Source organism: Pseudorca crassidens, chromosome 10, assembly GCF_039906515.1.
Source record: "Pseudorca crassidens isolate mPseCra1 chromosome 10, mPseCra1.hap1, whole genome shotgun sequence".
NCBI lineage: Eukaryota > Metazoa > Chordata > Mammalia > Artiodactyla > Delphinidae > Pseudorca > Pseudorca crassidens.
Genome location: NC_090305.1, coordinates 21,281,930 through 21,352,113, shown reverse-complemented (window position 1 = coordinate 21,352,113; position 70,184 = coordinate 21,281,930). Strand labels below are relative to the sequence as shown.

General features: G+C 44.0%; 2 protein-coding genes and 16 non-coding genes across 18 annotated transcripts; 9 read left to right on the top strand and 9 right to left on the bottom strand.

The window, feature by feature from the left end:
• The first annotated feature begins 9,594 nt into the window (after positions 1-9,594).
• Positions 9,595-9,667, top strand: TRNAK-UUU (transfer RNA lysine (anticodon UUU)). The gene has a single exon. It is a non-coding gene; the product is annotated as a tRNA-Lys (tRNA).
• Positions 9,668-16,971: 7,304 nt separating this feature from the next.
• Positions 16,972-20,018, top strand: LOC137233004 (POM121-like protein 2). The gene is given in 7 exon segments (XM_067755810.1): positions 16,972-17,277; positions 17,279-17,417; positions 17,420-17,499; positions 17,501-17,842; positions 17,844-18,372; positions 18,375-19,209; positions 19,211-20,018. Coding segments are annotated over 7 exon segments (3,039 nt in total).
• Positions 20,019-23,568: 3,550 nt separating this feature from the next.
• On the top strand, positions 23,569-23,646 carry TRNAI-AAU (transfer RNA isoleucine (anticodon AAU)). Its single transcript has one exon. It is a non-coding gene; the product is annotated as a tRNA-Ile (tRNA).
• A 3,160-nt stretch (positions 23,647-26,806) lies between these two features.
• On the top strand, positions 26,807-26,880 carry TRNAT-AGU (transfer RNA threonine (anticodon AGU)). The gene has a single exon. It is a non-coding gene; the product is annotated as a tRNA-Thr (tRNA).
• Positions 26,881-29,133: 2,253 nt separating this feature from the next.
• On the top strand, positions 29,134-29,206 carry TRNAV-UAC (transfer RNA valine (anticodon UAC)). The gene has a single exon. It is a non-coding gene; the product is annotated as a tRNA-Val (tRNA).
• A 3,242-nt stretch (positions 29,207-32,448) lies between these two features.
• TRNAR-ACG (transfer RNA arginine (anticodon ACG)) lies at positions 32,449-32,521 on the top strand. The gene has a single exon. It is a non-coding gene; the product is annotated as a tRNA-Arg (tRNA).
• Positions 32,522-33,257: 736 nt separating this feature from the next.
• On the bottom strand, positions 33,258-33,331 carry TRNAI-AAU (transfer RNA isoleucine (anticodon AAU)). Its single transcript has one exon. It is a non-coding gene; the product is annotated as a tRNA-Ile (tRNA).
• Positions 33,332-33,858: 527 nt separating this feature from the next.
• On the top strand, positions 33,859-33,932 carry TRNAI-AAU (transfer RNA isoleucine (anticodon AAU)). Its single transcript has one exon. It is a non-coding gene; the product is annotated as a tRNA-Ile (tRNA).
• Positions 33,933-36,404: 2,472 nt separating this feature from the next.
• TRNAM-CAU (transfer RNA methionine (anticodon CAU)) lies at positions 36,405-36,476 on the top strand. Its single transcript has one exon. It is a non-coding gene; the product is annotated as a tRNA-Met (tRNA).
• Positions 36,477-37,826: 1,350 nt separating this feature from the next.
• On the bottom strand, positions 37,827-37,908 carry TRNAS-GCU (transfer RNA serine (anticodon GCU)). Its single transcript has one exon. It is a non-coding gene; the product is annotated as a tRNA-Ser (tRNA).
• Positions 37,909-41,178: 3,270 nt separating this feature from the next.
• TRNAM-CAU (transfer RNA methionine (anticodon CAU)) lies at positions 41,179-41,250 on the bottom strand. The gene has a single exon. It is a non-coding gene; the product is annotated as a tRNA-Met (tRNA).
• Positions 41,251-43,722: 2,472 nt separating this feature from the next.
• On the bottom strand, positions 43,723-43,796 carry TRNAI-AAU (transfer RNA isoleucine (anticodon AAU)). Its single transcript has one exon. It is a non-coding gene; the product is annotated as a tRNA-Ile (tRNA).
• A 527-nt stretch (positions 43,797-44,323) lies between these two features.
• On the top strand, positions 44,324-44,397 carry TRNAI-AAU (transfer RNA isoleucine (anticodon AAU)). The gene has a single exon. It is a non-coding gene; the product is annotated as a tRNA-Ile (tRNA).
• Positions 44,398-45,133: 736 nt separating this feature from the next.
• TRNAR-ACG (transfer RNA arginine (anticodon ACG)) lies at positions 45,134-45,206 on the bottom strand. Its single transcript has one exon. It is a non-coding gene; the product is annotated as a tRNA-Arg (tRNA).
• Positions 45,207-48,448: 3,242 nt separating this feature from the next.
• Positions 48,449-48,521, bottom strand: TRNAV-UAC (transfer RNA valine (anticodon UAC)). Its single transcript has one exon. It is a non-coding gene; the product is annotated as a tRNA-Val (tRNA).
• A 2,253-nt stretch (positions 48,522-50,774) lies between these two features.
• Positions 50,775-50,848, bottom strand: TRNAT-AGU (transfer RNA threonine (anticodon AGU)). The gene has a single exon. It is a non-coding gene; the product is annotated as a tRNA-Thr (tRNA).
• Positions 50,849-57,633: 6,785 nt separating this feature from the next.
• Positions 57,634-60,680, bottom strand: LOC137233003 (POM121-like protein 2). The gene is given in 7 exon segments (XM_067755809.1): positions 57,634-58,441; positions 58,443-59,277; positions 59,280-59,808; positions 59,810-60,151; positions 60,153-60,232; positions 60,235-60,373; positions 60,375-60,680. Coding segments are annotated over 7 exon segments (3,039 nt in total).
• Positions 60,681-67,982: 7,302 nt separating this feature from the next.
• TRNAK-UUU (transfer RNA lysine (anticodon UUU)) lies at positions 67,983-68,055 on the bottom strand. The gene has a single exon. It is a non-coding gene; the product is annotated as a tRNA-Lys (tRNA).
• Between the last annotated feature and the right edge of the window lie 2,129 nt (positions 68,056-70,184).

Here is a 70,184-nt window from a genome sequence, read left to right as displayed (position 1 = left end):
CAATGAGAAGCCCATGCACCACAACAAATAGTAGCCCCCACTCGCCGCAACTAGAGAAAGCCCAAGCACAGCAACGAAGACCCAATGCAACCAAAAACAAAACAAACAAACAAACAAAAAACTGTCAACTTCCTAGAGTGACCACATGGTTCAGTGGAAAGAGCACATGTCTGGGTTTTGGAAGTCCTGGATTCTAATCTCAGCTCTATTAGTAACTAGGTCTATTCGTTATTTTGAGGTAAGTTGCTTTACCTCTTTAAACTTTGATTTACTCACCTCAAAATTTGGAAGGCCTGATTAATTTATATTTAAGTTCCACATTTATTGTCTTTATTACTAATGCAGGCTTCTGTAGATGTGGTTCTTAAATTGTGACTTATTTACTCTACATCAAGTGTGATTCAGTGAAGATACAGACCATATGCCATATATGCTATATATTACCCTTGTACTTTTTCTCCAAAATGCAACATATTATGAATATTGAGATAAAATAGTATAAATTCCTTGTTTTATTTCAGTAGGAACATTGAGATCTTTTCTTAAGGATATGATGTTGGATAAAACCCCAGCAAAGAATGAATAGAACTGTTGGTATATAAATCTAGCTTTCGGGACTTTCCTGGTGGTGCAGTGGTTAAGAATATGCCTGCCAATGCAGGGGACACAGGTTCCATCCCTGGTCTTGGAAGTTCCCACATGCTGCAGAGCAACTAAGTCCGTGTGCCACAACTACTGAGCCTGTGCTCTAGACCCTGAGAGCCACGACTACTGAAGCCCATGTGCCTAGAGCCCGTGCTCTGAAACAAGAGAAGCCACCGCAAAGAGAAGCCCACGCACCGCAACAAAGAGTAGCCCCCACTCGCCACAACTAGAGAAAGCTCACGCGCAGCAACAAAGACCCAACACAGCCAAAAATAAATAAATACATTTATTTAAAAAATAATAAAATAAAGCTAGCTTTCCTAGAATTTATTCAAACTTAATCTTGCAATGTAACTTTCTCAACTTTCTCTACTAAATTGAGTAGTGTTGCCATCATCTCCCAGATGAAAAGGAACTAGAAATATGTCTTGGGCAGATTACCAAGAAAAGATGAAATTGGGAAGTTCATTTGTTATTTACACACCTAAATATGTAAGGGTCATCTGAATGAGAATAAATTTTGAGTTTCAGAACATCTAGAAAAGTCCGTTGGTCTGTTGTCTGACTTCTTCCTGTGGTTATAGAGACAATGGCCTGAAAATATGAAGATTTACCTCAGAATCCTGTGATTTTAAATTCACTACCTAGGGACAGAAAAAAAATCCACTTATGGAACTTATCCAGTACATGGTTTTGGAGAGTAGTCCAGACTTTCAAAGTTTGGTATTTGTTTTGGTGTCCAAGAAGACTGTTCACACAAAGCATAAACTGTAATGGACTTGCTACAAAAGTTTTGGGAAAACCTGGACTTAAGGCGGCAGTGTTTCAGCTTTTCTGAATTTATGTATCCTTTTAAGAACCTATGAAAGTCGCAGACTTTCTCACCAGAAAAATGCATGACACGTTCACACAGTTTTGTAGGCAGTTACAAAATAAAGTTAATAGTACTACAAATACGTATACACTATACTAACAATAATTTGAAAATGTAATGGAAAAGAGATTTTATTCACAATAACTATAGAAACAAAAAATATTTAGGAATGAATTTAGTAAGAAATAGGCAAAACCAAAAAAAATTGAGCAGTCTGCACATTCTCTTGAGGAATAGCTCATTTGAGGGAATTGGTATGGAAAATGGTTAAGGGCATCAATTTCTCAACCTATCAGTTGTGTAACCTATCAGTTGTGTAACTTTTGGTCAGAGAATATAACCTCTCAGAGTTAGTTCCTTCATCTGTAAAATAATGACAAGGTTACCTGTCAACAGTTACCTTAGGGATTAAATGAGATGATATATAAATGTGCCAGACACTTTGTGGGAAGTTTACTATTGTAATTATATAACATATATAATATTATATGTTATTTGTTATATAATATAAAATACTGTAATATATAGTCTATAATATACTACAATATACCATAATAGTTATTACAGTAAGCTATTATAGTATACTGTACATATTATATAATAACTTATGTGAACTATTTTATTATGTTGTGACCTCAATGATGGCATAAATTACAAATAAGTCAGTCAAAAAATGGTAGACTCAGAAGGAGTAGGAGATATCCTTTTTATTGAACAATAATAATAGTACCTAATGGCCCTGAAACCAAAATTGACTGGAAATGTAACTTGCCAAAGGACATTTTTTAAAGTCAGGTTTATTGGGGTATACTTGAATCAATAACTTAAAATCTTCCCACAAAAAAGGCTCTAGACACTAATAGATTTACCAGTGGATTCTGTCAAACAGTAAAGAAAGAACTGTTCCATGCTTCCAGAGAGTAAGAGAGTCTGCTCTTCCCAACTCATTCTGTGTCTAGCATAGCCTTCATACAAAAGTCTGAAAAGGACAATATTTAGAAAGGAAAATTCCAAGCCAGTCTCATTCATGATCATAGATGCAAAACTCTTGAACAAACTATTGACCCACTGTCTATCCACATAAGTGTGAAAGATAATACAGCACTACCAAGTTGGATTTATCCAAAGAATGAAAGTTGGCTGAAGATTATAGAACCAATCCACATTAATTCATCCCACTGAAAGATCAAAGAAGGGAATTCCCTGGTGGTCCAGTGGTTAGGAATCCACATTTCCATTCCAGGAGTCTCAGGTTCGATCCCTAGTAGGGGAACTAGGATCCCACAGGCTGCACAGCTATAAAAAAAATTTTTTAAAAAAGGAATATTAACATTATTTAAAAAAATCAAAGGAGAAACACATATGATCATCTCAATGGATGCAGAAAAGGTTTTGATAAAATTCAACATACATTCACCAGTAATAATAATACTTCTAAGCAAACTAAAAATAGAAAAGAACTTCTTTTGTTTGAAAAAGAACATGTATAAAAAGCTAAGGGCAGCATCACATTTATGGTAAAATTGTGAAAGCTATCTCAGCTATCTCAGAGTAGTAAGGCCACTACCATTCAATGCTGTACTGTAGGTCCTAGCCAGTGCTGCAAAGCAAGACAAACAAAAGAGAGAATTGTAATGAAGAGATAAAATTCTTATTATTTAGAGTTATTACTTCAGTATGCAGAAAATTTTAAATCCACATAAATAATTAAAATCAGTAAGAGATTTAGCAAGATTGCTGGATACAAAATAAATTGTTTTTCTATGAATTCTAACATTAAACTTAAAATGGCATTAATATCAAATACTCAGGAATAAATTTAAGAAACAATGTAAAATTCTTCATAGGAAAAATAAAACTCTATTGAGTGGCATTAAATAAGACCTAGATAACTGAAGTTACATATTATGTTTATGGATTGTAAAATAATACAATATTGTAAAAATATTTACTCTTCTAAAATTGATTAATAGATTAATGTAATTCCAGTTAAAATCTCAACATTTCGTTGAATTTAATAATATCTTTCTAAATATTTGGGAATGCAAAGAGCCAAGAACAGCTAAAAAAGTCAAGAAAAAGGAAGAAGAGAAAGAGGAGGAAGGGGACACTTTCTCAACCATACCCGAAAACTTCCTTTAAAGCCTTATCAACTCAGACAGAGTGGTATTGGTACAAGGATAGACAAATGGACCAATAGAACAGAAAAAAAAAAGAGCACATCTTGTATGTAATAAATAGGACCCTGTAGAAGAGTAAGGAAAGGAAGGACTTTTCAAAAAATTGTGCTGGCATAATAAGATCTCTATATGGAAAATATACACCATACATAAAAATTAATTCAGCTGCATTAATTAATTTGTTGAAATGTAAAAGGAAAAAGTATAAAGCATTTAGAAGAGAATATTTCAAAATCCTGGAGGACATTGGGATAGGAGAGGGTTTCTAAAGGAATAAGACACAACAGCACTAAACATAAGGGAAAATTTGATAAATTTAAGTGAAATGAAGAACTCTGTTAATCCAAAAAAAACTATAAAATAATGAAACACAGAATGGGAGAAGATATTTCCAATATAAATTACAAACAGGAGTAGCATGAAAATATGGTATAAAGAACTTTTATGAGTCCATGACTCTATGAAGTCTATGACTTCTTGAGAGAGTGAGCCAGGCAGAAGATGTTTGTCTTTTATTTAGCTTGAGATGTCAAACACAGCGTCACTTAGGCTTCATTCTGTTTCTTAGAAGTGAGTCACTAAGCCCAGCCCATAGTCAAGGAGAAGGCAATCAGACTCCACCTTTTGATAAGAGGAGTGCCAAAGAATTTGTGGAAATATATATATTTTAAAACCACAGCAACCAACATTATTAGAAATTAGGAAAATGCAAGTTATCCTATAATTAAATACTACTGATCTTCCACCAGAATTACTAAAATTAATATGACAAGGAGTACTATTTGGCAAAGATGTGACAATAAGAACTTTCATCACCACTATTGTCTAAACTAATACAACTACTTTAGAAAACAGTTGGACTCTATCTAGTAAGTTGAAGATACACATACCCTATTATCCTAAACATACACCCAAGAGAAATATGTGCACAAGGAGATTTGTATAAGAATGTTCATAGTAGTATTGTTTGTATAGTCAAGAACTGGAAACAACCTGAATGAACCTTTACAGTAAATTGGATACATAATGTTGAAAACTATTCAACAATTGACAATGAACAGATCAGAGCTACACACAAAAATATGGATGAATCTTACAAGCATAATTTTGTGAAAAGACACAAAGGGAATACTTAGTATGATTATACTTATATAAATGTAAAAACCACAAAATTATGATACATTGTTTAGGGATGTATGTGTAGATGGTAAAATGTATTAAGAATGTAAAAAATGATTACAATAAAAGTCAGGATTGCGGTTTTCTGGGGGGATAAGAAGAGTGTGAAGGCAGGGTGAGTGGAAGGGACATACTGAGGGCTTCTGGAGTGCAGCAATGTTCTGTTTTTTTGGTTTTTTTTTTTTTTTTTTTGCTCCTGAGTAATGGTTAAAAGGGTTTTCAATTTATAATTAATTGTTAAGTTGTAGAAATAAGGTTTTATTTACTTCTCTGTATGTTTTATTTTGCAACAAAATGTAAAACTAAGCAAAGACAACAAGGAAGCTTTCTATGTTATCAATGTGTAAAGTTTTCCAAAATATACTGTGCGGTATCAAAAGCAACACCCAGAACATTTGAATCTATATATTTACATGCAAATGGATAAAGAAACTCCAGAAGGTTAAGTAACAAATTAATAATAGTAGAAACCTGTGGAAGGTGGAGAAAAGAGAAGGAACCAGGTAGGTGAGTAACAGGGATGGGAAGGAAACTTTTAACCGTATAACAATTTATACATTTTTGAACTCTATGAGTGTATTACCTTTTCAAAGTACAAAACAACCAAATAAATAAAATTTCTTAAAAGCACTATTCAGAAGCCCTATAGGAAAATGTGTCCTCTTTAGAACAGATTCCCACTCCCTTGCAGCCTCATGTGTTATCTTCATCCAGCCTTAGCTCCAGTAGCTCAGGAGTCAGGGTTTATTCCTGGACAGTTGAAGGTCTGGAAAGTGGAACAACTAGTGATTACACAGATCAACATCTGCAACTCTCCAGATGGGATTAGAAGTATTAGGTGCTTAGTTCTAACTGCAGGGTCAAGCTTTAAGTCCTTGCACAAGCACTGACTAGCAATGGTTGGTCACATAATTAAACAGAAGACCCACGGTTAGCAACTCAGTCAGGTTTGTACACACACCCACAACAGGGAGTCATATGAATGGAATTCAGAACCTTTACCTATGAACAGACCATTCCTGTCCCCTTTCAAGGTTAAACACTTGAAATTTGCTTGTACATCCACCTGTGGAAAAACTCATTTATTGTACCCTGGTAGACCATCCATTCAACATGTATTCAACAAATTGTTAATGAGTAGCTGCAATTTAACATGTACTCCTCGAGATACTGGGACTAAACCTGTGAACAAAATGGGCAAAACTCTATCCTCATGGAGTTTGCATTGTAATGGGAAATGGAGACCAATGAATAAGTAAAATGTATAGTGCAGTAGATGGTGATAAGTATGAATGAAAAAGTATAGCAAAAAGATAATAGGGATGGCTTCTTTTTTCTTTTTATTGTCTTGTAATTTTAAATATGTTGAACAGGTAAGCCTGCACTGGGAGAGTGATATCTGAGCAGACCTGAAGGATATGAGGAAATGAGTTAGGCACGTATTTGGGAAAGGGTGTTTCCAGGCAGAGGAAGCAGCCTGTGCTAAGGACTGAGGCAGGAGTATGTCTGACTTGTCTGAGGAAGAGCAAGGAACTAGAGAGGACGGTGGAGGGGAGGAGGGGAGGGCTCTTGCAGGCCACGAGAAGCACTTTGATTTCTTTACTGAACAGGAGGGAAACTATTGCAGAGTTTCAAACCCTTGGGGAATTTTTCACTACTTCTGTGTGTAGAATAGACAGGAAAGGGGCAAGGTTAATACAAACCGGGGGACCAATGACGGGTCTATTGCAAAAATTGAGGTGATGGACCAGAGAAACGCCTGAGAATTTACATACTGGAAATGTTCCCAATGGTCAGCTGTGGTCACAACAACTATTGGCCACAGGGCAGGCTAAGATTCTTTTCTATTTTAAGTGAAATGAGGTCTGTTTGGACTTCACCTCAAATTGTATCTTGTTGCCAGGTAGAACTGGCCTGGAGGAAAAAACAGAAGCAAAATTCCAGAGTAAAGAACTCCCTCTTTATTCACAACAGGAGCAACTTCACATAAAACCTGAGGTTCTCAATCAGTAAAATGCCTTTAGAATGGTTTTGTAGAAAGGAAACAAAAATTAATGTAAAATTGTGTCAAAGGAAAAAAAGGAGAGGGGAGGAGGTTGGGATTACCATATACACGCTACTTTATATAAAATAAATAATCAACAAGGACCTACTCTATAGCACAGGGATCTCTACTCAATACTCTGTAATAACCTATGTGGGAAAAGTATCTGAAAGAAGAATAGATATATGTATATGTATAACTGAACCACTTTGCTGTATACCTGAAACTAACACATTGTAAATCAACTATACTCTAATATAAAATTTTAAAAAAAGTTTAAATTAGGTGAGAAATTGATAGACCTTCTAGTATGATAGCAAAGGAAATTGTAAAACCTGGTTGAATTATGGATATATTTTGAAGGTGGAGCTGATGAGATGTAAGATCTGAGCAAAAGCAAAGATTCACAGATAACTGCACAGATGGAGTAGTTGTTTACTGAGATGGGGGAAGATTGGGGAGTAGAAACTTTGGGGAGAAGATTAGGAATTCAGTCTTTGGCAATGTTAAGTATAAAATACTTGTCGAGAAGGCAGCTGTATGTGTGAATTTGGAGTTTGAAGGAGCAGTCCAAGGTGGAAAGACATTTGCATATACGTGGTATTTAAGGACTGAGCCCTGAGTGTGCAAATGTAAGATTCATACAAGAGATAGTTATAATACAACATGTAATAAGGACTATTAATAGGATTGAAATAACTTCAGGGATCCTAGGTGTATTCTAGGAGTTTCTAAACCAGTCTTGAGGAGTCAGCAAAAGCTGCGGGGAAGAGGTAGTGGGTAAGGTCTGAACTGAGATCCAAAGGACAAGTAGGAACTGGCAAATGGGAAAGAGAGAAGGAATTCCAGGGGAAATGCAACCTCGACGTCCAAAAGCAAGAGAGGACACGAAACAGTCAGGAATTCCCCTACCCCTTTCCACTCCAACTTCTCTGTCACATTTACCCTCCTGCCAGAGGAGGGACTATAGATGTTTGGAGGGGAGTTAAATTGGAGAGATTTAACATTTGGATTTGGTGGGCAATATTTTTGTGGCTTCTAGTTACTTCTGTGTGGAGTGAAGTTCTTATTCGGCACCTAGCAGTGCAGTTTCTGGAAGGTAGCACGCAGAGGCAGCCGCGAACAGGAGCCTTGGTGTGCAGGGGCTTCCAAAAGCCCTATTCCGAGACCAACTCCGAAAACAAAAATCCTGTTTTCAGACACAGGAATTCCTGTGCCCTGTCGAAACGGATCCAAACGTTATCCAATCGGAAATGGAATTCTGAAAATCTGCCTCCCTTGCAGGCAAAGAAAAACCTCTTGAGATTTTTGACAGTTTCTTCTCAAGCGAGGGTTTCCTCAAGGCTTTGCCCCGCCGGCTTCTCCTCGGTTCCCCCTGCAGCTCCTCCTGTGAGCCCAGACAAGCTTCTGAAGAAGCGGGTTCAGAGACTGAATATTTGGCGGATTGGAAACGGGCAGACTTGGAGGCGCTACTGGAACCCTGTGGTTCTCATGGGGACCGAAAAGAGGCCGAGTAAAAGGAGGAGTGAGCTGAGCTAGGGGGGAGGAAGAAAAAGACGGGGGAAAACGAAAAGAGAAGAAGCCATTCTTGTGTTTGAAAACCCAGTTGTGATAACGGAGTTGAAGATCGACGAGGGAACATCTGTTTATAAGCAGAGTGGACCAGCTGAAGTGTGTTGGACAGGAAACCCAGAGATCGATGCATCGGAACCAACCTTGGCTGCAAGTTTTATAGCAACTCCATTGTTAAGCTGTATTCAAATAGTTGAACTAAATCTACTTCTAGATCTTACATCATATTTCACCTTTCCTAAGGTATTTACCTTTCAAAAGTCACCTCTCAGAGGATCAGTCTGCCATACAAGTGTGGCACGTAAGTCCCACGTTCTCACCTTTCATGGAAAAGTCTCGCCCTTCTGCTTGATAAATTAAGACATTTCTGATAAATTAAGACTCATTTGGCTGTGGCACAGTGCCCCAGGGTGTAAATATGCTCTCCTCTCGGACTCCCATCACGGGAACAATGGGAAGGACTGAATCCTTCAGTAGACGTAGTCTTGTACACGATTTCATGGAGGAGGGAGGAGGACAAATTCCACATTTATTTCCATTATGTCCTCCATTAAAGGGTGTTTAAATTATTATCTGTTTATCATGCTTTGATTAATTATGTGCAAGTAGATGCAGATATAGCACAATCCACAAGAAGTATTTTTAATACAGATTTGGGTTCAAAAGAAAAACATCAGATTTCAATGTTTATACCTGGATGTGGTAGAGAGAAGCATGGTAGGAAAATCAAGAAGATACTAAATATAAAAAGATGTGGTATTGGAATAAAATTCTATGGGAGACACGGGATGGAAATAACGAATTCAAGGAAATAAAAGATCAAAGGAAAATCTTTCATAGAAGTTTAACAAGGGCTTTCTCTTCTCTCTCTTTCTCAAGAGATGTTGGTAAGTATTAAATTACTATAGTTTTAAGATTCCTTTGATATAAGTTACTCTATCCTTCAGAAAAATTGAACCTTATGAAGAAGAATGTTACATGTCCACTGGAAAAAAATGTGAGGGGGAATATCGAATTTATCAAAATTCTGTTGGGGGTTAAGATTGCCCCCAAAGCAACTGAACCATACAAAGGAGACCTAATAAAGACGTGCACATAGAGCCTGGGTAGCTCAGTCGGTAGAGCATCAGACTTTTAATCTGAGGGTCCAGGGTTCAAGTCCCTGTCCAGGCACTGTGGACCTCTGTTTCCTCGGGCCATTAGTACTTAAGCTTTTTCTCCCAAGGAAAATTTGGGTTAAACTTAGATGACTTTTACCAACCTACCGTGAGAAAAAGCCCAGAAGTCAGCTACCTTCAGCCTTAACTAGTAGTTGAGGTTTGATATTCTGTTCCAAACAAAAGATGATTTTAGCAGTTTATAACAATAGAGACTTCCTGAGGAATGCAGTACAAAACCCTTACAGCCCATGAAATATAAGAAGGCTATCTCTCTAGACTAGGGTGCTTTAGAAAAGGAACTGGAAACTATAATTGTTGGGTAAAGTATTCTCTGGGTCAGGACCTTTAGATTTTCAGTTCTTCACTCTCACAACTGACCTACTTGGCAGATGGGAAAGCCCTCCACTAAACCGTGATAATGTCATATTCTAATGATAAACCCAAAAGGTAGGGAGTTATTTCACAAATACTGCAGTATGATCTTTAGGTGAAATGCTCACCCTACCCAGAAATATTGGCATACTTTACCATACGTTTCTGCAATTTTGTCCTGTTGTGTGTTGGTGGTGCAATTTCTTGCTCAGTGGATTGTATTTCTCTTTAGAAATATACATTTCCCCCCTCCCTCTCTGTGGAAGGATTGTACTTCCCATGCCATTTGAAGATTATGTGATGGTCTGCATAGAAAATGCTAAGGAACCTAAAAACAAACAAACAAACAAAATTCCTCCTAGAACTAATAAGTATGTTCAGCAAAGTCACAGAATACAAGATCAAAATAGAAAAATCAATTGTATTTCTATATACTAGCAATAAACATGTGAACACCAGAATTAAAATGCAGTACTTTTTGTAAAAAAGGAAAAGAACACAGATGAAAATCTATCCAGACATGTGGACATGTACATGCTGGAAACAACAAAACTATAAAATTCTGATGAAATAAATCAAAGACCTAAATAAATGGAGAGAGATTCCGTGATTATAAAACTCAACATAACTAAGATGTCAACTCTCCTGGAAATGATATAGAGGTTTAACATAATTTAACATAATTCCTATCAAGATCCAGGTAAGATTTTTTGTGGCTATAGACATGACTATTCTAAAATTTATATGCGAAGAAAAATGAGTTAGAATAACTAGAATGATTCTTAAAAACAGGAATAAAGTGGAAGAAAATATTCTTATTATTTCAAGACTTATTTTACAGCCACAGTATTAAACAGTGTACATTTTTGGCAGAGGGATAGATATATGTTGATGAAACAGTATAGAGAATCCAGAAAGCACCACATGCAAGTACATCTAAATTAATTCTTACAGAAGTGCAGAGGCAATTCAGTAGAGGAAGAAAAGTCTTTTCACAAGATTGTGGTGGAGCAATCCATAGGCAAAAAAAGCCAACAGCAGCCTAAACCTCACACTTTATTTAAAAAGTAACTGAAAATGGTTCACAGATTTTAAAATAAAACATAAAACTATAAAACTTTTAGAAAAAATGTGAGAAAATTTGGGGGACCTGGGGCTTGGTGGAGAGTTCCTAGACATAACACCAAACACACAATCCATAAAAGACAAATTTGACTGACTGGGTTTCATCAAAATTAAAAACTTTTACTCTGCAAAGGACTCTGTTAAGCAAATTAAAAAAGCAAGCTACAGACTGGGAGAAAATATTTGTAAATCACGTATCTGGCAAAGACATATCTAGAATATACAAAGACCTCTCACAACTCCACTTTAAAACAACACTCAATCCAATTAGAAAATGGTCAAAAAACATGAAAAGACTTTTCACCAAAGAGGATATACAAATGGGAAATAAGCACATGAAAAGATGTTCAATATCACTAGTCATTTAGGAAATATATATTAAGACCATGGTGAGATATCACTACATACCTACTGCAAGAGATAGAATAACAAATGGTAAAAACTGCCAAAGGTTGGTAAGAATACAGAGAAACTGGATCGTTATATATTGCTCATAGGAACGTAGAATGGTGTAGCCACTCTGAAAAATAGTTTGTCAGTTTCTTAAAGGGCTAAACACACACTTACCATACAACTCAGCAATTCCACTCTTAGGCATTTATCCCAGAAAAATGAAAACTTATATCCACACAAATCCCTGTGCATTATTACTTATAGGAGCTTTATTTGTAATAGCTCAAACCTGAAAACAACCAAAATGTTCCTTAATAGGTGAATAGGTTAAACAAGCTGTGGTCCATCTATACTATGGAAGTATACATCCATACTCAACAGTAAAAAAAAAAAAGAACTGTTGATACATGCAACCTTGATACATTATCTTTCCAACTTCATGTGAATTTATAACTATAAGTATAATTACTTCATGTGAATTTATAATTATTTATGATTATTTCATTGAAATATATATTTATTATATAATATACACACTTCCTCTTCCTCATGGACTTGGCCATGTGACTTGATTTGACGAATGAAATGTCAGTGGAAATGTCCAGTCTGACATATCAGAGAAGTTAAGAACCATTATGTGGGGATTAGGTAGAAGAGCCGTTGGTAATCAAATCACCTGGTTCATAGATAGGTGAGTTCTGTATGTTGCTGTGAGCTTTAAATGAACTGCTGTGACACAATCTCCCATTCAGATGTAACCCTGCAAGATAATGGTGAAAAGAAATCCTCCCAGTGGCTAGAGCTTTAGATGGTTCATTTGATGTTCCTCTTTACATGGAGAGAGAAGTGGCCTAAGATAAAGTTGTATATGGAATCCTAGGCAAAAGGGAATGGTTAGCTGGAAGGTCAGGAATCTGAAAAGAGTAAGATTTGAAGATTAGAGACCAGAGGTGTGGAGAAATGCATGTGGACTGACTTGTGGGAATTGTCACAATGTTGAGGATCTTTTATCATATATTAATACCTTCCAGATAAAATCTACTTCAGAACAGCCACTGAACAATTAGCTGCACAGATCAACTCATCCAGTAGATGTCATCACCCTCAGGCATCAATAACAGGAATTTCATATTTTAAAATATTATTAAAAGGTTGAAGGAAGTTTTTTTACCCTCTTTTTTTTTTTTTTTCCTTCTCCGTGTGGGGCTGAAGTTTGGTGAGTCATGTCTCCAGTATCCCAAATGATCCCAGATACTTTAAGGTTGAAATTTCCAGTATACAAACATCTAACTGATGCTAGAGAGCCATAAACCGCAGCTAGCCAGAGTGAATGCTGAATGAATGGGGTAACATTGCAACCAGTGTACTGTGACAACACAGCAAAGGCAGGTGAGGATTATTCATCCTAGAAGAAATGTTAGGAGAACTTAATAGACAAATCGTTTGAAGTAGTCACGGGAAATGGAGAGCAGACTGCATTTGTCCAAAACCTTTGGATCCATTGATCCAAACATTTGAACAAAAGCTTGAAGGAGGCCAGGGAGTAAATCTTATAGATATCTGAGGTAAGAATTCTCTACACAGAGGGAACAGCATCAGAACAATATGTTGGACACGATAAAATAGAGGAAGAAAAGCAAAATATTCTCTAAGAGGTGAGGACAAATACCTACTTAGTCACACAGGCAAGAATCCTTCAGCAGATGAGGAGGAAAAGAATCCACATCACAACTGTGGAATAGAGGTGGGAAAAAAATGGAATCAGAGAGGACTGTTTAGAATAAGTGTGATTTCCCTTCACTAACTGCAGGAAAAATCACAGATGGGGCATGTGGAGCGTAGTCTCTGGGAGAGTTAACATTGTGTCCTGTTTGATACCAAAAAAAAAGCTGGTGGCCTTAGAACAACTTCCTTAATTCTTTGACCACTGTGGAACGGTCACTGTCTTTCACATCTTCCTTATCTGACTCTAAAAGGAAGAGACATTTTGAATACCATTATATAAGTGACAGTGTTTTTCAAATCATGCAGAAATGAATGGGTGTAAAATTAATATTAAAAAAGGTCATGAATGGTATTTTAATAAATGAAATAGAAGATATAGGAATAGAAATAGGAAATATCAGAATAAACCCATGAAGTAAAATACTGTTTGGTAGAGTTTGGTCTCTCTGTCTCTCCAAATATCTATCATCTATCTATAGCTATATCGATATTGGTATAGATGATAGAGATAGATTCAGATAGTTATCTCTCTCATATATATATATATCATATGTATAAATAAATATATATATATACATACATTTGTTTGCATATTGTACTGAGTTGTGGCTTAAAATGTATTTCGACACTGAGTTGCAGTCAGAAAAGTTTTGAAAAAAGACTTTCTTGAGAGGGTACAGTTTGAAGATGGCAGCATCTCCTTGAGATGCCAACTATCTGGGGTTGGGGGGTCGGTGTATGAGCCCCAAAGGAATAATGAAGTTTCGCTTTCCTTGGCTGGGGTAGCTGCATAGCTTGGCCTAGGTGAGCGTAGCTGCAGACCCGAGGAGCTGCATAGCTGGGCTCAGTGCGCGTGGCTGCGGACCCGAGGAGGGTCCTCTGCTGGTGCGAGCTGCTAAGTTCGCCACTCCACCATCGCCCCTTAAGTTATATTGTGGACGGGGACATGGAGTACAAGCAGAAAAAACAAACGAACAAAACAAAGAAAAACACACTAGCATACAGGCCTCGGCCTAGCCATGTGACTGAAGGAACACTGTACGCTCACTATCCAAAAGCTTCCAGTACTAAAGAGAAAAGATTTACAACCTTCCAGACGGGCCCCTTCTAACGTCATCGCAGAGGCAGCCGCAAATGAGAGCTGTGTTCAGGAACTTCCCAAAGGTTCTGCTCTCTAATATAAGCCTCAGGAAAAGGAAGGTCCTATCTTACTTTAAAATGTATTTGTTTGTTTAGTCCAAACGTCCCCAAACGAGATACAGTCGAAATTGTGACCCCCGTGTAATAATTTGAGAAACAAACTGGGTGAACTCTATTTCAGGCGCACCGTACTGAAAATCTTGCGCCCTTGCGAGCAAGCAAAATGCCTCTCTTTTATTCAAAGTGTCATCTATAAGATTTTTCGACAGGTAACAGAGGAGACGGTTAACACGTTTCCTTTCCGGTGGCAGCAGAGTTGGCTCCACGACTTCCGATCTTCTCCCCGAGAAGGGTCCACCCAGAGTTTTGCTCCGCGGGCTCTTCCTCCGCTCTGAGAGGCTAGCGGCTCGAGGGAGTGGGAGGGGTGCTGGGGAGGGGGTTCAATGACGAGCTTTGGGCACTCTTGGGCAGGTTGGAAATTTGCAGACCCGAAGGTGATGACCCGAGGTCATCTGGTTGCGGAAGAGCTGATCTACGTGCCGAGAGAGAGAGGGGCGACAGAAAGAAAGGAAATCAGAAAGAAAGGAAATCGAAAAAAATGTTCAGCGCAGAAACGGTGACATAATCATTGAAGGGAATAACAGTGGCTTCTGTCAGGGGCTAAGCAGAGTGGCGAAGCGGTAGCGTGCGGGGCCCATAAGCCAGATGGCCAGTGGGTCGAAACCATCCTCTGCTAGAGAGCTTTTGCATCCCTTGCTATTAAAACTTTACTCCAACTCGGCTACAAGCACGCACAAACACCGAATCAATTCCTACCTCTTCCATGTTCAACCAGTTAACATTCACGAGTTTGAGAATCCTCTAGTTTGGCTTCTTGCTTCCCACCTTATTTTGAAATCCCACCATTCTCTCACTAGGCAATTCCAAAACCCTTCTAGCTATCTGAAGTGACACACTGCCCCGAATTGTAAAATTCCTTCCATCCCTGGTGTCCAGTAGAGGAGCAATGGAAATATTCCTTCAGCGGAGGCGGTCTTATATCAATATATTGTATGCGACCTCTTGGAGAAAGAGGTGATAAATTCCATATTTACTTCTGTTACAACTTCCAGTAAAGGCCCTTTCAACTTTGTTATCTACTTACGATGTTTTCATTGATTGCATTCTATTAGTAAATGCAAATATAAGTGAAACCAAAAGAATTAATTATAACAGATTTGTGGTTCTGTCACATCTCAAAATTTCAGATTTCAGTGTTTATACCCATATTTGGCGCAGACTAGTATAGTAGGACGATCGAATAAAGACTTTAAGCGTAAGCATACATTATATTGGCGTAAAATTCTGTGGAAATACAAATTCAAGGAGAAAGATCGATGAAGTGGGAGATGTCTGGACCCATTTTTGGACAGTGTGGGTTTTGAATGGAACTCGTTCTCCGAGTTCCTTAACTTAACCTTAAAATGACGTTTCTTGAAAGAATCGTATTCAATCCGTGCCATTTTTATTGTTATTGGAAGGAATGGTGTTACAAATCTTAAAACGTTATTCGTTTTTCAATTTCTCAGAATGTTAGTGCCCTAGTTCACTCAGGCTAAGCCTGAATATTCAGCCGCAAATTAAATCTCCCACTTCTTTGCTCCCCTGCTGGAGCTCCGACCCCACCGGGCTGTGTGAGGATCGCGATTGGAGAGGGTGGCCGGGGCGGGGGGGCGTGGCTGAGCGAGGGACAAAGCCGGGTTCCTGCGGAGGCGCTCAGGCTCTTGGTCGGTAGACAAGAAATCCCTTTGGCCCCCTCCGGAGCCTCGCGAGCCCGCCAGAGTGCCATCGTACCCGCATACTCAAAGTGCGAACAATCGAGGGCGACACACATTCAGCCTCGGGGAGGCGGATGGAAAAGGAAGGAAGGAAAAGGCAAAGGCAAAGGAAAGGAAGAAGGACGGGAATCCCCAAGCAGCAAATCCGGCCTCCGTTATTCCCCGCTGCTGGCGCCACGAACGCCGTCTGGGCTGCCCAGGTCCACGCACCCGGGTCTCCGGTCCCGCGCTCCCGCCAGCGCCCCGCCCCTCGCCCCCAACCTCCACCCACTCACCCTGAGGGGCTCGGACTGCCCTCCCCACTCCGACTCCGGGGGCGGGCGGGCGGCCTCGGTGCCGGGGCCGGGAGCCGGAGTCTGGAGACCCAGCGCCTGCTCGACTCTAGCTCTGGGACTCTAGCTCAGGGACTCCGGCCGCGCGCGTCCTCTCCAATCCCTCTCCTCGTGCCGCGCGCTGCAACCCGGAGAGGAGAGGAGAGAGGCCAGAGCGGCCAGCTTAGGCCTCAAACTAGCAGAGCGGGCTACGGAGACGGCTGAGGTTCCGCGTGTCCTCTGTTTCCACCGGCCGCTCACTTTCGGATGCAGGACCTGGAGGGTGAGGAGCGCCCCGAGACCCTTTCACTTTCCTCGCGCAGGGATCCCAACCGACACCGGAACACTTCGACTGCGGCTGAGTCACTAGGCGTCAGAAACCTCGAGAGCCCAAACCCGAAGTCAAAGTCACCGACCCCGCCTCACTGCTCCACATGGGCACTTACGTGGGCAAGCTGGGACTCTGGCCGTCATCCCCAGCAGGGGGGCGCACAGACTTGTCGGAGAGACCCTTGAACCGCCGGCCAGCTCAGCCCCTTCATCAGGTCCCCCGGGTTCAGCACGTCCATCGTGCCCACCCTGCCCCTCGGCACAGACCTGCGAGGAGCCTGCCGAACTGGGATCCTACCAGTCCCAACGCGTGCGTGGTCAATGAGGCTTGGAGGCCCTTTCCCATGAACAGGTCCCGGAATTCCATCATGGGGCCTCTTCCCTCAGACTGGTGGGAAAGTTACTTCAAGGGGGAGTATCTGGTCTCTTCGGCACCCCAGGGCAACAAGGAGCCCGGTGACCAGGAGGCTCGCTCCTCGTGAGCGGACAGCGCCCCCCTCCACTGCCCTAGCAGAGGTAACGAACTCTGCAGGGGTCTCACCTTCTGAGAAGCCCCAGACCCATGTGCGAAGGAGACAGTGCTGAGGGCCCTCAGAGAGTGCAAGAAGGGGAAAGTGAGATGGGAAGAACCACTTGTTCTATGAGAGCTTGGACAGTAAGAGGATTCCAGAGACCAGACCATCTGCGTTTAAGCCTCTGATGAAAAATGGAGTCCTCACTTCTTTTGTGCCGAGGCCTGGGCCTCTGAAGAGAAGCCTCGACTGCTGGGGCTCAGATCACAGCTTGAATAACAGGCCCAGCTGCTCCTCCATGGACTCCTTGGCCAGCACACACACAGGTGGCCCCCTTAGCTCCCAAAGAAATGCTATTACAAGCTCTTACAGCTCTTCTAGAGATTTCTCTGAGCCTTGGAAGAGTATTCCCAGTACATAACTCCAGGTACCAGAGTGGCCAATGAAAAGGAAAGAACATTGGTCATCCGTCTCACTCTCCAGTCCCAGTGGTATCAGATGAGTCCCCAGAAACATCTGGCAGCTCTGGGCAACAAAATCAGGTTCCCCTGCTTCCGTCAAGCCCGGGGAGCCAGTTGTCCCTGACTCCGCCTCCTCAGCTGGGTTATGCAGTCCCCAAAGACCTGGCCTTAGGGAAGAAAGCTGGACTCCAATGGAGCAACAAAGCCAGAGAAGATACGACTGAGGTCACCACAGACTTTGTCCCTGACACTTGGTCTGCTATTCAGCCTCCCCTGTCCCAGGGCACTGATCCTCAGCTGGAAAGCTTACATAAAATGCAGGAGTCTCCAAGTCCACTGGCCTTCCCACAACCTACCGGAGAGGCAATCAGTGTGGCCCACTCGCCTCTGAAGACAGCGAGCCTGCTGGCCTCACATGGGTGCTCCCAGTCAGAGCCCCTTTCAGGCACCTCTTCAGACTCAAAACCCACCACTACTTTCATCCTCCTGACCCTTGTTTCCCCCACAGCACCAGTCACTGAGACCACGTGGCCACTTCAGCCTCTCAGGCTGCCGTACCCCGAGGCTCACCTGCCATTAACCCTGCAGCACCCGCTATGCAAAGTACTGTGTTTGGATTGATGAGCAGCCCAGCCCCGCATCTTCCTGCATCTGCACCTCCTGTTGCAACTTCTGCTGACCGCATGTCAAAACCCATCTTGGGGCTCCCAGCCAATAGTGAGATCGGAGTCTCCTCATATTCCAGAATTTCAAGCACAGCTGCAGCATCTTCACCTCCAGGTATCTCAACTCCCACCTTCAAGCCTATCTTTGGCAGCATAAGACCACTTAAAACTATGCCCGTGAGAGCTCCTTTCTCTTTCAAGCAGACCTCTCCTCCACCTACTCCTGCTTCTACCCGTCTCTTCCATGGCCTGGTCAAGGCTACCTCTGTAGTCATGTCCACCACCCCAGCCAGCACATCCAAAGGCTCCTTTAAGCCGCCTTTGGAATTTGGTGTAGTGAATGTTACCAGTACCATGGGCCGCACTTGCTCCATCCCTTCCACTTGCCCCCCTTTCCCTCTCGGGGCTACCTGTGCTTTCAGGGCCAGCTTCTCCCCAGATGCAGACTTCACTTTCCCACTGAGCCAGCGTCCAACCATTCCTACTGTGCACACAGTCACCATCTTTAGCCAGGTTCTTCCCAGTGCTGTCCAGATATCCCCTACCAGGAGCACTGCCGATTTTAGCGCTGTGGGTGGCCCTCCGGCAGCTTCAGCCCTAGTAACCACCAGCCAGCCTGCATTGTCATCCAGGATCTCCAGTTCGAAGTCAGCATTCACAATTCCCTTGGAGTCAAGCTCAAGGCCACCTTCCCCACTAACCCTGCTCCCAACCTGCATTTGGGGCTGCATATGTGCAGAAGCAAGAAGCCCCCCAGCCAGCCCTTGGCCCAAGCTTCTGTAGCTCTCCCATTTTCGGAAGCTCAACAGTGGCCTCCTCAACCCCAACACCGACCCCAGCCCAGCCATCCTTCAGCGGTACCACGCAGTCAGCCTCTGGGGGTTTGGCACCACCAGCCTCCACCTTTCACATCCCTGCCAGCTTCCGGCCGGCCTTTGACAGCACTCCAGTAGGTTCCCTTTGGTCTAATACGAATGGTTTGGGAGTTGTCACCCCAAGCCACCAGACTGGGGCTTGTGGCTCAGTGTTTGGCAGCACAGCCCCACGACCATTTGACTTTGCGGGATTAGTGAGCCCTGTGGACTGTGAGGAGACTGGACTCAGCGTCACTGCCCCAGACGCGAGCTCCAGCTCCGGAGCACTCAGCCCTGGAGCAGTGCCGAGTGGGAGCACTAACACCATCACACCCTTGGGGAAAGGCTGGGGCCCAGGCAGCCAGGGCCGGACCAGCCAGGGCACACCTTTGGCCCTGGGGAAGGCCAGCATTTCTGCAAGAGAAACTATGTTTGGGGACACATCCATGGCCTCCTTTGCTCAGAGCACCCCTGTCATTGGATCAGTTAAGGCAGGCAGCAGCCTTGGCTTTGGGATGCCCTCTCCACCGCCCCAGGGCTCTGTTGGGAGAAGATCTTTCAGACCGTCAGCCCCTTTGTTTCCCATTGGTGCAAAATCAAAAACCCCAAAGACTGGGGAGCAAGGGCATTCCCGAAGGCATCATGCCCACAAGAAATAACTTGTGTTCTTTGCCATTCGTACTCTGATTTGGACCTCAGCATAGTAAAGTGCCTCAATCACTTCTGATTCTCTACAGTGAAAATACCTCAGATCTAAGGTGAGAGGTTTGCACATTCACCTTGTGGTCCTAATCTACATTCTAGAGGAAAATGAAGGGCTAAAGTATCTAGTGGTGATAGCAGGATGAAACTGAGTGGAACCAAATCTTTGGAATTGAACGGAGCCTTGCCTTCCGCTCCCTACCCACTCCTTTCTGTGTCAAGGGTGAGCTCAGTCAGGACACCGCCTCCTGCTTTTTTCTCTGGGAACAGACGTGCCAGGGAGGCAAAGAGTACAACCCATATTCTCTTGCATCTTTGGGAGGAGGATTAGATTCTCTCTAAATCTTAGCCTGCTTTTATTTGGCTCAAAGAAGTGGTTCCTTTATCTGGTCCCCTAGGGAGGCCGATTCCTCATTTCTTGCTATTTTGCTCCTCAGTTGGCTCCTGGAGAAGATTTTTTTTAGCTTAATTTATATATTTTGGAGAAGCTTTTAATGCAATTTGACCGTGAAGCCAACTTTTCCTTGAGGATCAATGGTCTACCCATGAGAGCATCCATGGGAGGGCCAGGGGAGGAAGAACACAGAGTGGAGCCACCTTGCTTCTTTTCTTTACACCATAGGTCATAATTCCTCCATAATTACGAGTGAGAAATGCTCAAGGAGGGAACCAAAGCTTCTACTTTTCTTTTAATTTGTACCTTATAAAATTACCCTCTACCTCACATCTCTCCCAGATAGGGTGGGTCGGGCAGGAAGACTCTTGGGCCTGAGAACCAAGGGGGAAAGGGAGGAAGAGCAGATACCTAAGCTGACCTCTGTACTGTAACCAATGGGAGGTCTATGAGTAGCTACGACATATTCCATCCTGATGGAAAAAAAGAAAAGGCAAGAATGACTCCCTGAATGCATCTATCTCCTGTTTTACGGATACCTTGGAAGAGACCTAACTGGAAAAATAAGCAATCTTAAGTTGGTTGATAAAATAAAAATAAATTGTTGAAATGAGTTTATGATACAGGAATTGCTATAAAACTCATATCTATTCAGAGGCAGAAGGATATTAAGAAACTTGCCCAAGCTCAACCAGTTAGTAAAGGTTAGATTTGGGATTTCAACCCTATTGGCTCCAAAGTGTGTGTTCGCTTCTCCCTCACTACAGCAAATCACCAAAGTCAGAACTCTAACCCAGGTATATAGGACTCTAAATATCCATGCTGTTTCTACTTTGAAAGGCATTCCACAACCCAAGATTGCCTTCTTACAGAGGGGGGCAAGAGGAAAAGTATTAGACAATTTCTACAGCTCTTTACATGATAATTTAACATTTATACAGTGATGACTGTATACCTTGTATCGTGCTTTGCACCAGCCATTCAGAGGTGAAGGAAAACTTCTGCTTTGAAGATTACAATTTAGTGGGGAGACTGGTAAGTAAGCCAGTGATTCCATAACAAGCTTGGAAGCAGGTCAGGAGGTCATCTTATCTAAGTCTTGAAACTTGAATTCTGTCTTACGGTGTGTGTTCTCCAGTTCTAGCAACTGGAGAAGGGTATTTCAGGCCAAAGACAAAACACGTGCACAGGAGGGTCTGGAAGACAGAACGCATCTATCTGGGTAACTTTCAAGGAGTCAGACATGGTTTGGGAGAAGAAGGGGCAGATCATGGGTATGCTTGTAAACCATATCGTGCAGTGTGCACAGGGTTCCAAATACAATGGAGAGTCATGGAAAGATTTTAGGTAGGAAAGAGACAAGCTTGGGTTTAGATTGCTCTAGCTGTCATGTGAGGGAGGAGTCAAACGGGGACAGGCTGGAGGCTTGGAAATGTGTGGGAGGCTGCAAAGACACCAACAAAGATGAAAGATACAATACATTCAAGCTAGGTAATTAATTACCTGGTTAACAGGGATTGTTAACCAGGTAGTTAACAGGGGGCGTGGGGAGGCAGTAGAGAGAGGAGGGATTAAGAAGCAGGACTTGGTGACCGATTGCACCGTGTGGGCAGAGGAGATGGGCAGAATAAGGGTAAGGGGGAGTTGGAGAAGACGGACCCTTAGCCATTTGACTTGGAGGATGGAAAATGTAATTTTGGCAGAATACATGGAATGTTTACAGACTTGAGTGTGAAATGACTATGGAATATGAAGGAAATATTTGTCATATTCAATCATTCATTCACTCAAAAATACTGGCCGTCTGATACTGGTTACTAGGCACTCTTCTAATATTTGGGATGTTCTCAGTGACATAAAATTCCTATTCTTCTGGAGTTTATGTTCTAGTAGGGGGTGTGATTAAAAAATAAACAATAAACATAATAGGAAATAACTCCCACGTGAAAGAGATTGCAAACGGCATGGCAAAAATATAGAGCAGGGTAGGTGGGTTAAGATGGCGCTACAGTTTCATCTGAGCTCTTATGAGAGGTTGACATCTGAGCAAAGACTTGAATTCACTGACAGACTCAGCCATGCCAGAGTATGAGGGAAGAGGATTCCAGGCAAAGAGAAAACCTGGTGGAAGTCCCCAGGAGTGAGATGTGGAACAAGCAGAGGCTTTGGGACAAATAAATGACATGACTTGACTCACTGTTAGGATTGTTCTGGCTGCTGGCTGAGCTGGGACGGTAGAGGAGTGAAAGCGGGGAGACTGGGAGGAGGGTTCTGCGGGAATCCAGGTGGGATTCAATGGTAGCCCAGACGAGGACGCTTACAATGCAAGTGGTGAGAAGTGGTCAGATGTATATATATATTTAACCGATTTGCTCTTAAAGGGGTTGTGAGGTGTGAGATGAAGAGAGGAATCCGGGATAAAGCAAAGGTTTTTGGTTAGAGCAAATGAATGTATGGAGTGTCTGGTGAGGGCTAGGGAAAGATTGGAGCGTTGTCAATGTACCTTAGAACATCGAAATCTTGGGAAAATGTGAGATCCCTTACGGGGAGGGTATAGAATATGAAAAAGAGGGCTAAATTCGTCGCTTTAGAACGGCAGGAAGTTAATGAACATTTCAAGTGCAGTTGGTACAAGTAGCTAAACTCTTCAAAAAATTTTTTAAAAACTGCTTCATCTCATACAATTAAAAAAATGAATTCCAGATGGATTAAGGACTCTGATAGTATGAAATAAAATTATTTTAAAATAATTTATTTTTATAAATTATTTTAAATAGGTAGGAGGAAGGAAGCCTCCCTGGGTGAATCTGATCTTTTGCGGGGGGGGGGCTCAGAGTCGTCAGTTGGAGAGAGGTCCCCAAGAAGTAGAGTTCAATCAGGCGAAATGTTTTGTTCCCTTTTTCTTTTTCCTAACTCCGAGATGAGGCAGAGTGAAATAGGAAGAATGTGGAGATTTAAAAAATTAACGTCACTTTTCGGTTGTTTCAGTTCTTTGTGTTCCCTTTCCTTCTCCTCCCTCCCCGCCTCCCCCGCCCCATCCCTCCGGACCCCCGCCCCGAGAATTTGAAGAAACCATTTTGATTCCCATTTATTGAATTGCCAACAAGGGAACAGGCTACCGGTTAGCTCAGTTGGTTAGAGCGTGGTGCTAATAACGGCAAGATCCATGGGTTCGATCCCCGTACAGGCCAAATTGTACGACAACGCTTACCTCTTACACTTCTACACAGATGAGAGTTCTTCCAGTCTCAGATCCACTGCGATGTCACAATTAATGTCAGGGAGACAGACGAACCTCCCGCTGAGAACTTAAAAAAATTTAACACACATCTTTGATTTACCCCAAGGTTGAAGTGCTCCTTTGAATCCCATCTACAGGGTGAAAGGATAGTAGTGAGTGACTAGCAAGGGAAATAGAGCCGCTTTGGGCATATTAGTTTTCCACTGGGTAACTGATTCTTGCAAAGAAACTGACCCTACTGGATTATTTTCATCCTAAAATAAACTGGGAAACCATCCACACTTTCTACACTTCCACACTCGGGTCTTAACTAGTTCAGCGAAAGGTGAAACAAGATTTTTTTTATATGATGTGTGAAAAAATTATTTATTAATATCAACACAGTAGGAAAGAAACAGCTTTGCCAATTGTCTCTTTATAACAGGGAAAGAGCTCCCAATGACCAAAGCTGGAACAGTTTGAACAACAGATGGTGTGGTTTTGGATTATAATCCAAAGTATAAAATACATATTCATGAGTCCATACTGATATAAATAAATCAATGAATACAAGAGAAGGGAAACATTTTCCTTACAGAAGCATTCCAACTAATATAAGTAAATACTCCCCCCACCCCCCCAGGAGATGAAGCTTAATGCCCTCCCTTCCGGAATATGGGCCATACTGAGTGACTAACTTCTAAATAGTAGAGTAGGAAGTAGGAAAAAATAGGAACTTCACAAGGGAGAAAAATGGCAAACACTACCTTAAAAATGATCAAGGTTGGCATCACCAATGGTAAGCTATGCTCCTATCATGTAACATCCGATACGATGCGATGGGACAAGTACTTTATCTTTGTGGTCTCCCACAAAAACCTATAACCCCAAACCAATCATGCAAAAAACATCAGACAAACCCAGATTGGAAAACAGTCAAGTATGCTACAGAAATACTTCATCAACACTGAGAAACTGTCACAGACTAGAGGAGGCTGAATACAATGTAGGATCCTGGAAACAAAAGGGACATTAGTGTAAAACCTGGTGTGATATAGTCAAAGTCAGGAGTTTAGTAAAGTACCCACATTGGCTTCTTAGTTTAAACAAAGGTACCATGATAGTGGAAGAAGCTAATATTAAGGGAAACTAGGTAACGAGTATAAGGCAATTCTCTGTATTGTCTTTGCAACTTTTCTAAAATTATTCCAAAATAAAAATTTAATTTTAAAAATTACGATAAGAAACATGTCTCTTTGCCACCACTGAAATCAGTGTTGAGGCAAACGCCTGGTTGACAGTAGTTCCATGACAGGTAGTTGTTCAAGGCTGAAGGAATGTGATATTGATGTCTTATTTTGGTGAGGGACATGGCAGAGATATTTATATGGTTATCTGTGCCAGATGATGTATACTTGTCCTGCCAAATACTCTCCTAGAGTCCCATTCACACACTGAAATGCAAACCAGACCAATGAGATTTGTCTTTAGCGTGTAAAAGACATCTGAAATGGAGCCATCTGGTTTATGTTGAACTTGAAGTTCGGTGGGTTTCTCTCACAAAGTTTCACCTCACACCCAAAGGGTTTTCTTTCCTATCTTGGGCCTAAAATATTTCCATTTGGGCCAATAAACATCTGAACCACTTCTCTTTGTTACATCCTGCCCCACAAAACTGGTGTGTTATCTATCACACCAAAGTCCCATCATAGAATCCAAGTTTTTCAGAAAGAACAGTGGCCAGTTCAATGTTCTTTGGTGGGTTCTTCACAGAGCTCAGACTTCTCCCAGGTAGTATTAATCACGCCCTCTTTTTTGTTCTTAAAGACTTCAGAGATTACTTTAATGCTGGGTGGATTTGTGTGTGTGTGTGTGTGTGTGTGTGTGTGTGTGTGTGTGTGTCTGTGTGTGTGTGTGTGTGTTAAGTTTTAGGCATCTCTGATGTGCATAAATGCAGGTGGTTCCTAATTTAACTTAGTCTTCCCATTACTACACATAATACCTGATACTTAAAATACAATAGGAGAGGTGTATTGCATTGGGCAGAAAATTTTAAATCTTACAGATTTGATTACAACGAAAGAGTTCTTCAAATAGAAATGAGTGGAAAGTGTGACCTACCTTTACAGAAGTACTCGAGCTGTTGTAATAAACAACAAAAGGAAACAAATTGCCTGCTATTGCAAGAGATACAGGCAGTGTCCTTACACTGTTCTCTATCAGCTCAGGAAGCAATGCTGTGTGCCTGGCCTAGATCTAACACGCCTGTAGAAGTCTTATAGATTGAGGCTAGTCATAACCCACACCATCTGCCAGCACTCCCCGAAGAATTTGAGTAAATGAAAACAGGAGATAGAGATTTTACATTATTTTCCCAAGGTCCCAAATGTAATGACAGGTTTGGGACAAAGAACCAATGGAGCCTGACATCACAGTTTGTGCTCTTAAGCATCATTCCATACTGCCTCTCATTCTCATAGGGGAGGACAACTCTCTGATATTTATGCATTGATTGTTGATTTCAGGAACTAGGACCAGTTAAGAACTTTATGACATTTTTAAGTAAGACATGTCTACCTAAGTTTTATATTGTCTATATCTCTGTGTCAAACATCGTTCTTAACATGTATACATTTGCTGAATTCTTACCTTCTTTTTTCCTTTTGCATGCCTTTACCTGCCACATAGCTCCAAAATCAAGATTGGGAAGCACGTTTCTCTTTTGTAAGATATTGCTTTTTCACAGTAAGAGTAGCAAATGGTGTGGTGAAGTCCTTCAAAGTGCTCCAGTTCATGTTATGTTTCCAGACCGTTAAGCACCATCATTTCCCAATTGCAGATTTGAAACTGAGAAATATCTCCTATAACGAAGTTGTAAAAGCTCCTGGAAGTGAAATGGCTTGGCTACCTATTTCAAGGGCCCAGAGGCTCAGAAAGTTTTTCTTGCCTTGGCACAGCATGTAAACTTCTGTGCATATTTCAGGCGAGAGAAAGTAAAAGAACTTGATAGAAATTCTGAGAAGTTGTCCCGAGACTCTATCATTAATCAAAAATTCTTGAGAAATGCATTGGTGAAACAGGAAAGTGACATCTCCTTCAAAAACTGTAAGAATGAGTTTTGTGTCATAGTTGGCTCCGTGGCTTAGTTGGTGAAAGCGCCTGTCTAGTAAACAGGAGATCCTGGGTTCGAATCCCAGTGGGGCCTAAGGAAGAAGTGTTTTACATATGGCAAACAAAAATTGGAATTAACTGCAGTTGACATGCCTTCAAGTCCTAGGAGGAGATGGGCACAGCATTAGTCCCCTAGCTTAAAAAATAAATATAATATCAACAACTCTCCCAAGAGCGTTACTTGCCCTGAAATCATGAGATGAAGATTAGAATTACCTAGAGTGATTGCTTCTTGGTCTTTCCTTTACCTTTTAGATCGGGTGTCAGACATTGCCAGTTCGGTTTTGTGTGATCTCTTCAATTATTTTTGCCTCCTAGAACTTTTAACACAACAGAGACATTTGTTCTTCTTGATTGATTCATTGAATGGTCAACCTCTCCCCTCAGATCTCCCCAATTTTGCACCAGATAGCTTTTTGGCACATTGAATAGCGCCTTAGAGCCATGCTTCTCAAAATTTTGTGAGCATATGAATGACCTGGTATGGTCCATTACAATGAGGGTTTTAGATGACTACATCTGCAACAGGGCCTGAAAGTCACCACTTCTACAGTCTCCCAGATGAGTGACGTCTACACTACTGTCACGTGGACCATACAGTGTGGGGCAAGGCTAATGAATAAGTGATCTAGTTTCGATGGGTGTGCTTTCAAGTTCTGCACTTTCATATGTTTACAGCTATTTTCCACACCCATTACTTAGTCTGGAGTTGTTTTTACCCATTTGCCTTTAGTCAAACTAATCCAAAACCAATAAAAGAACAAGGGAAAAGTTCTAATATAAATTAGAGTAGTGTAAATCAAGTAGTGTTATAACCGTTTCCTCTTTTATTTTTAGTTTATTTTTACTGGAGTATAGCTCCTTTACAATGTTGTGTCTGTTTCCGCTGTACAGCAAAGTGAATCAGTTATACGTACACATATATCCCCTCTTTTTTTTTAGATTTCCTTCCCGTTTAGGTCACCACAAGCATTGAGTAGAGTTCCCTGTGCTATGTGGTAGATTCTCATTAGTTATCTCATTTACACATAGCCGTGTATATATGCCAATCCCAATCTCCCAATTCATCTCACTCCCCCTTCTCCCCTTGGTTTCCATAACTTTGTTCCCTACATCTTTGTCTCTATTTCTGCCTTGCAAATAAGTTCATCTGTACCAGAAAATGAATGACCATTTATCTCTGTGGTTTCATTTGGCAATTTTAAAAATAATTAACTGATTTTGTGCAATCTTATTATAATACTCAGTGCATGTGCCCTTTGCTACCTCAGGCTTGCATACTTTTTCAGGACATCTGGTAGGGTCAGGATTGGCCACGTTGGGGGCCACTCATTGACTGCTTTACAGTAAACTTCTAATCAAAGTACTGGAAAATAATAAATCATCATTTATGCTGCCAACTCGATATCAGGGAAAAAACGGACTCCAATCTTGCTAGCTGGGAAATACTGTCTCTCTTCTCTGTTTCTTGCAACCTTGGGACCAATCCAAGTTTGAGTTGCTGAGAGCAGGAGTTTTCAGCTTGGTTCTTGGTCAGACGTGCTGATGCAGAGCTGTTCTATCACGAAATTCTCACAGAGAATTCGAGGAAAGACCATGGTTTTGCTGCTGAGCACCTCCCTGATCCTTGAGGTAAAAGCTGGGAAGTGGACAAATACAGTGACGAAGGTCAGGTGAAGTGAGGAGAAAAATAAAGTATAGTCTAGTACGTCAGCTGTTGCACAGATTGACGTCGCTCAGAGCACAGGCGTTCCAGGCCAGTGTGAGTGACACTGGATAAGAAGTTGACTGACGACTCCCACCTCAACCTACTCGGCACAGAGTCCGGTCCCATGAATTCCCAAACACTACTCCTTTTGTCACTCCCTCCTGGGGCACAGCCCACCCCGCCCCTGCTCAGCAGTCTCCTCCGGACAAGCATGCCCTCTCGGAAGTTTGGGGGTCTTCAGGGCTCTGTGTGTTACGTCCTGGGTCCAACGGTGAGCAAGAGACATGGAAATGAAAGTCACAGGGTACTGTCGGGTAGTTCCTTGTAATCGCATGCCCTAGGAGGCTGAGGTTACCCTGCGTGGTGTTGGGGAAGGAATTTGGACTCTGCTTTTGAGTTACGTTTGGTTATGAGTCGTAGAGTTCCTATATTCTTATTTTAACACGTTTTTAAAAAGGAGGGTAAGCAAAGTGAGTGAGTGATAATATACTAAAAGAGAAATACTCAAAATTATTAGACTTGGGGAGCACCAAGGAAATGCCATTTTATTGGACTTGTAAAACGCAACGTGCGTCTGACGTTTCCGTGGTGCAGCGGTCAGCACGTTCGCCTTACACGCGAAAGGTCCCCGGTTCGAAACCGGGCGGAAACAGTGCCCTTCCCAGGCTTTTGCCACTTTACCCACAAGTACAACTACTTCCTTACTACCTTGCTGCCCTCTCTAAGGTGCCCGACCTCAAAACAAAGGGTTTCCAACCTATCCTCACAACAGCAGTGCTCAGAACTACATCTTGTTAAAGTACTTACGGCATTTTAACATTTCTGTAGGTTCCTCGGACTCCAACGTCTTTTACATTGTGTGAATTATGAGTATGTCCTTCCAGTCTGTGCCTAGTGTTTTTCTCTCCGAATGGACTTTTGAGGAAAAACGTGCTCAGTTTTTGTTGTTTTGTTTTGCGGGGTGGGGGTGGGGGTGGGGGTGGGTACAGTGTAGCAATCTTTCTTGTATGCTTAGTGCTTATTATGTGCTGTCTAACATATAGTTGCTCATCTCAAAGGCATGGAGTATTCTGCTAAATTTTCTTCAACAGACTTTACTGTTTTCACTTTCACTGTAGAGGCAAATGATTTGAAATGCAAGCAAATGGCCAGGAAGCAGCTGAGGTACACTTACCGCAATTAGAAATGAATAAGTGAATGAATGCCATCAGACAAACAAGGATGTAAATCAAACAAACCAAAACCAAAAGGTGATGTTTCCAGATGTCTTCCATCTCTGGCATTTTCTTTTTTTCCTTGCCAGAAATATTTTCAAAAACCTTCAATATAAAATTTGTGTGTGGAGAAGGTGGAAAGCAATGGAGGAGGGGGTGGAGGAAATGAATCAGAAACGTTTCCCGTCCCCAGAAAGTACACGTGGATTTTGTGTCCGGCAGAGGCCGTTGCTTAACCTCACTGTCCTTTCCTTTTTCTCCTAGTTCCCGGGGTCCGCGTTGGTACCCCCGTCAATACCCTCGGGGACTCGGTCTGCAGTCCGCCTTGATCCGGGTCTCTCTGCTCAGGTGTTTGCACAACGCGGTCAAGGCCAAGCCGCCCCTTCTCCGGAAGCCCAGGCTGCGCGCCGGGATCCGTAGGCCGACTCGCCTCAGCCACCTAGGCTTGCCTGGGAGGGGTGGCCGCTCGCTGCCACGAGTCGTCCTTTGGGCGCAGACACCTGTCGCTTACGTGGGTTCAAAAGGCAGTTGCCTTTAGGCACAGAACAGTCCCGGCCGGGCTCGGAAAGTGGTTAGGGTGGGTTTACCGGCGTGTGTGTTTAGAGACAAGTCTGTGGGACAGACGTACGCGGAATGGGGCGCGGGGGCCCTCGCAGGCAGGGTATCGAGGCCGGCAGGGGCTCCTCTCGGACACTTCAGGGTCTCGGCATCCCGCTCAACTCAAGGTGCGCGCCCGGCGGGCGGAGATGGTCCGCGTTGCCACCAGGAAGCCCGCCTCTTCCCGGAGTCAGGACCATGAACAGCGCACTCTGCATTTGCCGGGCTGTGTGAGGGATTTCTCAGAAGAGAGAAAGGACAGGGGGGAATGTTCTTATATAGTATATTGAGCTGGTGGTGTGTGTGTTTTAGGCACCGATTTTTTTTATTTACAAAAACACAGGAAGTACCGCATACAGTATTTCTACTTGATGGTTATGGAAGAAATGTTCACATATTAAGGTGTGGGGAAGTCATGGCTTACATATGATTTAACTAAAACTTAACCCTGACTAGAGCAGCCTGTTTTGCGGCCTATTAAACATACCTTTTACATCAGCGTTAACCATTAAAAAAACCCCAAAAAACATAAAACAAAACCATACCGTTACATCTGCTTTAACCATTTAACTTTTACCATTACCAGAAGTAAAAATGTCTGTTTTAAAGATGAAGATTAAACGCCTCCCTTCCTGGGACGCCAGTGCCAGTAGCACTTCCTCTCTACAGGGACCCTGGCTCTTGTCCCTCGTGGACTAAGGGGAGTCACATGATCTGAATGCCTGGGAGTTTTCTCAAATGTTTGGGGGAATTTTAGCTGGCTTTTGCTTAGATTAGGTCAGACTAGATCTCAGATTCTGTGAACTTTGAGAGGACAAAAGTATGACAGACAGAAAGCAGTGTTTCTGAAAGAGTTGCCTATCACCTAAACATCTGATGGCTATTTTATTATGTGGCCCTGAAGATTATGGCCTGAAATCCTCTCCACGGCCACTCCTGTATCTTCAGCTTCATTTCGTACCTCACTGCCCCCTCTCTCCCAATCAGCAGCCCTTTGTCCTGCCTGCCAGCAGTTCCTCTTGTTTCCCAGGGATGTGTGCACATATCATTCGTTCTACCCCAAATACTCCTCTATACCTAGTGAACATCTCCTCAGCCTTGAAACTTGACCTCCACCATTACTCCTTCCGACAAAACTTTCTAAGTAAATCTTCACATTTCTGTTAGCACTGTACACCTCTCTTTCATTGCAAAAGCCAGTTAGGTGAAAGATGGCAAGGCTGGGATGAGAACGCATTGCACTCTGGATTCCAAGTTTGGGCCGTCAAGAACAGTACCATACCGTGTCTGTCTCTCAACATCCAAGGTCCTTCTCTCGAGGCAGTTGTACATTTTGAGGCATCTCTTTTGCCCAATTTGAAAACTAAAATAAACATACAACCAAATTGTCTAAAAAGAGCATGTCTGTCTGTTTGAAATGTATGTGGTATTAAATCAGTTCCTAAATTCCCACATTCCATGTCAAATTTGATTTCTGGAATGTGTGTACCTTTACTGAAGGACTGAATTCTTGCCTCGTTTTGCCTTTACCGTTGACTTTTGCATGCTTTTATCCGATGCATGGTTTATCACAGAATTTGCCCATGATTCTCCCTCTTAGTGAGGCTTACTCTTTTAACAGTAAGAGGAAAACATGTGATTCTTACAGCCGAACGCATTTCCAAACCAAATAGATGTGCACTATTTTTTAACGCTTAATTAAAGAGAATACAGGGCAGTCATTAGTCATCCGCGCACACATCGTCAGGGTCCAATAGAAGTACATCCGAATATATGACGCGGGTGGAAGCATGGCAGATTAACAGAGTGATTGCAAAAATTTGCAAAGAGCACTCGCAGGAGAAAACTTGCTTTCAGGGAATGACATGCTTGCTATCACGTACGGAATGTTCTAAGGGTTACAATTCTTATGATTTTAAATATAGAAATTGAAAACAACGTTGTAGTATATACACTCACCGCGAATTACATGAATCTGTCGGAGGCAACGGTTTTGCGATTATTTCCATCGTCACCCCGGAACCAGCGACTTCGGAGGTTTCATTTAATTAAATACGCGTGTTTAAGGTCTTGTTCCACGCAGGGGCCAGTGGCGCAATGGATAACGCGTCTGACTACGGATCAGAAGAGTCTAGGTTCGACTCCTGGCTGGCTCGGAACCCTTTTGACACCCAATCAACCTTGCAATTGACACGCCGACCAATTCTTCAAACTTTCTCCGATCGCAAGGACGTGCTGGGAAAAGCTCCCTCACCTTCCTTCTTGTTGCCCCACAGGGCAATCAATCCCGCCTCTTGCGCAACTCGGAAGGACCCTTCAAAGGCGATCACAGGAACGTTCACAATCTAACCTTTTCTGGTTTCAATCTCATACCGCAAATATGGAGAAAGGTTCAGTCTCACACGGCAAATATGGAGAAAGGATCACACAGAGACACCTATACACAGATTCAAATCAAAGAGGCTTTAAGAAAAAAGAAGAGGAGGAGGAAGAACAAGAAGAAAGAAAGAAAGAATCAATGTGGATCTACGAGTGTCTTCACCAATATTAGCTTCTCAACCCCTTCCGAAGAGTGAGACGAGAGGCTTTGACTGAGGCAATGGTAAATCTAGAAAGGCCGGGCTTGTGCGGGCCGGATATTGGAGCTGGTCCTGACCACCACGCACTCCACATTCCATGCCGCAGCTTGCTTCCCAGGACCGCGACTTCCAGAAGAGCGCTGGTTAGACAGTTCCAAAATGCCGGTGTGTGTGTGTGTGTGTGTGTGTGTGTCTGTGTGTGTGTGTGTGTGACGTGTATGATTTTTTCTTTTTCTTTTTCTTTGAGTAACCTGTGCCTTCCAAGTCTCAGAGACGTGTAACCACCTTGGGTGGTAAGGAGTAAAAGCAAGCGTGGCCCGTACGGGGATCGAACCCGCGACCTTGGCGTTATTAGCACCACGCTCTAACCAACTGAGCTAACCGGCCGAGACGTGACGTACTTTTTCACTAAAAACTTTTAACCACCATTTCCCGCAGTACCTCTTCGGCCAAAGACAAACGTTTACTTTTCACGGTCCTCGGACACCTAGCTGCTCCATGTGTAACCCACCAAAGATCTGCTGTGCCCTCTACACAGAGAGCCAAACTCGGACAGCAGCCCTTTGTCCAAAAGGAAGCCTTGGGTTGCACGGCGCCGAGCCATTTACACAACTGCACATACTTCCATGGATTCCCCCGGCCGTTGGCCGCAGCTTCCTCCAAAAACGTCGGCTTCCTCTTTCACGTCCAGGAGTACGACTGAAAACCGGTGTGCCTTCTTTCCGTTTGGTTTTCTTTCAGGAGACAGCGTCTCATTCTGTTTATTTTGGGTGGAAAGCAACAACCACCACCAAATTCTCCTGAGAGAAGCTACACTTGGAACGTAACCTTTGAAAGAGGTTGGGGGGTGGGGGCGGGGAAGGAGAGAGGGCGCAAGAGGAACGAAAGAGGAGAATGAGGGCGAGGTGTTCGGGGGCCGGTTAGCTCAGTTGGTTAGAGCGTGGTGCTAATAACGCCAAGGTCGCGGGTTCGATCCCCGTACTGGCCACTCCTTTACGATCACCTCCGCAGGGAATTCCCCTGCCGTAATCCCTCAGGAAGAAACTTGCTTCTTAACCTACGCACACCTGCGAATAAGGGTAGAGTCCTCTCTACAATAACATGTTCCAAGTCCACCATCCCTCGCCGACCTTTTATCCACTCCTTACCCAACTCGGCTCTCGGCCTACTACAACTTCAGCCTTCTTCCCAGCAGGCAGTGTACTCTTTCCTCCGGGACCAGTGGCTGAGGACAGAGACACGTGCAGGGCCAGAGGACGCAAGAGTGGGAGCTCGACCTAACACGAAAACTGGGCGGGAAAAAGTGGAAAAGATTACTGGCAACCTTTGGTTACAAGCTTATTCGCTTTTCAATTCTCTTTCCAAAGTAGTTGCGCAATCAACGTCCTTTCTCAAATCCTCAAGAGATACAAAGTAAATAGGCGTTCTTTCAAAGGTCGTTCTTTCCACGTCTCTGACGACTCTTTCAGAGGAACTGACAGCCGAGATTGCCCTGTGAGGAAGGACCACGCCAGGCGGACTGGTTCAGGATACTTCCTCTTCCCTCCATGTCAGCAGCTCTTTGAACACTTTGAGCAAGAAACACAAAACACAGACTTTTCTTTTCTTTTCTTAAGGACAGGAATCGAATCTGGATTCCTTAGACAGACGTGCATCTCATATCGTTGCTTCTGACTTGAAAGGACAGTTCAGTATCATGGTAACTTCTCTGATGTTTGTGGGAAGTCCTGCCCCAGACTTGTACAGTTTCCCTACCTGCGTGCGCTGACCAGTGCTAAGCTCCACGTGGAGTGCTTTCTGGAGGTTTCTCTTCTCGCGGCTCTCTCCTTTCCGGTACTCTGTCCTGCCAGCTTTAGCTGCCTTGGTCTCCTGGACTATCCGCCCCGTCACTTCAACTCAGGGAGTTCACCAGCCTCCGCCTGGGTTCCTGTTCCAAGCACTGGGGCCTGGAAACTCTCTCAAGGCTGCAATCCCAGGTCTCACCTCATGCCCAGAAAACTCGCTCGTTCCTTTCTTTCTGTCAGGGAGCACCATCCTTCTTTGCCTGATGTTTGGTGTCTTGAAAACTCTTTCGTCTATTTTGTCAGGTTTTGCTTCTTTCAAGCAGGAGGGTGTATCTGATCCTTGAGATTTCGTCTTAACTGGAAACAGGACTTTCTGCCCTCTAGAAGACGAAGGGGGAAAGCTGAGGCCTCTTCGGTGTGTGCTGGGGGTTGCAGGCTCCGAGGGAGCAGAGGCAGGCGGGCTGCTTAGTGCAGCGGCCTGTCTCAGGGCAGTTGGCATTGCCTTCCTGGGAAACGTGGGGCCTCATATTGCGTGTGGCAAGTAGTGTGCTCAGGTATTGCACTGGGGCTCCAGGCTGCAACTGGGCCAAACTGTCTGGAGGGCTCAGGCTACAGGCCTCAGCGCCGGTCAGGTGGTTTCCTCTGGTGTGTGAGTGTGATGTGTGTGTGTGTGTGTGTGTGTGTGTGTTGGGGGGTGAGGGGGGGGCGGGGTTTGGGCCAGGGCTGTTTGCGGGAGAGGAGGGCTCTTGTGTGAGAGCAGGGCTGAGTCCAGGAGTGCTGAGGGGCCGATGCCGCCAAAACGGGCATTCGGATCTCTGTCCGGCTGGAAGGCTGAAGGTGGGAGTTTTCTGATGAGGGGGTGGGAGCCTTGGAGGGCGTGGGATCCGGGCACTCTTTCCTTATCGCCGCCCCGCTGTCGCCCGCGGGGCATCGGAACACCTACGTGCTCCGTCAGTGCCTCACCGTGGGTGAATTCCGGTCGTCCTCTTGGTGGCCTGGAGATGACTGCCACTTAGCACAGCCTCAGAGGCTGAGATTGGATGAATCAGTGGGACCCGCCCAGCACCTGAGTCCACCGGAATGACCCCGCTCCGTCCTTCCTTCCCTTGCTGCCTCTAGTACCCTTTCTCTCTCTCTCCCCACACACACCCCCGTCTCTCCTTTCCATTAGGTTACTACTTCTCTGTGGTACCCTTTTCCCAATACTTTATTGAAGTATATTTTTAAATGAAAAGCGTTTATGTGTAGTTTGAGCTGATAAACTTGACCGATGTATCCTACTCCCATGTGACCACCACCCAGATGGAGACTGAGAACATTCCCATTAGTCCAGAAAATCGCCTTATGCCCCCTTACCAGACAAGACTGCATCCTGCAAGCTAATCGCTGTCTGATTTCTAGCACCAGACAGTTTGCCTGCTCTTGAACTTCATAGAAGTGGAATCATATAGCATATCCTACTGTGAGGCATTTTGGGGGTCCAGCATGATATTTCTGAGAGTGATCTGAGTCCTTCCACTTGCAGCAAGTCACAGAACTTTGTTCCGCTTATTGCTGGGAAGTTGATTCTTTCGATTTTATAAACAAACCAAAATTTGTCTGTATATACAAGGACGCATGACATAGCTCATGAGGTTCATAGTGGGGGAAAAAGGAGCCCAGCGTGACGGCCTGTCAGCAGAGTGGCGCAGCGGGAGCGTGCTGGGCCCATAACCCAGAGGTCGATGGATCGAAACCATCCTCTGCTAAGCTTCCTTCTTCTAACGCCCAGTTCTTTTCTCCTGGATCGCAGGCACGACATAGCGAGAAGAAATTTCGTCAACTTACACATGCACCTTCTTCTTCGACCACCTCTAGAATCCATTGCCACCCCCTACCTAACCACTGAAAACCAGTTAGCGTTTTCCTTTCCCCTCCTTTTCCTTTCCTTTCCTTTTCTTTTTTCTTTTGCCAGTTGGGAGGGGGGGACGGGGGTGGGGAGCACAATCCACCCTCCTCACTCATTTCAAAAGAGAGGCGAATCTCTAGCCCTTCTCACTCGAGAATACTTTAAAAATTTACCGTTCGTTTCCAATGGATCAGTATCATTTCTTCCAGGAAATAAAATACACACTTCACTCCAGTTAGGGTTTTATATTTTCTTTACACTCGAAAGAAAAACATTTTTTCTTGATTTCTGCCCGATGACTATGTCGCATTTTTACTTGGGCTCGAGTCTCCTACCCTTTGTCGCCTCTTTTTTCGCTCCTACGCATGATTTATCAAATTTAGATCAAGTTAATGCGAAAGCTTTGTGAATCCTTTTTGAAAGCAATACATGTTGCAATTACCATGAAGACGCCATTCGCGTGCACTCTATGGGAAAAACAGAAGCAAAGGAGTTAAATGTGAAATGGCAGGAGAAAATGAAATGAATGTGTTAAAATAAAAACATCTGTGCATCACTATCTAACTGTCAAGCTCAGGGGGGAAAAACACACACATGGAAGTCTTAGGAAAAAAATTTTTTTCCCGTTTTTTGAGGAAAACTTTTTAGTGAAAGTACTCTTTAGTGAGTCCTTACATCATGACAAGGAAGTATAAATTCCTCCAAAACAGGAAGCACCCTAAATAATGAGAATTTTAAAAAATCAAATGGAAAACTAGAAATGAGCTGAAGATGGCGATAGAGGGACCTGTTCTCTTCCTCTACCTGTTGCTTTGAAGGTGTTCTTATCTGGACGTCCACTAAACCAACACTCTTCCACTTATTTTGCCTGCTTACCCTCTAAATTGTTCAGAGGAGGGAATAGCCAGGTTCTGACCAAAACTCTGGGTCCTTTGGCTCTGCAACGTGTGCCACCATGCGATGGAAGGGAGGGTTTACGCCTTCAAGACACCTTTCCTATGGGTCCCCAAGAGGTCGAGGCCACATCACTTCCATGTGTGAGATGTGATGAGATAAGCAGTAAACCACGCTCTAAGAGTAGAGAGCAATTGCACTCAGCCAGCCAAGCAAGAACACTCGAGTATCTGCGAAGGACACGTGCAATGCACTATTCTTTTGTCAAGATAGAAGATAAAAGAGCAAATGGCACAGTCCCCACCACTGGAAAAGTCGACGAGGATGGGATTCGAACCCACGCGTGCAGAGCACAATGGATTAGCAGTCCATCACCTTAACCACTCGGCCACCTCGTCCCACAGCTGAAAAGTGCTTTTGAATACTTTTTAAAAATCTTGCTTTTGGCAAAGCCTTACCTTTTCATCTTTCTGTACAGTACCGTTCTCCAAAGTGCAGTCATTTTAAAAGAATTTTCACACAGAACCAGTTCTTTCCCCCTTTCTCCTGGGAGCCTTTCACACTTTGATAATCTTTTAACCTGCTCGTGTCTCCAGCCTTAATTGTCATCCTTCCTCAGTATTCGCATTGCCTTCCAGTCAAGATAAAATTTTTTCTATTCCCCCCAAGCTCCATAATCTTCTCATTCTTCACCGGCAACACTCTAGTCCCCACCTCTGCCCTCACTTCACCTGTCTTCATTCTCTACACGTTCCTCAGATCTCAGTTTGGGCCTTACAGCTCTCCTCCCCGTCTCCCTCCTCTCCCCCTTCCCTTCCTCTTCCCCCCCCACCCCTCATCCTCCGTCGAAAAGCCCTTCTTACTGAGCTTTTACAGTTGAAAAAATTTCGAGAATACGTTTTCTCTCAAAACATATTCTCATTCCGTTTCTGCCACAGAATTTTATCCTAATACTATGTATTTTTATGCTCAATTACCCAATCATGCCACTATGCAATAGAAAGTATTTATTTACATTAACTGGAATCTAAATTTCAGTTATTTCCAGTGACTATAAATCTGTGTTTAAGTGTTTTTTTTTCTGACTTGAATTACCTTCACATTTAGTAAGAGCATTCAGTAAAAATATTAATAGCTAATTTTGATAAGGAAGTTGTTACATATGTAAAGTAGAATTGCATTAGTAAGACATTTTTTAGTGAAAAGGCAGGGAATATTTTCTCCCATCAATTCATGCGTTTGTGGATGAAAACTTCTTATGGCTGGAATAAGAAGAATTCGGTGAAAATTAGCAAAAAGACCATTAGTTTTGAATAAGTGTGTGGCTTACAAAAGGTGCTTTTATGATTATTTAAGGTGCATTATTAAAAGTAGAATCTTCAATACATTTCCACTGTTCATCTAAATTTAACAAACGGTGGCAATAAGTAGGAGTGATAGTGAGCAGGGGTCTAGTAACTATATAAAAATTATTTTTACAAAATATGGATTTCTATTTGACAGAGTCAAGGAGAATAATTTTTTTACGAGTCTGAATAAGTGTAAAACTATTAAAGCACTAACTTTCTATGATATATATGTATGTTCCCTTCATTAAAACTGTAGTGTTCGTAGTTGGAAGTAGATGAAGAATTTGTCACTTTCTCCTCTGTGAAACTGTATAAAATACACAAAGGAAACGCAGCCCTGTGTCTTGTTTACAGGTGAGACTTTGGAGACACCAATATTCCCATTTGTTTTTTGTCAACAGGGAATATTTTTACCCCTGAAGTAACGTGCCACAGTAAAATGTTGTATAAAAAGTAATAGAATGGCATGATTTGCAAGGGAATGTGAAAGTAGAATCCGTTCACATCCATCGTGAGCCAGCGCGCGATCAGGAAGATACATTTTAGGAAAATGTTTCACTGTCTCCTACTGGATCTGGCCATCTCCAGAGTAGCAACGCTGTAGTTGAGTTGCTCTGGGGTACAGTGCTCTCGCTTTTTCCATCTTCCTTAAACACTAGAGCTGAGTTTTCCTGTTCACATTTCTTTTCTCCTCGCCTCTTCCATCCCGGGCTCTCTCCAAAACTAAACGACCCCAGCAATTCCTAGGACGACCACTCTTTTCGAACAGGCAGAAGAGGGTCCGAGCTCTGGGCCAGACCAGGAACCGCAGAGAAAGCCGAGGAGCAGCGCGCCCAGCAAAGTCTTCAGGGAACCCTCGCTAGGAAATGTCGGGGTCGCGTGGAGTAAACTCCGCCGTCAACAGAGAAAAATCTATATAATTCAGTTCATTTGCCCGCTTTTCGAGAACAGGCAAAGTTCCAGGTGCAAACGCCAAAAGCGGCGCGTGGAACATTCCTGCTTCAGTTCCTCCCACCTCCCACTCGCTTTGGTCAGGTATTTCATGTCCTTCCCAGATACTCGAGTGTTCTTGCTTGGCTGGCTGAGTGCAATTGCTCTCTACTCTTAGAGCGTGGTTTACTGCTTATCTCATCACATCTCACACATGGAAGTGATGTGGCCTCGACCTCTTGGGGACCCATAGGAAAGGTGTCTTGAAGGCGTAAACCCTCCCTTCCATCGCATGGTGGCACACGTTGCAGAGCCAAAGGACCCAGAGTTTTGGTCAGAACCTGGCTATTCCCTCCTCTGAACAATTTAGAGGGTAAGCAGGCAAAATAAGTGGAAGAGTGTTGGTTTAGTGGACGTCCAGATAAGAACACCTTCAAAGCAACAGGTAGAGGAAGAGAACAGGTCCCTCTATCGCCATCTTCAGCTCATTTCTAGTTTTCCATTTGATTTTTTAAAATTCTCATTATTTAGGGTGCTTCCTGTTTTGGAGGAATTTATACTTCCTTGTCATGATGTAAGGACTCACTAAAGAGTACTTTCACTAAAAAGTTTTCCTCAAAAAACGGGAAAAAAATTTTTTTCCTAAGACTTCCATGTGTGTGTTTTTCCCCCCTGAGCTTGACAGTTAGATAGTGATGCACAGATGTTTTTATTTTAACACATTCATTTCATTTTCTCCTGCCATTTCACATTTAACTCCTTTGCTTCTGTTTTTCCCATAGAGTGCACGCGAATGGCGTCTTCATGGTAATTGCAACATGTATTGCTTTCAAAAAGGATTCACAAAGCTTTCGCATTAACTTGATCTAAATTTGATAAATCATGCGTAGGAGCGAAAAAAGAGGCGACAAAGGGTAGGAGACTCGAGCCCAAGTAAAAATGCGACATAGTCATCGGGCAGAAATCAAGAAAAAATGTTTTTCTTTCGAGTGTAAAGAAAATATAAAACCCTAACTGGAGTGAAGTGTGTATTTTATTTCCTGGAAGAAATGATACTGATCCATTGGAAACGAACGGTAAATTTTTAAAGTATTCTCGAGTGAGAAGGGCTAGAGATTCGCCTCTCTTTTGAAATGAGTGAGGAGGGTGGATTGTGCTCCCCACCCCCGTCCCCCCCTCCCAACTGGCAAAAGAAAAAAGAAAAGGAAAGGAAAGGAAAAGGAGGGGAAAGGAAAACGCTAACTGGTTTTCAGTGGTTAGGTAGGGGGTGGCAATGGATTCTAGAGGTGGTCGAAGAAGAAGGTGCATGTGTAAGTTGACGAAATTTCTTCTCGCTATGTCGTGCCTGCGATCCAGGAGAAAAGAACTGGGCGTTAGAAGAAGGAAGCTTAGCAGAGGATGGTTTCGATCCATCGACCTCTGGGTTATGGGCCCAGCACGCTCCCGCTGCGCCACTCTGCTGACAGGCCGTCACGCTGGGCTCCTTTTTCCCCCACTATGAACCTCATGAGCTATGTCATGCGTCCTTGTATATACAGACAAATTTTGGTTTGTTTATAAAATCGAAAGAATCAACTTCCCAGCAATAAGCGGAACAAAGTTCTGTGACTTGCTGCAAGTGGAAGGACTCAGATCACTCTCAGAAATATCATGCTGGACCCCCAAAATGCCTCACAGTAGGATATGCTATATGATTCCACTTCTATGAAGTTCAAGAGCAGGCAAACTGTCTGGTGCTAGAAATCAGACAGCGATTAGCTTGCAGGATGCAGTCTTGTCTGGTAAGGGGGCATAAGGCGATTTTCTGGACTAATGGGAATGTTCTCAGTCTCCATCTGGGTGGTGGTCACATGGGAGTAGGATACATCGGTCAAGTTTATCAGCTCAAACTACACATAAACGCTTTTCATTTAAAAATATACTTCAATAAAGTATTGGGAAAAGGGTACCACAGAGAAGTAGTAACCTAATGGAAAGGAGAGACGGGGGTGTGTGTGGGGAGAGAGAGAGAAAGGGTACTAGAGGCAGCAAGGGAAGGAAGGACGGAGCGGGGTCATTCCGGTGGACTCAGGTGCTGGGCGGGTCCCACTGATTCATCCAATCTCAGCCTCTGAGGCTGTGCTAAGTGGCAGTCATCTCCAGGCCACCAAGAGGACGACCGGAATTCACCCACGGTGAGGCACTGACGGAGCACGTAGGTGTTCCGATGCCCCGCGGGCGACAGCGGGGCGGCGATAAGGAAAGAGTGCCCGGATCCCACGCCCTCCAAGGCTCCCACCCCCTCATCAGAAAACTCCCACCTTCAGCCTTCCAGCCGGACAGAGATCCGAATGCCCGTTTTGGCGGCATCGGCCCCTCAGCACTCCTGGACTCAGCCCTGCTCTCACACAAGAGCCCTCCTCTCCCGCAAACAGCCCTGGCCCAAACCCCGCCCCCCCCTCACCCCCCAACACACACACACACACACACACACACACATCACACTCACACACCAGAGGAAACCACCTGACCGGCGCTGAGGCCTGTAGCCTGAGCCCTCCAGACAGTTTGGCCCAGTTGCAGCCTGGAGCCCCAGTGCAATACCTGAGCACACTACTTGCCACACGCAATATGAGGCCCCACGTTTCCCAGGAAGGCAATGCCAACTGCCCTGAGACAGGCCGCTGCACTAAGCAGCCCGCCTGCCTCTGCTCCCTCGGAGCCTGCAACCCCCAGCACACACCGAAGAGGCCTCAGCTTTCCCCCTTCGTCTTCTAGAGGGCAGAAAGTCCTGTTTCCAGTTAAGACGAAATCTCAAGGATCAGATACACCCTCCTGCTTGAAAGAAGCAAAACCTGACAAAATAGACGAAAGAGTTTTCAAGACACCAAACATCAGGCAAAGAAGGATGGTGCTCCCTGACAGAAAGAAAGGAACGAGCGAGTTTTCTGGGCATGAGGTGAGACCTGGGATTGCAGCCTTGAGAGAGTTTCCAGGCCCCAGTGCTTGGAACAGGAACCCAGGCGGAGGCTGGTGAACTCCCTGAGTTGAAGTGACGGGGCGGATAGTCCAGGAGACCAAGGCAGCTAAAGCTGGCAGGACAGAGTACCGGAAAGGAGAGAGCCGCGAGAAGAGAAACCTCCAGAAAGCACTCCACGTGGAGCTTAGCACTGGTCAGCGCACGCAGGTAGGGAAACTGTACAAGTCTGGGGCAGGACTTCCCACAAACATCAGAGAAGTTACCATGATACTGAACTGTCCTTTCAAGTCAGAAGCAACGATATGAGATGCACGTCTGTCTAAGGAATCCAGATTCGATTCCTGTCCTTAAGAAAAGAAAAGAAAAGTCTGTGTTTTGTGTTTCTTGCTCAAAGTGTTCAAAGAGCTGCTGACATGGAGGGAAGAGGAAGTATCCTGAACCAGTCCGCCTGGCGTGGTCCTTCCTCACAGGGCAATCTCGGCTGTCAGTTCCTCTGAAAGAGTCGTCAGAGACGTGGAAAGAACGACCTTTGAAAGAACGCCTATTTACTTTGTATCTCTTGAGGATTTGAGAAAGGACGTTGATTGCGCAACTACTTTGGAAAGAGAATTGAAAAGCGAATAAGCTTGTAACCAAAGGTTGCCAGTAATCTTTTCCACTTTTTCCCGCCCAGTTTTCGTGTTAGGTCGAGCTCCCACTCTTGCGTCCTCTGGCCCTGCACGTGTCTCTGTCCTCAGCCACTGGTCCCGGAGGAAAGAGTACACTGCCTGCTGGGAAGAAGGCTGAAGTTGTAGTAGGCCGAGAGCCGAGTTGGGTAAGGAGTGGATAAAAGGTCGGCGAGGGATGGTGGACTTGGAACATGTTATTGTAGAGAGGACTCTACCCTTATTCGCAGGTGTGCGTAGGTTAAGAAGCAAGTTTCTTCCTGAGGGATTACGGCAGGGGAATTCCCTGCGGAGGTGATCGTAAAGGAGTGGCCAGTACGGGGATCGAACCCGCGACCTTGGCGTTATTAGCACCACGCTCTAACCAACTGAGCTAACCGGCCCCCGAACACCTCGCCCTCATTCTCCTCTTTCGTTCCTCTTGCGCCCTCTCTCCTTCCCCGCCCCCACCCCCCAACCTCTTTCAAAGGTTACGTTCCAAGTGTAGCTTCTCTCAGGAGAATTTGGTGGTGGTTGTTGCTTTCCACCCAAAATAAACAGAATGAGACGCTGTCTCCTGAAAGAAAACCAAACGGAAAGAAGGCACACCGGTTTTCAGTCGTACTCCTGGACGTGAAAGAGGAAGCCGACGTTTTTGGAGGAAGCTGCGGCCAACGGCCGGGGGAATCCATGGAAGTATGTGCAGTTGTGTAAATGGCTCGGCGCCGTGCAACCCAAGGCTTCCTTTTGGACAAAGGGCTGCTGTCCGAGTTTGGCTCTCTGTGTAGAGGGCACAGCAGATCTTTGGTGGGTTACACATGGAGCAGCTAGGTGTCCGAGGACCGTGAAAAGTAAACGTTTGTCTTTGGCCGAAGAGGTACTGCGGGAAATGGTGGTTAAAAGTTTTTAGTGAAAAAGTACGTCACGTCTCGGCCGGTTAGCTCAGTTGGTTAGAGCGTGGTGCTAATAACGCCAAGGTCGCGGGTTCGATCCCCGTACGGGCCACGCTTGCTTTTACTCCTTACCACCCAAGGTGGTTACACGTCTCTGAGACTTGGAAGGCACAGGTTACTCAAAGAAAAAGAAAAAGAAAAAATCATACACGTCACACACACACACACACAGACACACACACACACACACACACACACACCGGCATTTTGGAACTGTCTAACCAGCGCTCTTCTGGAAGTCGCGGTCCTGGGAAGCAAGCTGCGGCATGGAATGTGGAGTGCGTGGTGGTCAGGACCAGCTCCAATATCCGGCCCGCACAAGCCCGGCCTTTCTAGATTTACCATTGCCTCAGTCAAAGCCTCTCGTCTCACTCTTCGGAAGGGGTTGAGAAGCTAATATTGGTGAAGACACTCGTAGATCCACATTGATTCTTTCTTTCTTTCTTCTTGTTCTTCCTCCTCCTCTTCTTTTTTCTTAAAGCCTCTTTGATTTGAATCTGTGTATAGGTGTCTCTGTGTGATCCTTTCTCCATATTTGCCGTGTGAGACTGAACCTTTCTCCATATTTGCGGTATGAGATTGAAACCAGAAAAGGTTAGATTGTGAACGTTCCTGTGATCGCCTTTGAAGGGTCCTTCCGAGTTGCGCAAGAGGCGGGATTGATTGCCCTGTGGGGCAACAAGAAGGAAGGTGAGGGAGCTTTTCCCAGCACGTCCTTGCGATCGGAGAAAGTTTGAAGAATTGGTCGGCGTGTCAATTGCAAGGTTGATTGGGTGTCAAAAGGGTTCCGAGCCAGCCAGGAGTCGAACCTAGACTCTTCTGATCCGTAGTCAGACGCGTTATCCATTGCGCCACTGGCCCCTGCGTGGAACAAGACCTTAAACACGCGTATTTAATTAAATGAAACCTCCGAAGTCGCTGGTTCCGGGGTGACGATGGAAATAATCGCAAAACCGTTGCCTCCGACAGATTCATGTAATTCGCGGTGAGTGTATATACTACAACGTTGTTTTCAATTTCTATATTTAAAATCATAAGAATTGTAACCCTTAGAACATTCCGTACGTGATAGCAAGCATGTCATTCCCTGAAAGCAAGTTTTCTCCTGCGAGTGCTCTTTGCAAATTTTTGCAATCACTCTGTTAATCTGCCATGCTTCCACCCGCGTCATATATTCGGATGTACTTCTATTGGACCCTGACGATGTGTGCGCGGATGACTAATGACTGCCCTGTATTCTCTTTAATTAAGCGTTAAAAAATAGTGCACATCTATTTGGTTTGGAAATGCGTTCGGCTGTAAGAATCACATGTTTTCCTCTTACTGTTAAAAGAGTAAGCCTCACTAAGAGGGAGAATCATGGGCAAATTCTGTGATAAACCATGCATCGGATAAAAGCATGCAAAAGTCAACGGTAAAGGCAAAACGAGGCAAGAATTCAGTCCTTCAGTAAAGGTACACACATTCCAGAAATCAAATTTGACATGGAATGTGGGAATTTAGGAACTGATTTAATACCACATACATTTCAAACAGACAGACATGCTCTTTTTAGACAATTTGGTTGTATGTTTATTTTAGTTTTCAAATTGGGCAAAAGAGATGCCTCAAAATGTACAACTGCCTCGAGAGAAGGACCTTGGATGTTGAGAGACAGACACGGTATGGTACTGTTCTTGACGGCCCAAACTTGGAATCCAGAGTGCAATGCGTTCTCATCCCAGCCTTGCCATCTTTCACCTAACTGGCTTTTGCAATGAAAGAGAGGTGTACAGTGCTAACAGAAATGTGAAGATTTACTTAGAAAGTTTTGTCGGAAGGAGTAATGGTGGAGGTCAAGTTTCAAGGCTGAGGAGATGTTCACTAGGTATAGAGGAGTATTTGGGGTAGAACGAATGATATGTGCACACATCCCTGGGAAACAAGAGGAACTGCTGGCAGGCAGGACAAAGGGCTGCTGATTGGGAGAGAGGGGGCAGTGAGGTACGAAATGAAGCTGAAGATACAGGAGTGGCCGTGGAGAGGATTTCAGGCCATAATCTTCAGGGCCACATAATAAAATAGCCATCAGATGTTTAGGTGATAGGCAACTCTTTCAGAAACACTGCTTTCTGTCTGTCATACTTTTGTCCTCTCAAAGTTCACAGAATCTGAGATCTAGTCTGACCTAATCTAAGCAAAAGCCAGCTAAAATTCCCCCAAACATTTGAGAAAACTCCCAGGCATTCAGATCATGTGACTCCCCTTAGTCCACGAGGGACAAGAGCCAGGGTCCCTGTAGAGAGGAAGTGCTACTGGCACTGGCGTCCCAGGAAGGGAGGCGTTTAATCTTCATCTTTAAAACAGACATTTTTACTTCTGGTAATGGTAAAAGTTAAATGGTTAAAGCAGATGTAACGGTATGGTTTTGTTTTATGTTTTTTGGGGTTTTTTTAATGGTTAACGCTGATGTAAAAGGTATGTTTAATAGGCCGCAAAACAGGCTGCTCTAGTCAGGGTTAAGTTTTAGTTAAATCATATGTAAGCCATGACTTCCCCACACCTTAATATGTGAACATTTCTTCCATAACCATCAAGTAGAAATACTGTATGCGGTACTTCCTGTGTTTTTGTAAATAAAAAAAATCGGTGCCTAAAACACACACACCACCAGCTCAATATACTATATAAGAACATTCCCCCCTGTCCTTTCTCTCTTCTGAGAAATCCCTCACACAGCCCGGCAAATGCAGAGTGCGCTGTTCATGGTCCTGACTCCGGGAAGAGGCGGGCTTCCTGGTGGCAACGCGGACCATCTCCGCCCGCCGGGCGCGCACCTTGAGTTGAGCGGGATGCCGAGACCCTGAAGTGTCCGAGAGGAGCCCCTGCCGGCCTCGATACCCTGCCTGCGAGGGCCCCCGCGCCCCATTCCGCGTACGTCTGTCCCACAGACTTGTCTCTAAACACACACGCCGGTAAACCCACCCTAACCACTTTCCGAGCCCGGCCGGGACTGTTCTGTGCCTAAAGGCAACTGCCTTTTGAACCCACGTAAGCGACAGGTGTCTGCGCCCAAAGGACGACTCGTGGCAGCGAGCGGCCACCCCTCCCAGGCAAGCCTAGGTGGCTGAGGCGAGTCGGCCTACGGATCCCGGCGCGCAGCCTGGGCTTCCGGAGAAGGGGCGGCTTGGCCTTGACCGCGTTGTGCAAACACCTGAGCAGAGAGACCCGGATCAAGGCGGACTGCAGACCGAGTCCCCGAGGGTATTGACGGGGGTACCAACGCGGACCCCGGGAACTAGGAGAAAAAGGAAAGGACAGTGAGGTTAAGCAACGGCCTCTGCCGGACACAAAATCCACGTGTACTTTCTGGGGACGGGAAACGTTTCTGATTCATTTCCTCCACCCCCTCCTCCATTGCTTTCCACCTTCTCCACACACAAATTTTATATTGAAGGTTTTTGAAAATATTTCTGGCAAGGAAAAAAAGAAAATGCCAGAGATGGAAGACATCTGGAAACATCACCTTTTGGTTTTGGTTTGTTTGATTTACATCCTTGTTTGTCTGATGGCATTCATTCACTTATTCATTTCTAATTGCGGTAAGTGTACCTCAGCTGCTTCCTGGCCATTTGCTTGCATTTCAAATCATTTGCCTCTACAGTGAAAGTGAAAACAGTAAAGTCTGTTGAAGAAAATTTAGCAGAATACTCCATGCCTTTGAGATGAGCAACTATATGTTAGACAGCACATAATAAGCACTAAGCATACAAGAAAGATTGCTACACTGTACCCACCCCCACCCCCACCCCCACCCCGCAAAACAAAACAACAAAAACTGAGCACGTTTTTCCTCAAAAGTCCATTCGGAGAGAAAAACACTAGGCACAGACTGGAAGGACATACTCATAATTCACACAATGTAAAAGACGTTGGAGTCCGAGGAACCTACAGAAATGTTAAAATGCCGTAAGTACTTTAACAAGATGTAGTTCTGAGCACTGCTGTTGTGAGGATAGGTTGGAAACCCTTTGTTTTGAGGTCGGGCACCTTAGAGAGGGCAGCAAGGTAGTAAGGAAGTAGTTGTACTTGTGGGTAAAGTGGCAAAAGCCTGAGAAGGGCACTGTTTCCGCCCGGTTTCGAACCGGGGACCTTTCGCGTGTAAGGCGAACGTGCTGACCGCTGCACCACGGAAACGTCAGACGCACGTTGCGTTTTACAAGTCCAATAAAATGGCATTTCCTTGGTGCTCCCCAAGTCTAATAATTTTGAGTATTTCTCTTTTAGTATATTATCACTCACTCACTTTGCTTACCCTCCTTTTTAAAAACGTGTTAAAATAAGAATATAGGAACTCTACGACTCATAACCAAACGTAACTCAAAAGCAGAGTCCAAATTCCTTCCCCAACACCACGCAGGGTAACCTCAGCCTCCTAGGGCATGCGATTACAAGGAACTACCCGACAGTACCCTGTGACTTTCATTTCCATGTCTCTTGCTCACCGTTGGACCCAGGACGTAACACACAGAGCCCTGAAGACCCCCAAACTTCCGAGAGGGCATGCTTGTCCGGAGGAGACTGCTGAGCAGGGGCGGGGTGGGCTGTGCCCCAGGAGGGAGTGACAAAAGGAGTAGTGTTTGGGAATTCATGGGACCGGACTCTGTGCCGAGTAGGTTGAGGTGGGAGTCGTCAGTCAACTTCTTATCCAGTGTCACTCACACTGGCCTGGAACGCCTGTGCTCTGAGCGACGTCAATCTGTGCAACAGCTGACGTACTAGACTATACTTTATTTTTCTCCTCACTTCACCTGACCTTCGTCACTGTATTTGTCCACTTCCCAGCTTTTACCTCAAGGATCAGGGAGGTGCTCAGCAGCAAAACCATGGTCTTTCCTCGAATTCTCTGTGAGAATTTCGTGATAGAACAGCTCTGCATCAGCACGTCTGACCAAGAACCAAGCTGAAAACTCCTGCTCTCAGCAACTCAAACTTGGATTGGTCCCAAGGTTGCAAGAAACAGAGAAGAGAGACAGTATTTCCCAGCTAGCAAGATTGGAGTCCGTTTTTTCCCTGATATCGAGTTGGCAGCATAAATGATGATTTATTATTTTCCAGTACTTTGATTAGAAGTTTACTGTAAAGCAGTCAATGAGTGGCCCCCAACGTGGCCAATCCTGACCCTACCAGATGTCCTGAAAAAGTATGCAAGCCTGAGGTAGCAAAGGGCACATGCACTGAGTATTATAATAAGATTGCACAAAATCAGTTAATTATTTTTAAAATTGCCAAATGAAACCACAGAGATAAATGGTCATTCATTTTCTGGTACAGATGAACTTATTTGCAAGGCAGAAATAGAGACAAAGATGTAGGGAACAAAGTTATGGAAACCAAGGGGAGAAGGGGGAGTGAGATGAATTGGGAGATTGGGATTGGCATATATACACGGCTATGTGTAAATGAGATAACTAATGAGAATCTACCACATAGCACAGGGAACTCTACTCAATGCTTGTGGTGACCTAAACGGGAAGGAAATCTAAAAAAAAAGAGGGGATATATGTGTACGTATAACTGATTCACTTTGCTGTACAGCGGAAACAGACACAACATTGTAAAGGAGCTATACTCCAGTAAAAATAAACTAAAAATAAAAGAGGAAACGGTTATAACACTACTTGATTTACACTACTCTAATTTATATTAGAACTTTTCCCTTGTTCTTTTATTGGTTTTGGATTAGTTTGACTAAAGGCAAATGGGTAAAAACAACTCCAGACTAAGTAATGGGTGTGGAAAATAGCTGTAAACATATGAAAGTGCAGAACTTGAAAGCACACCCATCGAAACTAGATCACTTATTCATTAGCCTTGCCCCACACTGTATGGTCCACGTGACAGTAGTGTAGACGTCACTCATCTGGGAGACTGTAGAAGTGGTGACTTTCAGGCCCTGTTGCAGATGTAGTCATCTAAAACCCTCATTGTAATGGACCATACCAGGTCATTCATATGCTCACAAAATTTTGAGAAGCATGGCTCTAAGGCGCTATTCAATGTGCCAAAAAGCTATCTGGTGCAAAATTGGGGAGATCTGAGGGGAGAGGTTGACCATTCAATGAATCAATCAAGAAGAACAAATGTCTCTGTTGTGTTAAAAGTTCTAGGAGGCAAAAATAATTGAAGAGATCACACAAAACCGAACTGGCAATGTCTGACACCCGATCTAAAAGGTAAAGGAAAGACCAAGAAGCAATCACTCTAGGTAATTCTAATCTTCATCTCATGATTTCAGGGCAAGTAACGCTCTTGGGAGAGTTGTTGATATTATATTTATTTTTTAAGCTAGGGGACTAATGCTGTGCCCATCTCCTCCTAGGACTTGAAGGCATGTCAACTGCAGTTAATTCCAATTTTTGTTTGCCATATGTAAAACACTTCTTCCTTAGGCCCCACTGGGATTCGAACCCAGGATCTCCTGTTTACTAGACAGGCGCTTTCACCAACTAAGCCACGGAGCCAACTATGACACAAAACTCATTCTTACAGTTTTTGAAGGAGATGTCACTTTCCTGTTTCACCAATGCATTTCTCAAGAATTTTTGATTAATGATAGAGTCTCGGGACAACTTCTCAGAATTTCTATCAAGTTCTTTTACTTTCTCTCGCCTGAAATATGCACAGAAGTTTACATGCTGTGCCAAGGCAAGAAAAACTTTCTGAGCCTCTGGGCCCTTGAAATAGGTAGCCAAGCCATTTCACTTCCAGGAGCTTTTACAACTTCGTTATAGGAGATATTTCTCAGTTTCAAATCTGCAATTGGGAAATGATGGTGCTTAACGGTCTGGAAACATAACATGAACTGGAGCACTTTGAAGGACTTCACCACACCATTTGCTACTCTTACTGTGAAAAAGCAATATCTTACAAAAGAGAAACGTGCTTCCCAATCTTGATTTTGGAGCTATGTGGCAGGTAAAGGCATGCAAAAGGAAAAAAGAAGGTAAGAATTCAGCAAATGTATACATGTTAAGAACGATGTTTGACACAGAGATATAGACAATATAAAACTTAGGTAGACATGTCTTACTTAAAAATGTCATAAAGTTCTTAACTGGTCCTAGTTCCTGAAATCAACAATCAATGCATAAATATCAGAGAGTTGTCCTCCCCTATGAGAATGAGAGGCAGTATGGAATGATGCTTAAGAGCACAAACTGTGATGTCAGGCTCCATTGGTTCTTTGTCCCAAACCTGTCATTACATTTGGGACCTTGGGAAAATAATGTAAAATCTCTATCTCCTGTTTTCATTTACTCAAATTCTTCGGGGAGTGCTGGCAGATGGTGTGGGTTATGACTAGCCTCAATCTATAAGACTTCTACAGGCGTGTTAGATCTAGGCCAGGCACACAGCATTGCTTCCTGAGCTGATAGAGAACAGTGTAAGGACACTGCCTGTATCTCTTGCAATAGCAGGCAATTTGTTTCCTTTTGTTGTTTATTACAACAGCTCGAGTACTTCTGTAAAGGTAGGTCACACTTTCCACTCATTTCTATTTGAAGAACTCTTTCGTTGTAATCAAATCTGTAAGATTTAAAATTTTCTGCCCAATGCAATACACCTCTCCTATTGTATTTTAAGTATCAGGTATTATGTGTAGTAATGGGAAGACTAAGTTAAATTAGGAACCACCTGCATTTATGCACATCAGAGATGCCTAAAACTTAACACACACACACACACACAGACACACACACACACACACACACACACACACACACACACACAAATCCACCCAGCATTAAAGTAATCTCTGAAGTCTTTAAGAACAAAAAAGAGGGCGTGATTAATACTACCTGGGAGAAGTCTGAGCTCTGTGAAGAACCCACCAAAGAACATTGAACTGGCCACTGTTCTTTCTGAAAAACTTGGATTCTATGATGGGACTTTGGTGTGATAGATAACACACCAGTTTTGTGGGGCAGGATGTAACAAAGAGAAGTGGTTCAGATGTTTATTGGCCCAAATGGAAATATTTTAGGCCCAAGATAGGAAAGAAAACCCTTTGGGTGTGAGGTGAAACTTTGTGAGAGAAACCCACCGAACTTCAAGTTCAACATAAACCAGATGGCTCCATTTCAGATGTCTTTTACACGCTAAAGACAAATCTCATTGGTCTGGTTTGCATTTCAGTGTGTGAATGGGACTCTAGGAGAGTATTTGGCAGGACAAGTATACATCATCTGGCACAGATAACCATATAAATATCTCTGCCATGTCCCTCACCAAAATAAGACATCAATATCACATTCCTTCAGCCTTGAACAACTACCTGTCATGGAACTACTGTCAACCAGGCGTTTGCCTCAACACTGATTTCAGTGGTGGCAAAGAGACATGTTTCTTATCGTAATTTTTAAAATTAAATTTTTATTTTGGAATAATTTTAGAAAAGTTGCAAAGACAATACAGAGAATTGCCTTATACTCGTTACCTAGTTTCCCTTAATATTAGCTTCTTCCACTATCATGGTACCTTTGTTTAAACTAAGAAGCCAATGTGGGTACTTTACTAAACTCCTGACTTTGACTATATCACACCAGGTTTTACACTAATGTCCCTTTTGTTTCCAGGATCCTACATTGTATTCAGCCTCCTCTAGTCTGTGACAGTTTCTCAGTGTTGATGAAGTATTTCTGTAGCATACTTGACTGTTTTCCAATCTGGGTTTGTCTGATGTTTTTTGCATGATTGGTTTGGGGTTATAGGTTTTTGTGGGAGACCACAAAGATAAAGTACTTGTCCCATCGCATCGTATCGGATGTTACATGATAGGAGCATAGCTTACCATTGGTGATGCCAACCTTGATCATTTTTAAGGTAGTGTTTGCCATTTTTCTCCCTTGTGAAGTTCCTATTTTTTCCTACTTCCTACTCTACTATTTAGAAGTTAGTCACTCAGTATGGCCCATATTCCGGAAGGGAGGGCATTAAGCTTCATCTCCTGGGGGGGTGGGGGGAGTATTTACTTATATTAGTTGGAATGCTTCTGTAAGGAAAATGTTTCCCTTCTCTTGTATTCATTGATTTATTTATATCAGTATGGACTCATGAATATGTATTTTATACTTTGGATTATAATCCAAAACCACACCATCTGTTGTTCAAACTGTTCCAGCTTTGGTCATTGGGAGCTCTTTCCCTGTTATAAAGAGACAATTGGCAAAGCTGTTTCTTTCCTACTGTGTTGATATTAATAAATAATTTTTTCACACATCATATAAAAAAAATCTTGTTTCACCTTTCGCTGAACTAGTTAAGACCCGAGTGTGGAAGTGTAGAAAGTGTGGATGGTTTCCCAGTTTATTTTAGGATGAAAATAATCCAGTAGGGTCAGTTGCTTTGCAAGAATCAGTTACCCAATGGAAAACTAATATGCCCAAAGCGGCTCTATTTCCCTTGCTAGTCACTCACTACTATCCTTTCACCCTGTAGATGGGATTCAAAGGAGCACTTCAACCTTGGGGTAAATCAAAGATGTGTGTTAAATTTTTTTAAGTTCTCAGCGGGAGGTTCGTCTGTCTCCCTGACATTAATTGTGACATCGCAGTGGATCTGAGACTGGAAGAACTCTCATCTGTGTAGAAGTGTAAGAGGTAAGCGTTGTCGTACAATTTGGCCTATACGGGGATCGAACCCATGGATCTTGCCGTTATTAGCACCACGCTCTAACCAACTGAGCTAACCGGTAGCCTGTTCCCTTGTTGGCAATTCAATAAATGGGAATCAAAATGGTTTCTTCAAATTCTCGGGGCGGGGGTCCGGAGGGATGGGGCGGGGGAGGCGGGGAGGGAGGAGAAGGAAAGGGAACACAAAGAACTGAAACAACCGAAAAGTGACGTTAATTTTTTAAATCTCCACATTCTTCCTATTTCACTCTGCCTCATCTCGGAGTTAGGAAAAAGAAAAAGGGAACAAAACATTTCGCCTGATTGAACTCTACTTCTTGGGGACCTCTCTCCAACTGACGACTCTGAGCCCCCCCCCGCAAAAGATCAGATTCACCCAGGGAGGCTTCCTTCCTCCTACCTATTTAAAATAATTTATAAAAATAAATTATTTTAAAATAATTTTATTTCATACTATCAGAGTCCTTAATCCATCTGGAATTCATTTTTTTAATTGTATGAGATGAAGCAGTTTTTAAAAAATTTTTTGAAGAGTTTAGCTACTTGTACCAACTGCACTTGAAATGTTCATTAACTTCCTGCCGTTCTAAAGCGACGAATTTAGCCCTCTTTTTCATATTCTATACCCTCCCCGTAAGGGATCTCACATTTTCCCAAGATTTCGATGTTCTAAGGTACATTGACAACGCTCCAATCTTTCCCTAGCCCTCACCAGACACTCCATACATTCATTTGCTCTAACCAAAAACCTTTGCTTTATCCCGGATTCCTCTCTTCATCTCACACCTCACAACCCCTTTAAGAGCAAATCGGTTAAATATATATATACATCTGACCACTTCTCACCACTTGCATTGTAAGCGTCCTCGTCTGGGCTACCATTGAATCCCACCTGGATTCCCGCAGAACCCTCCTCCCAGTCTCCCCGCTTTCACTCCTCTACCGTCCCAGCTCAGCCAGCAGCCAGAACAATCCTAACAGTGAGTCAAGTCATGTCATTTATTTGTCCCAAAGCCTCTGCTTGTTCCACATCTCACTCCTGGGGACTTCCACCAGGTTTTCTCTTTGCCTGGAATCCTCTTCCCTCATACTCTGGCATGGCTGAGTCTGTCAGTGAATTCAAGTCTTTGCTCAGATGTCAACCTCTCATAAGAGCTCAGATGAAACTGTAGCGCCATCTTAACCCACCTACCCTGCTCTATATTTTTGCCATGCCGTTTGCAATCTCTTTCACGTGGGAGTTATTTCCTATTATGTTTATTGTTTATTTTTTAATCACACCCCCTACTAGAACATAAACTCCAGAAGAATAGGAATTTTATGTCACTGAGAACATCCCAAATATTAGAAGAGTGCCTAGTAACCAGTATCAGACGGCCAGTATTTTTGAGTGAATGAATGATTGAATATGACAAATATTTCCTTCATATTCCATAGTCATTTCACACTCAAGTCTGTAAACATTCCATGTATTCTGCCAAAATTACATTTTCCATCCTCCAAGTCAAATGGCTAAGGGTCCGTCTTCTCCAACTCCCCCTTACCCTTATTCTGCCCATCTCCTCTGCCCACACGGTGCAATCGGTCACCAAGTCCTGCTTCTTAATCCCTCCTCTCTCTACTGCCTCCCCACGCCCCCTGTTAACTACCTGGTTAACAATCCCTGTTAACCAGGTAATTAATTACCTAGCTTGAATGTATTGTATCTTTCATCTTTGTTGGTGTCTTTGCAGCCTCCCACACATTTCCAAGCCTCCAGCCTGTCCCCGTTTGACTCCTCCCTCACATGACAGCTAGAGCAATCTAAACCCAAGCTTGTCTCTTTCCTACCTAAAATCTTTCCATGACTCTCCATTGTATTTGGAACCCTGTGCACACTGCACGATATGGTTTACAAGCATACCCATGATCTGCCCCTTCTTCTCCCAAACCATGTCTGACTCCTTGAAAGTTACCCAGATAGATGCGTTCTGTCTTCCAGACCCTCCTGTGCACGTGTTTTGTCTTTGGCCTGAAATACCCTTCTCCAGTTGCTAGAACTGGAGAACACACACCGTAAGACAGAATTCAAGTTTCAAGACTTAGATAAGATGACCTCCTGACCTGCTTCCAAGCTTGTTATGGAATCACTGGCTTACTTACCAGTCTCCCCACTAAATTGTAATCTTCAAAGCAGAAGTTTTCCTTCACCTCTGAATGGCTGGTGCAAAGCACGATACAAGGTATACAGTCATCACTGTATAAATGTTAAATTATCATGTAAAGAGCTGTAGAAATTGTCTAATACTTTTCCTCTTGCCCCCCTCTGTAAGAAGGCAATCTTGGGTTGTGGAATGCCTTTCAAAGTAGAAACAGCATGGATATTTAGAGTCCTATATACCTGGGTTAGAGTTCTGACTTTGGTGATTTGCTGTAGTGAGGGAGAAGCGAACACACACTTTGGAGCCAATAGGGTTGAAATCCCAAATCTAACCTTTACTAACTGGTTGAGCTTGGGCAAGTTTCTTAATATCCTTCTGCCTCTGAATAGATATGAGTTTTATAGCAATTCCTGTATCATAAACTCATTTCAACAATTTATTTTTATTTTATCAACCAACTTAAGATTGCTTATTTTTCCAGTTAGGTCTCTTCCAAGGTATCCGTAAAACAGGAGATAGATGCATTCAGGGAGTCATTCTTGCCTTTTCTTTTTTTCCATCAGGATGGAATATGTCGTAGCTACTCATAGACCTCCCATTGGTTACAGTACAGAGGTCAGCTTAGGTATCTGCTCTTCCTCCCTTTCCCCCTTGGTTCTCAGGCCCAAGAGTCTTCCTGCCCGACCCACCCTATCTGGGAGAGATGTGAGGTAGAGGGTAATTTTATAAGGTACAAATTAAAAGAAAAGTAGAAGCTTTGGTTCCCTCCTTGAGCATTTCTCACTCGTAATTATGGAGGAATTATGACCTATGGTGTAAAGAAAAGAAGCAAGGTGGCTCCACTCTGTGTTCTTCCTCCCCTGGCCCTCCCATGGATGCTCTCATGGGTAGACCATTGATCCTCAAGGAAAAGTTGGCTTCACGGTCAAATTGCATTAAAAGCTTCTCCAAAATATATAAATTAAGCTAAAAAAAATCTTCTCCAGGAGCCAACTGAGGAGCAAAATAGCAAGAAATGAGGAATCGGCCTCCCTAGGGGACCAGATAAAGGAACCACTTCTTTGAGCCAAATAAAAGCAGGCTAAGATTTAGAGAGAATCTAATCCTCCTCCCAAAGATGCAAGAGAATATGGGTTGTACTCTTTGCCTCCCTGGCACGTCTGTTCCCAGAGAAAAAAGCAGGAGGCGGTGTCCTGACTGAGCTCACCCTTGACACAGAAAGGAGTGGGTAGGGAGCGGAAGGCAAGGCTCCGTTCAATTCCAAAGATTTGGTTCCACTCAGTTTCATCCTGCTATCACCACTAGATACTTTAGCCCTTCATTTTCCTCTAGAATGTAGATTAGGACCACAAGGTGAATGTGCAAACCTCTCACCTTAGATCTGAGGTATTTTCACTGTAGAGAATCAGAAGTGATTGAGGCACTTTACTATGCTGAGGTCCAAATCAGAGTACGAATGGCAAAGAACACAAGTTATTTCTTGTGGGCATGATGCCTTCGGGAATGCCCTTGCTCCCCAGTCTTTGGGGTTTTTGATTTTGCACCAATGGGAAACAAAGGGGCTGACGGTCTGAAAGATCTTCTCCCAACAGAGCCCTGGGGCGGTGGAGAGGGCATCCCAAAGCCAAGGCTGCTGCCTGCCTTAACTGATCCAATGACAGGGGTGCTCTGAGCAAAGGAGGCCATGGATGTGTCCCCAAACATAGTTTCTCTTGCAGAAATGCTGGCCTTCCCCAGGGCCAAAGGTGTGCCCTGGCTGGTCCGGCCCTGGCTGCCTGGGCCCCAGCCTTTCCCCAAGGGTGTGATGGTGTTAGTGCTCCCACTCGGCACTGCTCCAGGGCTGAGTGCTCCGGAGCTGGAGCTCGCGTCTGGGGCAGTGACGCTGAGTCCAGTCTCCTCACAGTCCACAGGGCTCACTAATCCCGCAAAGTCAAATGGTCGTGGGGCTGTGCTGCCAAACACTGAGCCACAAGCCCCAGTCTGGTGGCTTGGGGTGACAACTCCCAAACCATTCGTATTAGACCAAAGGGAACCTACTGGAGTGCTGTCAAAGGCCGGCCGGAAGCTGGCAGGGATGTGAAAGGTGGAGGCTGGTGGTGCCAAACCCCCAGAGGCTGACTGCGTGGTACCGCTGAAGGATGGCTGGGCTGGGGTCGGTGTTGGGGTTGAGGAGGCCACTGTTGAGCTTCCGAAAATGGGAGAGCTACAGAAGCTTGGGCCAAGGGCTGGCTGGGGGGCTTCTTGCTTCTGCACATATGCAGCCCCAAATGCAGGTTGGGAGCAGGGTTAGTGGGGAAGGTGGCCTTGAGCTTGACTCCAAGGGAATTGTGAATGCTGACTTCGAACTGGAGATCCTGGATGACAATGCAGGCTGGCTGGTGGTTACTAGGGCTGAAGCTGCCGGAGGGCCACCCACAGCGCTAAAATCGGCAGTGCTCCTGGTAGGGGATATCTGGACAGCACTGGGAAGAACCTGGCTAAAGATGGTGACTGTGTGCACAGTAGGAATGGTTGGACGCTGGCTCAGTGGGAAAGTGAAGTCTGCATCTGGGGAGAAGCTGGCCCTGAAAGCACAGGTAGCCCCGAGAGGGAAAGGGGGGCAAGTGGAAGGGATGGAGCAAGTGCGGCCCATGGTACTGGTAACATTCACTACACCAAATTCCAAAGGCGGCTTAAAGGAGCCTTTGGATGTGCTGGCTGGGGTGGTGGACATGACTACAGAGGTAGCCTTGACCAGGCCATGGAAGAGACGGGTAGAAGCAGGAGTAGGTGGAGGAGAGGTCTGCTTGAAAGAGAAAGGAGCTCTCACGGGCATAGTTTTAAGTGGTCTTATGCTGCCAAAGATAGGCTTGAAGGTGGGAGTTGAGATACCTGGAGGTGAAGATGCTGCAGCTGTGCTTGAAATTCTGGAATATGAGGAGACTCCGATCTCACTATTGGCTGGGAGCCCCAAGATGGGTTTTGACATGCGGTCAGCAGAAGTTGCAACAGGAGGTGCAGATGCAGGAAGATGCGGGGCTGGGCTGCTCATCAATCCAAACACAGTACTTTGCATAGCGGGTGCTGCAGGGTTAATGGCAGGTGAGCCTCGGGGTACGGCAGCCTGAGAGGCTGAAGTGGCCACGTGGTCTCAGTGACTGGTGCTGTGGGGGAAACAAGGGTCAGGAGGATGAAAGTAGTGGTGGGTTTTGAGTCTGAAGAGGTGCCTGAAAGGGGCTCTGACTGGGAGCACCCATGTGAGGCCAGCAGGCTCGCTGTCTTCAGAGGCGAGTGGGCCACACTGATTGCCTCTCCGGTAGGTTGTGGGAAGGCCAGTGGACTTGGAGACTCCTGCATTTTATGTAAGCTTTCCAGCTGAGGATCAGTGCCCTGGGACAGGGGAGGCTGAATAGCAGACCAAGTGTCAGGGACAAAGTCTGTGGTGACCTCAGTCGTATCTTCTCTGGCTTTGTTGCTCCATTGGAGTCCAGCTTTCTTCCCTAAGGCCAGGTCTTTGGGGACTGCATAACCCAGCTGAGGAGGCGGAGTCAGGGACAACTGGCTCCCCGGGCTTGACGGAAGCAGGGGAACCTGATTTTGTTGCCCAGAGCTGCCAGATGTTTCTGGGGACTCATCTGATACCACTGGGACTGGAGAGTGAGACGGATGACCAATGTTCTTTCCTTTTCATTGGCCACTCTGGTACCTGGAGTTATGTACTGGGAATACTCTTCCAAGGCTCAGAGAAATCTCTAGAAGAGCTGTAAGAGCTTGTAATAGCATTTCTTTGGGAGCTAAGGGGGCCACCTGTGTGTGTGCTGGCCAAGGAGTCCATGGAGGAGCAGCTGGGCCTGTTATTCAAGCTGTGATCTGAGCCCCAGCAGTCGAGGCTTCTCTTCAGAGGCCCAGGCCTCGGCACAAAAGAAGTGAGGACTCCATTTTTCATCAGAGGCTTAAACGCAGATGGTCTGGTCTCTGGAATCCTCTTACTGTCCAAGCTCTCATAGAACAAGTGGTTCTTCCCATCTCACTTTCCCCTTCTTGCACTCTCTGAGGGCCCTCAGCACTGTCTCCTTCGCACATGGGTCTGGGGCTTCTCAGAAGGTGAGACCACTGCAGAGTTCGTTACCTCTGCTAGGGCAGTGGAGGGGGGCGCTGTCCGCTCACGAGGAGCGAGCCTCCTGGTCACCGGGCTCCTTGTTGCCCTGGGGTGCCGAAGAGACCAGATACTCCCCCTTGAAGTAACTTTCCCACCAGTCTGAGGGAAGAGGCCCCATGATGGAATTCCGGGACCTGTTCATGGGAAAGGGCCTCCAAGCCTCATTGACCACGCACGCGTTGGGACTGGTAGGATCCCAGTTCGGCAGGCTCCTCGCAGGTCTGTGCCGAGGGGCAGGGTGGGCACGATGGACGTGCTGAACCCGGGGGACCTGATGAAGGGGCTGAGCTGGCCGGCGGTTCAAGGGTCTCTCCGACAAGTCTGTGCGCCCCCCTGCTGGGGATGACGGCCAGAGTCCCAGCTTGCCCACGTAAGTGCCCATGTGGAGCAGTGAGGCGGGGTCGGTGACTTTGACTTCGGGTTTGGGCTCTCGAGGTTTCTGACGCCTAGTGACTCAGCCGCAGTCGAAGTGTTCCGGTGTCGGTTGGGATCCCTGCGCGAGGAAAGTGAAAGGGTCTCGGGGCGCTCCTCACCCTCCAGGTCCTGCATCCGAAAGTGAGCGGCCGGTGGAAACAGAGGACACGCGGAACCTCAGCCGTCTCCGTAGCCCGCTCTGCTAGTTTGAGGCCTAAGCTGGCCGCTCTGGCCTCTCTCCTCTCCTCTCCGGGTTGCAGCGCGCGGCACGAGGAGAGGGATTGGAGAGGACGCGCGCGGCCGGAGTCCCTGAGCTAGAGTCCCAGAGCTAGAGTCGAGCAGGCGCTGGGTCTCCAGACTCCGGCTCCCGGCCCCGGCACCGAGGCCGCCCGCCCGCCCCCGGAGTCGGAGTGGGGAGGGCAGTCTGAGCCCCTCAGGGTGAGTGGGTGGAGGTTGGGGGCGAGGGGCGGGGCGCTGGCGGGAGCGCGGGACCGGAGACCCGGGTGCGTGGACCTGGGCAGCCCAGACGGCGTTCGTGGCGCCAGCAGCGGGGAATAACGGAGGCCGGATTTGCTGCTTGGGGATTCCCGTCCTTCTTCCTTTCCTTTGCCTTTGCCTTTTCCTTCCTTCCTTTTCCATCCGCCTCCCCGAGGCTGAATGTGTGTCGCCCTCGATTGTTCGCACTTTGAGTATGCGGGTACGATGGCACTCTGGCGGGCTCGCGAGGCTCCGGAGGGGGCCAAAGGGATTTCTTGTCTACCGACCAAGAGCCTGAGCGCCTCCGCAGGAACCCGGCTTTGTCCCTCGCTCAGCCACGCCCCCCCGCCCCGGCCACCCTCTCCAATCGCGATCCTCACACAGCCCGGTGGGGTCGGAGCTCCAGCAGGGGAGCAAAGAAGTGGGAGATTTAATTTGCGGCTGAATATTCAGGCTTAGCCTGAGTGAACTAGGGCACTAACATTCTGAGAAATTGAAAAACGAATAACGTTTTAAGATTTGTAACACCATTCCTTCCAATAACAATAAAAATGGCACGGATTGAATACGATTCTTTCAAGAAACGTCATTTTAAGGTTAAGTTAAGGAACTCGGAGAATGAGTTCCATTCAAAACCCACACTGTCCAAAAATGGGTCCAGACATCTCCCACTTCATCGATCTTTCTCCTTGAATTTGTATTTCCACAGAATTTTACGCCAATATAATGTATGCTTACGCTTAAAGTCTTTATTCGATCGTCCTACTATACTAGTCTGCGCCAAATATGGGTATAAACACTGAAATCTGAAATTTTGAGATGTGACAGAACCACAAATCTGTTATAATTAATTCTTTTGGTTTCACTTATATTTGCATTTACTAATAGAATGCAATCAATGAAAACATCGTAAGTAGATAACAAAGTTGAAAGGGCCTTTACTGGAAGTTGTAACAGAAGTAAATATGGAATTTATCACCTCTTTCTCCAAGAGGTCGCATACAATATATTGATATAAGACCGCCTCCGCTGAAGGAATATTTCCATTGCTCCTCTACTGGACACCAGGGATGGAAGGAATTTTACAATTCGGGGCAGTGTGTCACTTCAGATAGCTAGAAGGGTTTTGGAATTGCCTAGTGAGAGAATGGTGGGATTTCAAAATAAGGTGGGAAGCAAGAAGCCAAACTAGAGGATTCTCAAACTCGTGAATGTTAACTGGTTGAACATGGAAGAGGTAGGAATTGATTCGGTGTTTGTGCGTGCTTGTAGCCGAGTTGGAGTAAAGTTTTAATAGCAAGGGATGCAAAAGCTCTCTAGCAGAGGATGGTTTCGACCCACTGGCCATCTGGGCTATGGGCCCCGCACGCTACCGCTTCGCCACTCTGCTTAGCCCCTGACAGAAGCCACTGTTATTCCCTTCAATGATTATGTCACCGTTTCTGCGCTGAACATTTTTTTCGATTTCCTTTCTTTCTGATTTCCTTTCTTTCTGTCGCCCCTCTCTCTCTCGGCACGTAGATCAGCTCTTCCGCAACCAGATGACCTCGGGTCATCACCTTCGGGTCTGCAAATTTCCAACCTGCCCAAGAGTGCCCAAAGCTCGTCATTGAACCCCCTCCCCAGCACCCCTCCCACTCCCTCGAGCCGCTAGCCTCTCAGAGCGGAGGAAGAGCCCGCGGAGCAAAACTCTGGGTGGACCCTTCTCGGGGAGAAGATCGGAAGTCGTGGAGCCAACTCTGCTGCCACCGGAAAGGAAACGTGTTAACCGTCTCCTCTGTTACCTGTCGAAAAATCTTATAGATGACACTTTGAATAAAAGAGAGGCATTTTGCTTGCTCGCAAGGGCGCAAGATTTTCAGTACGGTGCGCCTGAAATAGAGTTCACCCAGTTTGTTTCTCAAATTATTACACGGGGGTCACAATTTCGACTGTATCTCGTTTGGGGACGTTTGGACTAAACAAACAAATACATTTTAAAGTAAGATAGGACCTTCCTTTTCCTGAGGCTTATATTAGAGAGCAGAACCTTTGGGAAGTTCCTGAACACAGCTCTCATTTGCGGCTGCCTCTGCGATGACGTTAGAAGGGGCCCGTCTGGAAGGTTGTAAATCTTTTCTCTTTAGTACTGGAAGCTTTTGGATAGTGAGCGTACAGTGTTCCTTCAGTCACATGGCTAGGCCGAGGCCTGTATGCTAGTGTGTTTTTCTTTGTTTTGTTCGTTTGTTTTTTCTGCTTGTACTCCATGTCCCCGTCCACAATATAACTTAAGGGGCGATGGTGGAGTGGCGAACTTAGCAGCTCGCACCAGCAGAGGACCCTCCTCGGGTCCGCAGCCACGCGCACTGAGCCCAGCTATGCAGCTCCTCGGGTCTGCAGCTACGCTCACCTAGGCCAAGCTATGCAGCTACCCCAGCCAAGGAAAGCGAAACTTCATTATTCCTTTGGGGCTCATACACCGACCCCCCAACCCCAGATAGTTGGCATCTCAAGGAGATGCTGCCATCTTCAAACTGTACCCTCTCAAGAAAGTCTTTTTTCAAAACTTTTCTGACTGCAACTCAGTGTCGAAATACATTTTAAGCCACAACTCAGTAAAATATGCAAACAAATGTATGTATATATATATATTTATTTATACATATGATATATATATATATGAGAGAGATAACTATCTGAATCTATCTCTATCATCTATACCAATATCGATATAGCTATAGATAGATGATAGATATTTGGAGAGACAGAGAGACCAAACTCTACCAAACAGTATTTTACTTCATGGGTTTATTCTGATATTTCCTATTTCTATTCCTATATCTTCTATTTCATTTATTAAAATACCATTCATGACCTTTTTTAATATTAATTTTACACCCATTCATTTCTGCATGATTTGAAAAACACTGTCACTTATATAATGGTATTCAAAATGTCTCTTCCTTTTAGAGTCAGATAAGGAAGATGTGAAAGACAGTGACCGTTCCACAGTGGTCAAAGAATTAAGGAAGTGGTTCTAAGGCCACCAGCTTTTTTTTTGGTATCAAACAGGACACAATGTTAACTCTCCCAGAGACTACGCTCCACATGCCCCATCTGTGATTTTTCCTGCAGTTAGTGAAGGGAAATCACACTTATTCTAAACAGTCCTCTCTGATTCCATTTTTTTCCCACCTCTATTCCACAGTTGTGATGTGGATTCTTTTCCTCCTCATCTGCTGAAGGATTCTTGCCTGTGTGACTAAGTAGGTATTTGTCCTCACCTCTTAGAGAATATTTTGCTTTTCTTCCTCTATTTTATCGTGTCCAACATATTGTTCTGATGCTGTTCCCTCTGTGTAGAGAATTCTTACCTCAGATATCTATAAGATTTACTCCCTGGCCTCCTTCAAGCTTTTGTTCAAATGTTTGGATCAATGGATCCAAAGGTTTTGGACAAATGCAGTCTGCTCTCCATTTCCCGTGACTACTTCAAACGATTTGTCTATTAAGTTCTCCTAACATTTCTTCTAGGATGAATAATCCTCACCTGCCTTTGCTGTGTTGTCACAGTACACTGGTTGCAATGTTACCCCATTCATTCAGCATTCACTCTGGCTAGCTGCGGTTTATGGCTCTCTAGCATCAGTTAGATGTTTGTATACTGGAAATTTCAACCTTAAAGTATCTGGGATCATTTGGGATACTGGAGACATGACTCACCAAACTTCAGCCCCACACGGAGAAGGAAAAAAAAAAAAAAGAGGGTAAAAAAACTTCCTTCAACCTTTTAATAATATTTTAAAATATGAAATTCCTGTTATTGATGCCTGAGGGTGATGACATCTACTGGATGAGTTGATCTGTGCAGCTAATTGTTCAGTGGCTGTTCTGAAGTAGATTTTATCTGGAAGGTATTAATATATGATAAAAGATCCTCAACATTGTGACAATTCCCACAAGTCAGTCCACATGCATTTCTCCACACCTCTGGTCTCTAATCTTCAAATCTTACTCTTTTCAGATTCCTGACCTTCCAGCTAACCATTCCCTTTTGCCTAGGATTCCATATACAACTTTATCTTAGGCCACTTCTCTCTCCATGTAAAGAGGAACATCAAATGAACCATCTAAAGCTCTAGCCACTGGGAGGATTTCTTTTCACCATTATCTTGCAGGGTTACTTCTGAGTGGGAGATTGTGTCACAGCAGTTCATTTAAAGCTCACAGCAACATACAGAACTCACCTATCTATGAACCAGGTGATTTGATTACCAACGGCTCTTCTACCTAATCCCCACATAATGGTTCTTAACTTCTCTGATATGTCAGACTGGACATTTCCACTGACATTTCATTAGTCAAACCAAGTCACATGGCCAAGTACATGAGGAAGAGAAAGTGTGTATATTATATAATAAATATATTATTTCAATGAAATAATCATAAATAATTATAAATTCACATGAAATAATTATACTTATAGTTATAAATTCACATGAAGTTGCAAAGATAATGTATCAAGGTTGCATGTATCAACAGTTCTTTTTTTTTTTTACTGTTGAGTATGGATGTATACTTCCATAGTATAGATGGACCACAGCTTGTTTAACCTATTCACCTATTAAGGAACATTTTGGTTGTTTTCAGGTTTGAGCTATTACAAATAAAGCTCCTATAAGTAATAATGCACAGGGATTTGTGTGGATATAAGTTTTCATTTTTCTGGGATAAATGCCTAGGAGTGGAATTGCTGAGTTGTATGGTAAGTGTGTGTTTAGCCCTTTAAGAAACTGACAAACTATTTTTCAGAGTGGCTACACCATTCTACATTCCTATGAGCAATGTATAACAGAACCAATTTCTCTGTATTCTTACCAGCCTTTGGCAGTTGTTACCATTTGTTATTCTATCTCTTGCAGTAGGTGTGTAGTGATATGTCACCATGGTCTTAATATATATTTCCTAAATGACTAGTGATATTGAACATCTTTTCATGTGCTTATTTCCCATTTGTATATCCTCTTTGGTGGAAAGTCTTTTCATGTTTTTTGACCATTTTCTAATTGGATTGAGTGTTGTTTTAAAGTGGAGTTGTGAGAGGTCTTTGTATATTCTAGATATGTCTTTGCCAGATATGTGATTTACAAATATTTTCTCCCAGTCTGTACCTTGCTTCGTTTATTTCTTAACAGAGTCCTTTGCAGAGTAAAAGTTTTTAATTTTGATGAAACCCAGTCAGTCATATTTGTCTTTTATGGATTGTGTGTTTGGTGTTATATCTAGGAACTCTCCTCCAAGCCCCAGGTCCCCCAATTTTTCTCATATTTTTTCTAAAGTTTTATAGTTTTATGTTTTATTTTAAATCTATGAACCAGTTTCAGTTACTTTTTAAATAAAGTGTGAGGTTTAGGCGGCAGTTGTCTTCTTTTGCCTATGGATTGCTCCACCACAATCTTGTGAAAAGACTTTTCTTCCTCTACTGAATTGCCTCTGCACTTCTGTAAGAATTAATTTAGATGTACTTGCATGTGGTGCTTTCTGGATTCTCTATACTGTTTCGTCAACATATATCTATCCCTCTGCCAAAAATGTACACTCTTTATTACTGTGGCTGCATAATAAGTTTTGAAATAATAAGAATGTTTTCTTCCACTTTATTCCTGCTTTTCAGAATAATTCTAGTTATTCTAACTCATTTTTCTTCCCATATAAATTTTAGAATAGTCATGTCTATAGCCACAAAAAATCTTACCTGGATCTTGATAGGAATTATGTTAAATTATGTTAAACCTCTATATCATTTCCAGGAGAGTTGACATCTTAGTTATGTTGAGTTTTATAATCACGGAATCTCTCTCCATTTATTTAGGTCTTTGATTTATTTCATCAGAATTTTATAGTTTTGTTGTTTCCAGCATGTACATGTTCACATGTCTGGATAGATTTTCATCTGTGTTCTTTTCCTTTTTTACAAAAAGTACTGCATTTTAATTCTGGTGTTCACATGTTTATTGCTAGTATATAGAAATACAATTGATTTTTCTATTTTGATCTTGTATTCTGTGACTTTGCTGAACATACTTATTAGTTCTAGGAGGAATTTTGTTTGTTTGTTTGTTTTTAGGTTCCTTAGCATTTTCTATGCAGACCATCACATAATCTTCAAATGGCATGGGAAGTACAATCCTTCCACAGAGAGGGAGGGGGGAAATGTATATTTCTAAAGAGAAATACAATCCACTGAGCAAGAAATTGCACCACCAACACACAACAGGACAAAATTGCAGAAACGTATGGTAAAATATGCCAATATTTCTGGGTAGGGTGAGCATTTCACCTAAAGATCATACTGCAGTATTTGTGAAATAACTCCCTACCTTTTGGGTTTATCATTAGAATATGACATTATCACGGTTTAGTGGAGGGCTTTCCCATCTGCCAAGTAGGTCAGTTGTGAGAGTGAAGAACTGAAAATCTAAAGGTCCTGACCCAGAGAATACTTTACCCAACAAATATAGTTTCCAGTTCCTTTTCTAAAGCACCCTAGTCTAGAGAGATAGCCTTCTTATATTTCATGGGCTGTAAGGGTTTTGTACTGCATTCCTCAGGAAGTCTCTATTATTATAAACTGCTAAAATCATCTTTTGTTTGGAACAGAATATCAAACCTCAACTACTAGTTAAGGCTGAAGGTAGCTGACTTCTGGGCTTTTTCTCACGGTAGGTTGGTAAAAGTCATCGAAGTTTAACCCAAATTTTCCTTGGGAGAAAAAGCTTAAGTACTAATGGCCCAAGGAAACAGAGGTCCGTAGTGCCTGGACAGGGACTTGAACCCTGGACCCTCAGATTAAAAGTCTGATGCTCTACCAACTGAGCTACCCAGGCTCTATACGTATCTCTTTATTACGTCTCCTTTGTACAGTTCAATTGCTTTTGGGGCATTCTTAACCCCCAACAGAATTTTGATAAATTCGATATTCCCCCTCATATTTTTTTCCAGTGGACATGTAACATTCTTCTTCATAAGGTACAATTTTTCTGAAGGATAGAGTAACTTATATCAAAGGAATCTTAAAACTATAGTAATTTAATACTTACCAACATCTCTTGAGAAAGAGAGAGAAGAGAAAGCCCTTGTTAAACTTCTGTGAAAGATTTTCCTTTGATCTTTTATTTCCTTGAATTCGTTATTTCCAGCCCGTGTCTCCCATAGAATTTTATTCCAATACCACATCTTTTTATATTTAGTATCTTCTTGATTTTCCTACGATGCTTCTCTCTACCAAGTCCAGCTATAAACATTGAAATCTGATGTTTTTCTTTTGAACCCAAATCTGTATTAAAAATACTTCTTGTGGATTGTGCTATATCTGCATCTACTTGCACATAATTAATCAGAGATGATAAACAGATAATAATTTAAAGACCCTTTAACGGAGCACATAATGGAAATAAATGTGGAATTTGTCCTCCTCCCTCCTCCATGAAATCGTGTACAAGACTACGTCTACTGAAGGATTCAGTTCTTCCTATTGTTCCCGTGGTGGGAGTCCGAGAGGAGAGCATATTTACACCCCGGGGCACTGTGCCACACCCAAATGAGTCTTAATTTATCAGAAATGTCTTAATTTATCAAGCAGAAGGGCGAGACTTTTCCATGAAAGATGAGAACGTGGGACTTACGTGCCACACTTCTATGGCAGGCTGATCCTCTAAGAGGTGACTTTTGAAAGGTAAATACCTTAGGAAAGGTGAAATATGATGTAAGATCTAGAAGTAGATTTAGTTCAACTGTTTGAATACAGCTTAACAATGGAGTTGCTATAAAACTTGCAGCCAAGGTTGGTTCCGATGCATCGATCTCTGGGTTTCCTGTCCAACACACTTCAGCTGGTCCACTCTGCTTATAAACGGATGTTCCCTCGTCGATATTCAACTCCGTTATCACAACTGGGTTTTCAAACACAAGAATGGCTTCTTCTCTTTTCGTTTTTTCCCCGTCTTTTTCTTCCTCCCCCCTAGCTCAGCTCACTCCTCCTTTTACTCGGCCTCTTTTTGGTCCCCATGAGAACCACAGGGTTCCAGTAGCGCCTCCAAGTCTGCCCGTTTCCAATCCGCCAAATACTCAGTCTCTGAACCCGCTTCTTCAGAAGCTTGTCTGGGCTCACAGGAGGAGCTGCAGGGGGAACCGAGGAGAAGCCGGCGGGGCAAAGCCTTGAGGAAACCCTCGCTTGAGAAGAAACTGTCAAAAATCTCAAGAGGTTTTTCTTTGCCTGCAAGGGAGGCAGATTTTCAGAATTCCATTTCCGATTGGATAACGTTTGGATCCGTTTCGACAGGGCACAGGAGTTCCTGTGTCTGAAAACAGGATTTTTGTTTTCGGAGTTGGTCTCGGAATAGGGCTTTTGGAAGCCTCTGCACACCAAGGCTCCTGTTCGCGGCTGCCTCTGCGTGCTACCTTCCAGAAACTGCACTGCTAGGTGCCGAATAAGAACTTCACTCCACACAGAAGTAACTAGAAGCCACAAAAATATTGCCCACCAAATCCAAATGTTAAATCTCTCCAATTTAACTGTCCTCCAAACGTCTATAGTTCCTCCTCTGGCAGGAGGGTAAATGTGACAGAGAAGTTGGAGTGGAAAGTGGAGTGGAGTCAGGGGAATTCCTGACTCTTTCGTGTCCTCTCTTGCTTTTGGACGTCGAGGTTGCATTTCCCCTGGAATTCCTTCTCCCTTTCCCATTTGCCAGTTTCTACTTGTCCTTTGGATCTCAGTTCAGACCTTACCCACTACCTCTTCCCCGCAGCTTTTGCTGACTCCTCAAGACTGGTTTAGAAACTCCTAGAATACACCTAGGATCCCTGAAGTTATTTCAATCCTATTAATAGTCCTTATTACATGTTGTATTATAACTATCTCTTGTATGAATCTTACATTTGCACACTCAGGGCTCAGTCCTTAAATACCACGTATATGCAAATGTCTTTCCACCTTGGACTGCTCCTTCAAACTCCA